The sequence below is a fragment of the Catharus ustulatus genome, chromosome 28 (assembly GCF_009819885.2).
Source record: "Catharus ustulatus isolate bCatUst1 chromosome 28, bCatUst1.pri.v2, whole genome shotgun sequence".
NCBI lineage: Eukaryota > Metazoa > Chordata > Aves > Passeriformes > Turdidae > Catharus > Catharus ustulatus.
This window is the reverse complement of record NC_046248.1, coordinates 4671370-4742109: the sequence shown is the minus strand read 5'-3', so window position 1 is coordinate 4742109 and position 70740 is coordinate 4671370. Positions and strand designations below refer to the sequence as shown.

The following is a 70740-nucleotide window of genomic DNA, read 5'->3' as shown; positions in this document are numbered from 1 at the left end:
TCTGCCTCCATGCCCTGATATAACTCAGATGGAATTTTCAGAGCTGTCAAAGCCTCTCCCATCGGGTGTTTGTTGATGTAACTCTCACTTACACAATCAGCAGCACACAGGTGAGTGCCAAGGCATGGCTGGGATCCTGACAATGCCTCATTTCCCTGGAAATCCCCCTCTGCACAGGCTGGGCCCCCAGAATGTGCTGCAAAGAGCTGCTGGGAGTGTCCTGCTTTTATTGTGTGTGTGATGGGGGCAAAACCACTGTCCCCAAGGGTGGCTGAACAAACAAATGTCCCAACCCCTCTGCAATGTCCTTTCTGTCTGTCCCACAAATGGGAATCCCTCTATCCCCTCTAATTTCCCTCCCTGAACCCAGATCTGGGGATCCCCTGGGTGCTCAGCTCATTCCCAATCCCCCTGCCTGGTCCCTGATCCCTTGAAGATCCCTGACCACTTTCCTTCCCTCTGTCATTTTTTGCCAGCCCAACAGGCACTTTGAGGCTTTCCAAGCTGCTCTGCAGCCTCTGATGAGGTTTTGGGAGAGCCTGGAAGTGCAGTGTGTGGATCCAGCCCTCCCTGGGGTGCCTGCTTTGAAGTGGACACTGGGGATTTCACACACATTCCAGCCAGGGAACGGCTTTGCCAAGCAAGGCTCTCTCCAGTAATGACCAGTTTGTGCCTCTCCTCCCCTCCCCTGCAGGAAGCACCATCCTTGCTTAAATAACATCTGGTTAAAGAGCTGCTGGCCGCAAAAACATGTCTGGAATGTGGCCCTAGCCCTCGGTGCCCTCCCTTTTTGTGCTGCCAGTGGCCACTGATGAGGATGAGGTTTGGATGCAGCGGTGGGAGCAGGGTGCTGACCCCTGGGATCCAGCAGGGATGAGGATTCCACACAGATTCCTCTTCCAGGGCTGGTTTTAATTCTCTGTGCCCCTCTAGAGGGGCAAACACGACCTTGCTGCCAGGAATCCACCCCAAATTCACCTGCCCTGTCCCCACCCTGCAGGATGGGGAGCACCCCAGCCTGTTTTGGGGAAGAAGATGAGCCCTGGAGATGAAGGGAAATGTTCTCCAGCGTTTCCTCTGCCTTGCAGCCCTTAATTTTAGTTCTGCTTCATTTCCTTGCAGCTTGGCAGAGTAATGAACAATCAAATCCCTTTAGTAATTTATTTCTTCTGCCGCACAGTTTCGAGGAGGTGATGACACTTGAAATTGCCTCTCCTGGAGGGATGGAGGGGCTGGATCCTGCAGCCCATTACACCAGAATGTGCCTGTCCTGCTCTCAGCAGCCTGCCCAGAGCACAGCATGCTCCCAAACCCATGTTCAGCCAGAGATACAGCCCTGCTCCCTTGATGAGTCCATTAAGGTCACGCTATTACAAGCAGCCACCAGATGAATTCTGTCAGATAGAAGGCACAGGAACTGCAGCTCAGACTCTCATCATTTGTGTTAATAGAGTTAATTTGCTCAACAATCCCCAGCAGCACTCCTGGGGACGTCTCACTCTGCCTGGCCGTGTGCCCCCGGGCCGTGTTTGTCTCCTGTTGCTGTGGGGGTGTTTACAGATGTGTCCTGGATGGCTCCAAAGGATGAGCTCACCTCCCTTTGCATCCCAGCCAGGGAGCCAGGAGATGCAGGGTGAGGAGGAGCTGTCACCTGGCCAGAAGTGCCTGGGCAGGGACAGGGGGACAGAGGGACAGAGGGACAATCCTCTCCTCCAGCAAGGAGGCTCCAGGCTGCTCCTCACACCCCCTTCCTTCTCTCCTGTCCCCAAAATCCCTGAGAGCTGCAGCAGTCCAGATCACAAAGTGATCTCCAGCCAGATGTGTGAGGATGGAGCTGCTGGATGCTCCTGTGGCTCAGGTGCTGCTGCCTCCCCTCCTGCCCCTCTCACACTTTCCAGGACTGTCACCATCCCTGCCCTGCTGTCCCAGGGACCTGACACAGAAAACAGCTCAGACTTCACATTCCTGACCCTTTTCCTGATTCCTCCCTCCTGCTGGTGGCATTGAAAGGTTTCTCACACGCCTTCCCAGCCCACCCAACTTCTGAAGTGATGGAAGCACCAAGAATTAACCATGCAGCCTCTTTGAGCCTCATTTCTCAGCTTGGACACAGGGAGCTTTCCCTTCTCCAGTATGGATTTAAGAAAGGGAGCAATCAGCAGGACAGAGGCCATGGATACAAAACCCAGGCTTACCCTGGGGACACAACAGGAATAAAAAACATCCCTGCACTGTTCCATAGCAGGTGGGTATGGTCAAGAGGGCTGCAATGATTCAGAAAAGGCAGAAAATTTGAAAAACTGCTCGTGATGTGTCTCTGGAGACCAGCACACATTTGTTTGTGGCTTCTGAGATGACAAAAAAATTTCCCTGTGTTTAAGGATGACAAGGCTGAGGAGCTTGCTGGACACCATCTCCTTGGATACTCCACTTATTATTAGCAAACAGAGGGGTTGAAAGACTCAGCTGAGGAGATTCCTAACTCACTGCTGTTGGTTTTTTACTATTTGTTAAAATAGTTAAATTTGAGAAGGTTAAATTTCAGCAGAACAGAGGAGGGCATGGAGAATGACTCGAATCCTACTGGGTGATTTTCTGGCACCACAGAAAAAGCAAACACAGGCTCCAGTTAATAAAGAATTAAAAGGCAGGAATATAATCAATGCCAGTCTGTGAGGTTCATGGGAAATGGGCCTTGTCAGTCAAACACAATGTCATTTTTTTGCCTACTAAACCAGTCATGTCATCAAAGCAAGTGTAGAGATGGATGGAAAATAGATTTAGAATGACTGACAGGATTTGGGAGTTGAACACAGAGGCTGCCAGAGCTGGTCAGTCACAAGGTCACCCCCTAACCCCCCTAAATCTCCAGATCTGCTTCTCCCCACCCCAATTCCCTGCTGGGTGTCAGGCTCTGGGCTCAGCTGGGTGCCAGGAGAGGGGAGGTGACCCCTCTGTGACACAGGCCCTTGAGGAGGGGACATCCTAGGGGTGGGACAGGGCTCTCAGAGCCTCTGTGGAGGGTGCAGAGCTGCCTGTGCACATCCCTCCTCCTGGGGACAGGCTCCAGCCTCCTCCTCCTCGCCTCCCCCCGCGCTGTTGCTCAGGTAACACTTTCAAGGCAGGTCCTCCAAGCAAATTTTTAGGTCAGTTATAATTGGAGAAGCTCACATGGAGCCATAAAACATCAGTTAATATGCTGGAACTATCTAGTTAAATGCCAATTATAAAACCCCATAAGCTCCTCAACTCAAATATATTAATAACATAATTAAACATTTACTGCTTATGCAAATTAAAAGTTCACTTAATCGGACGCCGACGAAACCCCGGGAAGTGACCATTTAAGTAACTAATTTCTATTTAATTGTGATTCCTCCCCGTTGCAAAGCCCCCCATGCCATTATTCCTGGGCAGTGTTTGCTCTGCCTTGGCATTCCCACCCCATTCATAACCCCAGACAGCTGCAGCATTCAGAGCACAGCTGGCAGCAGCTGGACTGGGCACACTGCGGGGATTATGTGGGATGAGATTTTCGGGGTGGGATGGGCTCGCTGGGTGCACAGATCTGTGTGCCAGCACAAAGCCACTGTGACACTGTCCCTGCGAGGGCTGGGAGCTGCAGCAGTGGGGTGAGGCAGGAAATGAAGCGTTTATTCCTGGAGGAATGGAGGAATTTCCCCTGCAGAGCCATAGGGATGGATTCCCTCCTCCCCTCCCTCCCTCCCTGCCTCCAAGCCACGGGCAATCAGTTCAACCTGACAGGTGTGAAGTTGGCGAATTTCTGTTCCAAAGCGTGAGGAAAACAGGCTGGCAGGAGTTTGGGGGACAGGGAGATGAGGAAACATTCCCACACCCTCTGTCCGTGGGGTAAGGGTGGGTGGAGGGAGGGAAAATGCACCTGGGACTCAGGGGTGAGGCTGGAAAAGGACTTGGGAACCGGGAAAATCAGAACCCCCTCCTCCCCCAGCTCCCTTAGGATTGGATCCCTGATCACGTCCCAGGATTTAGCCAGCTCTGAGCTCCCCAGCAAAGCACAGTGTCCTCTACACAGAGGCAGGAAAAGAACATTTACTGTTCACATTCACACTGCTTTCCTCCCAAAATTCCCAACCATTGAGACAAAACCCTCTGCCTGCTTCCTACCAGGAGCTGGGTTTGGTCCAGCAGTTGTGAAATCTGTGGAGGAGGGAGCATCCCCTCCTCACCCTGAGCCTGGCTTAGTCAGATGAGGCCACGTTCACCTCAGCTGCCGAGGTGAAGGGAGCAGCTCGGATCCCAGGTATCCATAAATCACTGCCTTTCAATAATTCAGCCCCTGGAGGGTGATACAACATTTTTAACCTACATTTCAGGTGAAAATATCAGCCTGGCTCTCTGATTTCTGCTTGCTAGGATGTGAAATTCCAGCAGTGCAGCACGCATCCATTTTTTATTCCTTTTTTTTTTTTTTTTTACAGGCTGAGCCTTGTTCTGCAAATACTCTCTAAAGCCAAGCTGCATCTAAACACGTCTGGGGAGGCTGTGAAATGCCTTGTTTGGAGGAGGAGGAGAGAACCAGCCCCCCTTGCTTTGTGCCAGGCACCACTGAGGGCATCTGAGGCTCAACAGCACTTCTGGTGTCACAGGTCCCTCAGCTGGAATCCATTTGCATAAAGCAATTTCCTCCAACAAATACGCTCACACAAATCAAACTCGAGATGGCAAATAATTTGAAAGCGAAAAACAAAACAAAAAAGCCAAACCCAACCCTAATCAAACATATTTGTTGCTACAAGTAATTCAACCTGTGAGAAAGAGTGAGTTTCTCTCGCTTCCATTTATCCAGCAGCAGCAGGAGGAGATTGAACGGGCTGTGTGTGACCCTGAGTGCTCTGAGCTCAGAGGGAGCAGGACTTGCCTCTCACCTCACACGGAATTTGGGATTGGAGGTCACATATCTCAGCGACCTGAGCTGTTTGCAGTGCCCCCTCACTGCTTTAACATCTCCCAGTCCCTCCTTCTCCTCTGTCTGCCGGAGCCCTTTGGCTCCTGCACTTCCAGTTCTGATTTTTTGGATCCTTGGGGGATTGCCCTGGTTTTGGATGTTGAGCTAGGTGTAAATCCCAGGTGTCTGGATATGGGCAGGTTCCCTGGAAATTCCCTGATTACCCTGAGCTGTATCTCACCACAAATCCTACTCCAGCTCACTTGGGCAGAAACAACACCCCAGTGCAGCCAGGCAAGCTGAATGCACAGGATGGGAGCCTGGCTGTGCATCCCCACCAGGGGCATTCCAGCCCGAATTCCAGGTGATCTCCCAGCTGCAGGGAGGTGAATCCCACTCTGCCCTGCACCATGCTCACAGAACTGGCTCCTCTCCTGCTGCCTCAGCCCCTTTTGGGGCATCCAAGCCATCCTGCCATTCTTCCATGGGCTGCAGGCACTGCTGCCACTCCCACGTGTTTCTGTTTGGTTCCAAAGAAACCCAATCCTTGGGGGAACAGCATGGGGAGCTGCTCCTGCTGCCTTCAGCCCTCTGCAACCCGAGCTGCAGAGGAGAGGCCCCAGCCATGGGTTTTATCCATCATCACTGAACTCTTGAGAAACCAGAGCAGCATTTCCCAGGGGCTCATCCCAGGCAGGACAGCCCCTCCTGTCCTCATTCCCATCTCAGCCCCGGCTCTCCGGGGCTCCTTTTGTTCCTCCTTTTGTTCCTCCCCACCCCCAGACTTGGCTGAAGGGGCTGAGGCAGCTGCTGGGAGCTGGTGCTGTAGGTTCTGGTGACTCCTGAAGGAAAGCTGCACTTGCAGCAGGGAAATGAGGGGGGAAATGGGTGGAGAGAGAGACACAGCCCAGAGAGTGGGCACAAGCACCTTGGAGCCTGGCTTTTCCTCCTTTTTCACAAGGAAAGCATTCCCAGGGCTCTCTCTAACCCCTCCCAAAGCAGAATGACTGAGACCTGGCTCTGTGAGCAGAGCAGGAGTTTGGGGGATGCCAGGCTGCCCACAGGGGCCAAACCTCCCCTTCCCAGCCCAGCCCTGAGCATTCCCTGTGGGAAATAGAAAATAGATCCAAATCTGGGCCAGCATCCCTGTCCCTCTGTGCTGGGGTTTGGCTCAGATCCAGCACATCACCCTCACCTGAGGCTGGGTGCAAAATCCCCTTCCCAGGGAGCATCCCAGGGGAATGGCAGAGAAATTCTGATACCAGAGCAAGGGCAGCTTTCATCTCCTGCCTGCCCTTGATCTTTGGGAACAAAGCTCCCTTTGAGCAGAGTGTCCTTCCCAAGGGACATGGGGATGTGCCCACCCTGAGCACCCCTGAGCCTGCAGAGGGTTTTGAAGCACCATTGCCATGGCAGACACGTGTGGCACTAGAAAACATCCTGCAGTGTCCCTGCCACCAGCTAATTCTGCATTTCTAGGGAAATATTGACATTTTTCCAATAGCCTGTCCCATCTGCTGCAGCCAGCAGTGAGAACTTCCTCAGCCACAGACATTTGTTTTAACTTCTCACAGATTTTTGGATGGATTTTTCTGCCCTATGTTTTTCTAGTCATTTATTTTTAAGCTCAGGTTAACTTTGGGCCTCAGCCAAGGAATTTCACTGTTTACACCAACAAAGGGAAGCGCTCCCAGCCTCCTTTAGCCTGTGCTGGCTCTGCTGTCCAAGAATTCCACACCAAACCACCCTGCCAGTGGCAAACCCAGTCATTCCCAGTCCACCTCCAACCCATTGCTCCGGAGATCTCTTAACCCTTAACCTTCAGCCTTCAAGCAAAATACAAAATATAAAATACAAAAAATTGGAATTTCCAACAAATACTGCATGTCCTGGGATATTTGCAAGCCCAGCCATTGGAAAGTTGGTGCCATTCCTGCTGCTGTGAGTCCCTCACAGTCCCAGGCACCGAGTGCACGACGGCGCAGCCCTGATGCCCCAAAAAGGACAAAGTCTCTTTTTTTAAAATTCTTTATTTATAAAAAAGTACATTTTTTTTTTCCACAGCTCAGCCACTATTGGATTTTTTATACAAGTAAAAGGAAGGGTGATGCAACACCCCACCCACACAAATTATAACCATGAAAATACTGCCCCCCACCCACCCCAGGACTCCAAATGAACAAATTACAAAGGATGGAAAACAAAACAACAAAACAAAAAACCCAAAAAAAACAAAACCAAAAACCAGAAAAAAAACCAAACCAAAAATCATAGAAGTCCATTACATTATTATTATTATTTTTATTTTTTATTTTTTACAAAAGCACTTACAACACAGATTACAAAATTAAAAAAAAAAAAGAAAAAAAAAGTGGGGTTGGGGTTGTTTGTTTGTCTGTCTGCAGTTTTTTTTTTAATTCCACAATGATCATTACAGCCAAAGGACAAAGAAAAAGAGATAAAATCACTGGAGCTGAGGAATCATGTTTAAAAAAAAGAGAAAGGCCAAAGAAAAGAAAATGCAGATCCTCCAGCACCAGCAGAGCCAGTGGAGGATCTGCCTCTGTGTGCTCCTTACATTCACCCCAGGGAATCACACCTGGAAAATCCCCCTGGGCTCAGCTCCCAGCTCAGCCAAGCTGAGCCTTGGCTCTCCCTGCATTGCTGATGGGCTGAGCCCCCTGCTCCCCCCCAGCCCCCTGAGCCCAGATCCCAGCTCAGCTAAGCTGAGCCTTGGCTCTCCTTGAGCCCCCTGCTCCCCCCCAGCTCCCTGGTCCCTCTCTGGGTGAGTTTGGGAGGGATGGGGAGGACCCAGGACTGTCACACCCCCAGCAAGGATTCCCCTGCTCACCCCAAGGAACTGCAGCAGGTTTCCTTGGGGATGGAGGGGATGAAGGAGGGCAGGGGGGTGAGGTGAGGGTTCACACCCTCAGCAAAGAACAGGCAGCAGCCACACGGTGCTGGCACTGTCCCCTGTCCCCAAACTCCGGTGTGACAGCAGAGGGAAAATTAAAAGTGGATTTTAACCCACCTGGGATCCCCCCATTTCCACACTGGGAAAGCTCAGAGCCTGCAGGAGTGACACCTCTGACCCCCACATGGGGTTTTCCCTCCATCCCACCTGGCACCCAAACCCCACAATCTGTGTGTGTGTGCGTGCATGGCAAAGGGAAACAGCCAAGCAGAGCAGCAGCCCCATTCCAATCACATCCCTTCTCTAATTGCCTCGAGATCAATCTTTGGAATCTCTCTCTCCCTAACCCACCGTGATTTTTGCTGAACTGTTGTTGTGTTTCTTTTTTGACTCAACATCAGGAAAATGGCTCCCTTTGTCCCTCATGTCTTTGCAATCAATTTGGTGCAACCAGCTCAGTTCGTTGATTTATTTCATGAAGAAATCTTCAGGTTGTTTCTCTTTTTTTTTTTTTTTTTCTCCCTGCTTGAATGAAAATGATTTAACAGGGGAAAAAAAACCCCAACAAAACTGGTAATTAAATAAGGGAAAATAACATGGCTAGGGTGAATTGCAATGAATAATCCTAGAGAAAAGCCCCAGCAGGGGAACAGCTGGGTGTCTTTGTACATAAAGCACAGCTCCTCGTGGGTTGTGACACAGACCTCTTTGCTTGTGCAGCTCCCTGAATCCACTCTGGGAAAGAAATGGGGGATTGGCCCAAATTCACCTGAATTTTGGGTCCCTGACCTCTCTCTCTGTCTGCCTGCCCAGTTTCCCCACCCACCCGGAGGTACCCCAAGCTTTGCCATCCAGGATGAGGGCTTGGGAAAGGGAAAAGCACCCTGCAGGAGTGCAGGGATCCCTGCTGGACCAGGATCCCTGCTGGACCAGGATCCCTGCTCAGGGAGGGGATGGATGAGGCACTGACACCCAGCCCTGAGCAGGTGAGGGCACAAACACAACCCAGGCACAGCCAGGGGGGTCACACCAGTTTGGGACTGGTGTGAACTGGGACATTTCCTGGGGAGCAGCAGCTCCCTAGCACCGGGCTGGAGGGGAGGAGGGCCATGAGCAGCTTCCCTGTCCCAGCTGGAAAATCCCACTGCTCTTTGCCAGGTCCCACAGGGGCATTTCCCACCTCCCTAGCACCTCTGATCAAAGGGGGGTGGAGAAGCAGGGATTTTTTTTTGATTTTTTGGATTTTTCACTGGAGGCAGCCTGAGAGGTGACCCAGCCCCTGAGCCCCCAGCCTGACAGAACCTGCCTGCTGTGGGAAATTGGGCACAAAGGGACAAGTGCCACCAGCACCAGAGCAAAGAACAGCCCCAGGCTGGCACAGCCCAGCACGCTCCCTCCCTGCAGGATGCTCGTGGTTCTTCACTTGGCCTCTCAGCCCTGCCCTCAGGTAGGAACAGGTATCACTTTCTGCTTGATGATGGTGGAAAAAACTCATCTAATTTCCCTTCCAGGGCCCCCTCAGAGCAATTTAACCCAGAGAAGGCAGTGATGCTATTACTGGACCAAAACAGCTCTCAGATGAAGCATCAATCTGATTTTCTTCCCCCACACTTCTTTTTTCTTCCACCTTGCTATGGATTAATGGCTAATCACTTGGCTAATTACCACCCCAAGAGTCTCTTGGCCATCTAGCTGACCTTGCAAGGGACAGCAAGAAGCAAATGACAGCACAGAGGGGGCATTTCTCCATGGCTGTGGTGATAATTGCACCAGGGGGAGCAATGCTGAGGAGCTCAAGGATGAGAGAAATGCAGCACTGAGCCTTGAACTTGCAGGGTGCCTCGCTGCTGGGCCAGGCAGAGCTGTCTAAGGATCTTCCACTCCAGGTTCTGGATGAAAAATGATCATTTGACCCCTTTTCTGAACCACTCTGAGGAGGTAAGTGCCTGAGCTAAGTCCTACGTTTGGGCTGGTGCAAAAAGGGCAGGAAAAAGTGCGGCAGCAGGAAGGGAATTGTGTACAGGAATGGAAATTCCACATTGCTCCCCTCTCCTTTCCTTTCCCTGGGTCCCACTGGGTTTTTGAGCCCTCCCTCAGTGGACAGTGTGTGAGTGGGCAATAAATAAGCCAAGGAGGCTACAGCTCCAAAAATGACACCTTCAAAGGCAAACTAATAACTCCCAGAGCAGATTTCTTAGGGTTCCTTTGGTCACCCCTGAATTTGGGAGCAGCCTTACAGCCCTGATCTCTCCCAAACCCTTCTGCCCCACTTGCCAGGCTTTGCACTTTGTTCTTTAGGACACAGAGCTGTGGGTCAGTGTGGTGGGGATTTGCCAGACCTGAGGCCTCTGTCTGAATGTGAGGGATCACTGCTGGGCCCTGCAGATTTTATAAAAGATTGTTTTCTTCCAGAGCCAGCTCCTCACAGGGTGTAGCTGTGCTGGGGGAAATCTGCAGGGCAGGGTTTGTGCCACTGATCTCACTCAGAGTTTGGTGTTGGAGGCACTGTCACCATCCTGCTCTGAGCCTGCCTGTGGGATCCAGATCTAAAGGATTATTCACTGGAGAGATGGAATTTGTTGGGAATTCTCCCTGCACCACACACTGTGCAGGCTCTGCCCTGATCCACATTACAGGCTCTCCCTTTGGGGGAATCAAAGCCCTGCGTGTGCTGCTCTGCCAAGGCACTGGAGGGAAGTCATTCCCACCCCTAATCATCACTAATCAGAGATTTGGAGAGATGTTAAAAGGTTTTATTTCCTTTACTGGGGGCTTTCTTGCTAGCAGGGTGCTCCTGGTGGCATGGACGGAGCTGGGATGGTTCAGGCTGAGGGATCCCAAGGGAATCTGTGCCTGCCCTGGCTCTGAGAGGACACAAACATCCTTCCTGTGGCATGTGGCTGTCATGCCAGAAGGCAGGAAGCCTGAGGGGCTGGCAGGAACAGCAGAGAGATTACAGCCCTACAATTGGATTGCCCACTGCCCTACCCCACTAATGCAATCAGAGCACTGGGGATGGCTCAGGCTGAGCTCCCTGTGCTCTGCACCCTGCACCTCACAGGAAGGGGAAGCTCTGGAGCTGCCTGGAGCAGAGATCTGACCTTGCCTCATCTGGGTGGCTCTGCCTCTCCACCCTCCTCCCTTTTTTTGCAGCAGGGTAACCGCTGTGGAACAAAACCCAGCGGGTAAGGCAGGAGGAGAATTAGTCCTGCTATTTTTAGATGTGCATGATAATACAGCTCAGAAAACTGGGGATTTCTTTTCAAACAAAAGATTTATTTATACATCAAATTAAAAAAAAAAAAAACCCACAAGAAGAAAAATAAGCCCCAACCCAGTGAATCTAATTTGGAGATGGTCGGTGTGAGACAGAGGGCCCTGAAGTCTGGAATGCCATTTATTCACAGAGCAGAGATAGCAGCAATCCAAACCTCCCCAGCACAACGCCGTGGCTCAAGGCAAGGAGGGCGAGATCAATACCCCAGGCTCAATCCCTCCTACCCTGTCTGCCAAGCCTGTGCTCAGGAGAGGGATGTGATATTGGAAAAGTGGCAATCAATGCCAGCTACGTGGTGCAGCCACGGGCTGGGGTTGTTGCTAGGAGAGAAAGAAAGAGAGAGAGAAGCACCCCCATGCTCTGACCAAAATAAAAAATAAAGTGTAAACACATGACAATTAAGTCTTAGTGGTATAATAAAATAAAACTCAGGGGCTGGTCCTGCCCTGCCTGGGTGTGCAGAGCAGAGCTGAAGGCAGTGAATGTGTGGAAGCAAAGTGTCCTCAGTTGGTCCCATCCCCAGTGGATGTGCCCCAGTGAACTGCTCTGTGGCTGGTACCAGCGACAACAACAGCAACAAGGACAAAAAGAGCCAGCCTTTCTCTGAGCCATCACGGGGGGAAAAGTGTCAGCAATAAATACTCCTTTTCTTTCTTTTAAAAGAACACTCAAACAAAGACGGAGAAATGAAAAGCCAGGCAATAATAAATTGTAGGAGGAAAATGGCAGTTTTGTTTCCCTGCTCTGCTATCAGCCCCTGCACCTGGGGTTTGGGCTAGGGTGTTTTTTTCCCCCCTTTCTCCTCATTTTCCTTTTATTGAGTCATTTAAAACTGGGTGTGGTTCTCTCCAGGTGTGCAGCAGGCAATGGGAATGTCACCCAGACCCCACCAAAAACAAACAAACAAAAAAAAGCGATTAGGGGGAAAAAAAAACCCCAAAATCCATTTCACCTGATAATGGCACCTATGTTTCCATTGCCATCAAACTCTCCTGGCCTCTGTCCTACGGACAGCCCACCTGCCCCCCCTCCCAAGGTTAAAAAACAAACAGAGAAGACGACATACAAACAAATTTTCCAGTGTTTCAGGGGGGTGGGAGTGGGAGGAGGGAGGGGCACTCTGAGACATGAAGACACAAACAGAGTGTAATATTACAGGCGTTAAAGCAAAGAGTAACACCTAAGCCACCGACCAATACAAACACCACAGAAGGGGACGAAAGTCGTCGAAGAGGAGAAATTAAAAAAGCCAAACCAAAACCGAGAGAAATAATTACCCGACCTCCCTCCCTCCCCGCACGAGCCCCACCCTCCCAAAAAAAAAAATAAAATAAAATAAAAAAAAATTTCATTAAGCAAAGCTGCCCTCCCTCCCTGCTCGCCCCTGCTGGGAGCATCCAAAAAGTCTGTGCAGGGCGGCCGGGGCGTGCGTGGGTGTGCTGGGAGGGGTGCAGGGGAGGGAGGCATCGCTCGTGAGCGCAGGGGACTATTCAGTGAGTGTGTGTTTGGTGTGTGAGTGTAGCAGGGGCGTGGAGCTACACGTACCACTCCTTTTTGGAAATAAAAGAGCCGTCGTTCTGCGACACCATGTTGTCGGCCAGGTCGAGCTGCTCGGGGTCGTACTGGAAGCCGAGTGTCCTCTCGTCGTAGGGCTGGGGGTGGGCCTCGCCCTCGTCCACGGTGAAGTAAGGCCTCTTGGCATCCTCCTCGTAGGCTTTGGGGCCGCCCAGCTTGCGCTCTCCTCCCGCATCCTCATCCTCATCCTCGTAGGTGCTGCCGCCCAAGGGGCCCGGCTTCTTCTCGTCGTCCGAGTCGTCGGGGTACTGCAGGTTCTGGGCCATGGGGGGGTGGTGCTGTGGGATGCCAGCCTTGCTGTAGCCGTTGCCGTACACGTGCTTCTTTGTGCTGTAGTCACCCTTGAAGGTGTGACGCCGGCGCCGGAGTACCACAAAGAGCACCACGGCCACCAGCAGGACCAGCGAGACGCCTCCCACTATGCCCCCAATCACCGGTGTGGGGATGTTCGGCTGCACCATGGATTTGGGATCATCGATTGGAGACGGGGTGTAGGGAAATTCTGGGTAGGAAAAGACAGATGGAAGGGGGAACAGTGTCAAACCATGCGGAAACGCGCCCTCCCTCCGTGCTCTCATTGCCAGTTTGGGGCGGGGGGTGAGGGGGTGGGAAGATGAGGGTAAGGAACAGGGAAGGGAAAAACTGGGGAAAGGGGAAGAGGGGCGTCCTCACAGGGGTCAGCTGTGCCTCAGCAAGGGGAAGGTGCCGTGCCAAGCTGGCCAAGCCTCATGCAGGAGCCCAGCAGGCTGGAAGCAGTGATTTCCCCTCCCAGATCCCACCAGCCCCGTGCCTTTCAGTCCGGACGCGCTCCGTTACATCATGTACACAATTCCAGTTTCCCAGAGAGGGCTCCTGACAGGGAGCAAGAACCCAAGGCCCACCCAGGAGCTGCTCAGAGGTGCCACACTGGACCCAGCAGCTCTGCATCCCTCTCAACACATCCCAGCCTGGAGCAGAACCAGCTGGGATAGAAGGCAGCAGCACCTTGTGATGTCCACACTCCCACAGGTGCCTTGTGGCTGCTCAGAGCCCTGCTGGCTCCTGACCCCCTGTGCTGACCCTGCAGCACAAGGACACAGCCCTCCCACTGCTCCCTTCCCTTCCCTGGCCAGCACAGGGCCACTCCTCCTGCTAATCTCGCTCTTACAGTTACCCTGACCTATTTAAAAAAATAAAATAAAATAAAAACCTCAGAAAGAGGCAGAGGAAGGAGATGAGAAAGCAGCTCTCTTCTCTTTCATGCAGTTCAACACCTACACTCTGGCACAGATAAAGTTTGAGCCAGGACTTCAATCAACCTTCCTGGGCACAGTTACAGCCCCTGGCCGAGCTCAGAGCCTGTGGAACACCCGTGTCCATGAGGAATTAAACACCACGTGGCTGTCTCAGCCCTTCACCTGCCTCCCCATTTAGGCAGCAGGTGCCTGCTTAATGCCCTGTGGCAGCTTTTTCTTTGAGACCTCTCCCAGTGCTTTTCCACCAGCCCTGGAGCCTCCTGGCTTTCCCTTTTTCCCCCAGCAGCCAAGGAGAGGTGCAGACCCAGCAGCAAACTCAGCATCCCTGAGCACAGCCAGGGTGGGGTGATGGGGAAAGAGGGGCTCAAAGGCAGCAGATCCCAAAGGGATGTGAGGCAGGGAATGTGCCCACCCCCCTTCATGTCCCTGCTGGCACAGCTTGGCCCAGCCATGAGGGAGAGGGGAGAAAAGAGCTTCCCCCAAGTGAAGGCACAGCAACAGCTGCAGGTTTTGGACAAGGGCACTGAATTCGAGCAATTGCTGGCCTGAGCCATAAATGTTTAGGGGTTTTTTGTGCCTGGAAGATGATTAATCCCTGCCTTTCCTGAAACATCAACCCAACAGAGTCTTGGTTTGTGCAGACTTGCCTGGAGCGAAGCCTGCTGAGGCTGAACCCACACAGAGCAGCCCAGTGGGCAGAGTGGGCTGGGGCACAGATGGAGGGTCCCTGCTGCAGCCAGAATGAGCAGCAAGATGCTGTGCAGGCAGGAACCAGCATTTTTTTCTCCAGAGACAGCCTCAGAGAAGCAGCAAGAGCATGTCTTGCAGCCCAGGGAGCCAGGGCTGGGTTGTGCACAGCCAAAGCCACATGTTGCATCGACAGAAGGCCTGTCCCAGCCAGCTGGGTGAGGCAGAACCTCTCTGCAGGGACACCAGGGACAGGCACGTCCATCCCCTCTGGGGCTGCCTGCTGAGGGCTCAGCTTCAACCACTCAACATCCTCACTGTTCCCCCTGCCCCAGCCACCTCCCAGGGCTGCCCCAGCCTCTGTGGTGCCCAATTCCCAAAGCTGTGCACGAATCAGGGGAGCACCTGGAGTCTGAGTGGGAGCAGGGGAAGCCCAGCAAGCTGCCTCAGTTCCCCAGGGGCTCCATCTTTCATTTTCCCACAGCTCTGAAGCCTCCTCACAGGCTGACTCCCACAGGTCCCAAAACCCAGCCTGAAAAGCCTGAGAGGTGGTGTGCAGATCCTTGAAACCCCACTGATCACTCAAACCACACTGATCCCTCAACCCCACTGATCCCTCAAACCCCACTGACCCCACAAACCACACTGATCCTTCAAACCCCACGGATCCCTGAAACCACACTGATCACTCAAACCCCACTCATCCCTCTAGAGAGCAGATCTGAGAGGGGAAGTCTGTGCTGATTTCTAAAAGAGTTTGGCCCACTTTCCTGTTAAAATCCTCATTAACAGTCCAGTGTGGACACATGAAGAGAAAAGGGGAGATGTTTTCCTACCTTTCCAAGGAGATATTTAATTTTCCCTGCCCTTTGTGCTGCCCACCCCTGAGGCAGCACTCGCCACCCCTGTGCCACCCCCCTGGCACTGCCAATGCTGTGGACACGAGCAGGAACAAACAAATCCATCCATCCACAGTTCCATCCATCATCCATCCATCCATCCATCCATCCATCATCCATCCATCCATCCATCCATCCATCATCCATCCATCCATCCATCCATCCATCCATCCATGGTTCCATCCATCTATGGTTCCATCCATCCATCCATGGTTCCATCCATCCATCCATCCATGGTTCCATCCATCCATCCCTCCATGGTTGCATCTATCCATCCATCCCTCCATCCATCCATCCATCATCCATCCATCATCCATCCCTCCATCAATCCATCCCTGCTGGATTTCACACGTTGCTCAGACAAGGAACTATTTTCTCTCCCCATCCCATCCCCATCCTCCTCACCATGCCAGGGAAAACAAACCCAGACTGTGGGAAGGCAGAAAGAAAGAAGACAGGGGGAATATCACACACCAGCATCCCCAAACCACCCACAGAGCTTCCTCCATCCTCATCCTCCCTCTGGGGGGTGTGGGTGACCTGGGGTGGGGTCAGTGTCTGGGTCTGGCCACTCCACTGGATGGTGGCACAGCCCTGTGACCCTCCCCTGGTGTCCCTGGTGTCCCTGTGACAAGGTGTCCCAGCCCTGGCAGACGGTGAGCAGGGAGCAGCGTGTCACCTGTCCCCACACCCAGGACATCTGCCAGCCCCACCAGGAGGGATCCACCCCTCTGCCACCCCCGTGGCCGGGGTGCAAAGGGAGCAGCACCGAGGGGAGAGGGGGAAGTGTGGGAAAAGGATCCCCTTTTGTTGTGTCCGAGGGGGGCGTGAAATCTCTGGGCAGCGGTGAGCGCGCTCGGGGGCCCCACGTGAAAAATCCATTAGGAAGAGTCTGGAGAGAATTAAAGCTGCTGTGAAAAGCAGCCTGGAGAAACAGGAGACAGCGGAAGCCGAGGGAGGGGGAACAAGCCAGGCTTTAATGGCAGCATGAAAAGCCTCCCCCCCCTGCCACCCCCCAGCCCTCACTAAAAGAGGGAGTGCTGTATGAATAGGAATTAAAGCAGCAACACTATCTGCCCGTGCCCAGCTCTGCCAGCTGTTGCATTCAGCACAGCTTCCTGTCCCTGTGCCAGCAGCCAGACCTCTGGGACAGCAGCTGGGAGAGCAGGGGGACAGGAGGTCACCCCGGGCTCAGCCTGGCACCTGGCCCAGCCCACAGGTTCTCTTTGATCCCTTTGCAATGCTCCAGGCAGCTCCTGCCCTCTTCCTGCAGCACCCCAGGGTTCAACAGCGAGGCCACAAACTTCTCCATCACAAGAATGGCTTCAAAAGTGCAGGTTTTAAAAAAAATAAATCCCATCTTTCTCTTAATGGCTGTTTTTCAATAAAAATGAGGCACATGCAAATCATCCCACCTGTCCATCAATCCTTTCTCTGCTGCTTTTTTGAACCTGCTGGCCAATTTTAGTGCTGTGTGACAGAACAAGATGAAATTATTCCTATCAGAAAGCTCCTGGAGACGGCTGGAGTGGGATCCTTGGCAGAGGTGGGAGCTAAACCTCATTAGACATCAGAGAACCCAGAGGGACAGGAGGCTGCTCCCAGGGGCAGGAAGGGCCCAGATCAGAAAAAGGGTATTTTTAGACACCCAGTAATTCTTCTGTGATATGCAGATCCACGGGAAATCAGCTTTCAAAAGCTCTTCTGCTCATCTGCTGGGATATTTTAAAAGACTACTTCCTGTGGACATGTTTGTCCTCTAAGTCCCATTGTCATCCCTTTGCCCTCAATCCTAAGGACCAAGGGAAAAGGCAGCACCAGCCCAAATTCTCCCTGTATCCACAAGCACTGAAGGAAATGTCACACTCCATGAGTTGTTGGACACGTGTCAGCCCAAGCTCTTCCAGAGGAAAACTCTGGATTTCCTTCTTGGAAAACCAAACATCCACACAATGTGAACAGCAGCTCCAGGGAGGAACAGGAACCTGAATTTTAACGTATTCATGGGGCTTCCCAGTTCCCAGATGGCCTCAGCAAACACAGAAACGACCCTGTAGGGTTTGTTTAGGAGCCAGATTGCTGATGGCAAACTCTCCCTGCCGGAACAGTCCCCGCCAAATTATCCCAGGACTTTAGTCCTGTGTGAAGTTATGTACACGAGGGGAGATAAGGAGAAACCTTGGGACAAAGCTGCAATTTGAGAAGCCCAGAGCACTGCTGACCTTCTCCCCCACCCCTGCACCTCTGCATGTCCATCTCCAGCTTTCCAAGGGCTCCTGCTTCCCTCTCCCTCCCAGGGCTTCCTGCAGGGCGGCTGGGGGGTGGAAAAACAAAAACCGCTGGAAACGAATCCAGAAGTTCAGCAGCTGCCCCTGGTGTTTCAAAGTGTGACAGCTTTCAGGCCAGATGCCAAACGTGTCTTAGGTTTTAATCTCTCTCTCAGGTCACCTATCCCCTGTCAGTCAAGCCCTGCTCCCGCGGGGGATGCTGGCACAGATGCCACCAGACAGGATGCACAGCCACTCTGGGAGATTAGCACCAGCCAGACCCCCCCTCTGGGATTGCTCCTCTTTGACCCCCCCAGCCCTACATCCTCCCACCTAAATCTGGCTTTGGGAGCACCTGCTGCAGGCTTTGGGATTTAGGGCTTCCCAGGAAGGGCTTTCCCAGCTGGGTGGCAGCAGCTCCAGCGAGCCCCTCTGTTTGCAGTGACCTTGCTGGGACGAGAGCAGTGCTGGTGTGTAAATAACTCCCTGCTGGGAGCCAAGCAAGGGGGGGGGTCAGCAACCCCTGCCAGCTTTTCCTCCCCCCCCAGCCTGTAGCACATCCAAGGCCAGGGCTGCAAAGCTGCTGGCACAGGCTCTCCCTGCTCCCCCAGCTCTGAGTCTCCTCCAAAGGTCCATTTGACATTTTTTTCCCTTTCTCCTCGTGTTTCCTTTGGCTGGAGCCAGTGCACAAGTGGGTGAATGTCTCCTGCACAGGGCCAGGGCATGGCCACGCTCTGCTGCACCCAGAAAAGCTCATGTTCATGAATCCATGGACATTCCCACGTGTAAATGCTTCATTCCTGCCCTGTGCATGCAGGTTTGGGAAAACCATTCCCAAGGCCAGGATAAAAATGGGATCACACAGGTGTGAATATCTATGGGCAGGATGAAAATGGGATCACACAGATCTGAATGTCCATGGGCAGGATGAAAATGGGATCCCACAGGTGTGAATGTCCATGGGCAGGATGAAAATGGGATCACACAGGTGTGAATGTCCATGGGCAGGATGAAAATGGGATCACACCTAGGAATGTCCATGACCAGGTTACAATTGGGATCACACCTGTGAATATCCATGGCCAGGATACAATTGGGATCACACCTGTGAATGTCCATGGGCAGGATACAATTGGGATCACACCTGTGAATATCTATAGCCAGGATACAAATGGGATCACACCTGTGAATATCCATGACCAGGATACAAATAAGATCACACCTGTGAATGTGCATGGCCAGGATACAATTGGGATCACACCTGTGAATGTCCCATGACCAGGATATAAATGGGATCACACCTGTGAGTGTCCATGGCCAGGTTACAATTGGGATCACACCTGTGAATATCCATGGCCAGGATACAAATGGGATCACACCTGTGAGTGTCCATGGCCAGGTTACAATTGGGATCACACCTGTGAATGTCCATGGCCAGTTCTCTGTGCAGGACCACCCCACACGTGCAGTCCATAAGCACAGCTTTTATTCTGTCACCCACTGCCCGTAATAAATAGTTACATGTCACACTACATGGCTTGCCTGCCACTGACAAAGGTCCTGCAAGGCAGGAGAAGCTATTATGGGAACAGATTGCTGGATAAATATTAAATTTCCACTTATCAATCTCTTAATGCGCCATAACTCTCATAGAAGCATTCAGCCTTCTCCCTCTGAACAAATTGCCCTCCCCATCAGGGGCTGAATCAGCCCTGCACTCTCCCTCTCTGGGGCCTGGAGGGAAGATTTTGGGTGGCAAAAGGGGGGAGAACAGGGAGACAGAAGGGAGAAAAGCTGCTGCAGGGTTTTCTCTGCATCAGCCTTCTGTGTTGTGTTTTTTTTTTCTCCCAAGGCTGGCTGCTCACTAGATTGAACTCCATTTATTGCATGCAGCTCTTGAAAGAGGTTTCGTGGTCCACTGACAATCCCTAAATTGCCTGCAAGACCCAAACAAATGCACCTGTAATAGCTGAGTGAGGAGGGCTGAGCCCTCCCCAGCACCGGCCTAATCGCTCCTTGGGGAGAGCTGGATAAACATATTCAGATCCTATGAATTATTAAAGGATTTTTTTTTTTAATGTGGTGCAGGCCTGGCCTGTGGGGTTGGCTGTTAATTCCCTCCTAGCAGGGCAGCTGTAGGTGTGCCATTATTTCTCTCTCACTTAACCTCAACCCCACAGCCTGGACCTTTGGGAACCAGCTGAGATTCCAGGCAGGCAGGCACCAACACAACCCCAGAAATTCTGCCAAGCCCCCACGTCCTCTGCCAGCCCCATTTCCTCTGCCATCCCCATTTCCACTCCCACCCCCATGTCCTCTGCCAGCCCCATTTCCTCTGTCACCCCCACCTCCTCTGCCAGCCCCATGTCCTCTGCCATCCCCATTTCCTCTGCCAGCCCCATTTCCACTCCCATCCCTATTTCCTCTGCCAGCCCCATGCTGGTGGAGCTGAGAACGATGCTCTACCACTCCTCTGAAAAAAACACCAGGAAAAAGAGGCAATTCCAAATCCCAGAGGGTTCCCCTGGTTTCTAGAGGAGCCTGTGCAGGTGAGCTGGTGTCCAGTCACCTTCAATGCCTCTGTGGTGCTCAGACAACTCAAAAAACAGGGCAGGAAACATGAAGAGAGGGCTGTGCCTGATGTCCTGACTGCTCAGAAGGTGTGGGGTGGTTGGACAGGCAGAATGGCAGCAAGGAATGGGCACAGATGCTCTGAGAAATGCAAAGTTGCTCTCAAAGTCTTCTTCAGTCCCTGTCCCACCTCCTTGTCTGTGTCTGAGGGCTGAGCTTGGAGGATTTTAAGCTCTGCTCACAGTTTCAAATGTCCCAATGTTCTGGACTCTGCATGGGATGGATTTCTCTTGCCAAAGGGAGTCAGCTCAGTGTGTACCAGGCACTGCCCCAGGAACACTGAGGTGACAGCTCCCCTGGCATGGCCAGAGCTGATCCTGAGCATGACCTTGCCCTGGTTTTTGGTGTGGTCAGGCAGGACCGGGCACAAAGGGCTTTGTTCTTCCAGAGCCTTTCCCTGGCAAAAGAAACAGCCCCCAGAGAAAGGCAGAACTCAGCAGGCAGGGATCCAGGACAGGAGGTGTGAATGAAAGGCCTGCCACAGTGTAATGATCATAAATAAATACCGGGTAATTAGCATCTCATTAGCACATCCCATCCATTGACCTCCAAGCACTTGGATAGAGGGAGATTAGCCTGCTTTGCCCACGTAGCAGAGAGGGGAGCTGAGGTGCTGAGGGTGCCAAACACAGTTATTGCTAATTTTAGCTGCCCCAGACTCGCTGCACGCTTGCTCAGGCATTTCTCACCAGGGAAAGCTGGTGGAGGGGCTGCAGTTTCCATCACTCTCAGGTCACACAAGGACTTGGGCAGGACAAGGAAGAGGTAACAGCCCTGGGAGCCTGTCCTGTGTTCCCCATTTCCGTGGAAATTCCCCAGTGCCACCTCACTCACCTCTCTGCCCATCCTGTCCTGGGTGTTTGCAGTGTGGCTGTGCCCCACCTCACTGCTCCCACAGGCTCTTCCAGCCCTCCTGAGACCCACCAGTCACTGCCTGATTTCCCAAACTGCTCCTTTCACCCCAAAGGAATGGGATAAATCTCCCTTTCCTGCTCTCAAATCACCCAGGGCCACTTTTCCCCCTTGGTGACGTCTCGCAATGTCACTGTGACTTTCAGAAATCAGGCCACTGCCATATGTTATTTCTTCTCTTGAAGCTATTTCTTGACATGACTTTCTCTCCCTGACACTACCTAGGCTTGCCCACATGTCTTTCCCTCCCTCCTGTGGCCACACAGCTTTGCAGGCCGTCAGATTCCTTCTGTCTGCTGTGACATCACAGCATCCCTTCCCACTGCCTGCACCCCGGGATGTGATTCCTTCCTGGAGCCCAGACAAAGCTCCTCAAGCACTCTCAGGAATCCATGGCAGGCAGGTGAGCGAGTTCACAGAGCTCAGATGAGGAATTGTGAGAATTGGCCAACACCAGAAGCACCAAACCCCATCCTGAACAAGTGACTCATCCATCTCCTGCCTTGCTGGCAGTCCACATCCTCATCCTGCCCCTTGTTCTGATCAGTATCTCCCTGTTAACACAACAACCTCTCTGAATCCAAACCAGAATACAAGGGGTGGGGGGAACAAACTGAATTGGTGTAAGAAAGGAAAAGACCACGAGAGGAAAGGAGAATTTAAAAAAATCCAAAACAAACCAGCGCAACACCAGCACAAAGCCAAGAACTGCACTTCCCAATGTGCATGATGAGATTCCCAGCCCTGAAAGGAGATGCTGGTGACTGAGATGTCACCTGCTCCCCCCTTTGCCTCCCTCCTCTCATTTCCCACGCTGCAGAGCTGTCCTACCTGTGACATTGACCTCCACCAAGCCCGAGCGTGTCCCGATGGCGTTGGTGGCCTCGCAGACGTAGGTGCCGGCCACGCTGTAGGACACGGGCCCTTTGAAGTAGATGGTGTTGTTCTGGATTTCCACACTCCCTGGCAGGGTCCCGTTTGGCCTGGGGGGGACAGAGAGAGTGGCTGAGCCCAGAGGTGACACCAATGTTTCAGGTCTGGGAGCTGGAGGTGCTGGCTGGAAAATCCCCGTTAGTGTAGGCAGGAAAGGAACACAACCTGACCCTGCTTTACCCCAATTCCTCTCCAGTGTTCATTCCAACTCAAACTCCAGGACAGAAGTGTTGATTTACAACAGTTAGGTAAATGTGAAACTGCAATGATGCAAAAGTAAACCCAGAGATACAGAAAATAAATGAACAAAGGCAGATGAAAAAAAGTATAATAAAAAAAAGAAGCCCCTGTGCGTTAGGAAAAGACACACATGGCCTGGTTATTCTTAATTACTGAAGCAAAGTAAAGTAATTACTTCTCTTAGGCAATTAAAAATTACTCAAGTAGTTCCTTCCCCTCCTCCCAACCCAAATGTGCACATATTGTCAGCAATTTGTAAGAAACAAAAGGGAATAACGGGGGTATAATTAGGATTGTAAGGAAGTGCCTAGATGCATGTATTTTACATGTCTACATATACACACATGTACAGAAAACACAGTTTTTCCAGCTGCATCAAGCCAATGATCCCAAAGCTGATGGAAAAACACCTTCACCATGGTCCCACAGAGCCCTGAACCCACAAAAACAAAAGGGTGCTGTGGGATCTGCAGAGGCTGCTGCCTCCTCTGCCAGCTCATCCCCATCATCCAAATGGGGGAGAGGAAAAGCTCTGCTGGGTTTTACATTCCAGGCAGGAGCCAAACAGCAGCAGCCCCCAGCAAGGGGAGGAGGCACAGAAGGAGCCTCAAGTGGCATCTCTTGTGACTTGGGGGCATTGTTGCCTCTGAGCTCTCCTGTGAGGAACCCAGAGAGCCCCTTGGCAGAACCAGCAGATGGAGAGAGCTGGGGATGGAGAGCTAGGGAAAAAGGCAAGAAAAACAATCCTCTTCAGACTTTCACTTTGAGCAGTTTGATCTGGGGAGTGGAATGAGAGAGAATGTGCTCCTTGCAAAGCCATGTTGAGAGCCTCTCTCCTGATGACAAATGCCAGCTGAAAAGAAGAAAGGATCCATTTGATCTTCCTCCTTTAAAGCTACATGAGTGCTTACAGAGAAGAAAGAGCAGCAGAGAACCACATCAGGTTCTATCAATTCCCACCTGGCTGCCCAGACACCCCTCACTCACTTTTTAAGTCCCTTTTCCAAAAGCTGGAAACCTGAGGATAAGGAATTGCTGCTGTTTAATGTCAGTCACGTGAGGGGCTGCTGGAGCTGATTCCAGACAAATTTTGTGTTATTTGTGCCCCTTCAAAGCAGGGAAATCCTGGGTTCTTTCCCAGCTCTGCTACTGAGAACCTTGGTGGTGCTGGGCACACAAATCACCTTGTCACATCCCAGCTGCCTCATGTCACCAGGGTAGAATATTATCCCAGTGAGGTGAGAACAGGATGTTTTCCCTGGATATTGAGGCTGTGCTGTGCTGTGCTGAACCTGAGAGTGACACCTCTGACACTAATGGGACTGGGCCCTGAGTGACCAGAGGGTGAGCGAGGTGTCTGCAGGGATTCCTTGTCCCTGCAGGGAGGTGACACTTGCTGCTGGCAGCAGGGGACTCTGGGGACACTTACAGCTTCCACTCGTAGGTGTGAGCTGGGGGGTTGGCATCAGATTTGCAGATCAGCTTCACATCCTTGCGGTTCAGGTACCAGTTGCCATCAAAGCCCTCGATGGTGACTTCTGGCTCATCTGCAGGGGTGGGGGCAAAGGGAGGAGACAGGAGGGGAACAGGAGAGAGGAAAGGGTTGTGGGAAAGGAAAGGGGGGAAATGAAATGGGAAGAGATGAGGGGGCAGTGGTGAGAAAAGGAGAGAGATTAAAAGGAGAGGAAAGGGTTGTGGGAAGGGAAAGGAGGGGAATGAAATGGGAATAGATGAGGGGGCAGTGGTGGGAGAAGGAGAGAGGACACAAGGAGAGAAATGTCATGGGACAAGGAATGTGGAAAAGGGGAAGAGATGAGGAGGTATGGGTGGGAAAAAGAGAGGGATTAAAAGGAGAGGAAGTGGGGGAAATGAAATGGGAAGAGATGAGGGGGCAGCGGTGGGAAAAGGAGAGAGATTAAAAGGAGAGAAAGGTGATGGGACAAGGAATGTGGGAATGAAATGGGAAGAGATGAGGGGGCAGCAGTGGGAAAAGGAGAGGGTTTAAAAGGAGAGGAAGGGGTTGTGGGAAAGTGAGGGAAAAATGGAATAGGAAGAGATGAGGGGGCAGGAGTGGGAGAAGGAGAGAGAACACAAGGAGAGGAAGATGATGGGACAAGGGAATATGAGTGAATGCAAAAGAGAGAGAGAAGGGAGAAAGGGGGACATGGCAGAGAACAAGGCAAGAAAAAGAGAAACCCCACCATTATTCCAAAAGATCCTTTCCATTTTCACTCTCACAAACAAAACCACAAACCCCTCCACCAACCCAACACAAACCCCCCATTCCCAGAGCATCCCCCCAGCCTGCCCTGAGCGGGAGCCCTCCCAGCCGTGCCCCAGGCCCCCTTACACTGCACATTGAGGGTGATGCTGTCGGTGAACCTCTCCAGCTGGTAGTTGACCACGCAGGTGAGCGGCTGCCGGTGCGCCTCGCGGCTGGGCACCAGCCGGTAAGCGGCTGATCACCGACACCGTGCCGTTGCTGTTCCGGATCTCCTGGAACTCGGCCTCCCCTTTCAGCTTCGTGTCCAGGTGACGGTGCTGGGGGGTTTCCCGTTGGAGGAGGTGCAGGTGGCTACCAGGATCTTTTTCTGTCCTGCCAGACTTGGCGATGAGTGGCCTCTTGGTGCCCTCCATCCAGTTCGTGGGCTTGGCTGCAGGGGAGTGCAGAAAGGAGGAGAAAAGGGTGGAAAGGGATGGTTAGAAAAGCAGTGCTGCTCTGTTTGCTGCATCCCAAGAGCCACCTGACACCACTGAGGCTGTGACAGAGCTTGTGGTGAGTTCAGAGCTGTGCAAATTGCCAGCAATAATTCCTGTGTAATAATTGCTTCATGGCAGTGTCCTGTGCACCTTGCACCATCTACCTGCATCATTTATGGGGAAACAAATGGTGGAGGTGCCCTAAATGCACAGATATATGGAAATCAATCCTTTCCTCTGAGAGGCTTTCATCCCTCTGTTAGAAAGGAGCTGAAACCAGAGAGAAAATGACTCATGTAGACCCTTGGGTGGGGTCTGTTCACTCACAGCCCTGAGCTCCAGGGACAAGCTCTGCTTGAGTTTAGACTCAATCTGTTGTTTTTTCTCTCTTGACAGCCCCCAGCTCATTAAAACTCCCCACTCCCACAGGGACCTGGTCACTGTTACTGCACCTGCACTGGGGATCTGAGACCTGGAAAGAAGAAGAGGTGTGACAGCTCAGCTGTCTCAGAACCACCTGCTCTGTGCTCCCTGCTCTTCACCTCTTCCCACTCAATTAAAAATCCATCCCAGCTACAATTAACACCCCAAATTTGCCCAGGCTGGACTGGAGCTTCACCCTGCAGAGCCTGCCCAGAGCCTTACCCAGCACGGTGAGGTTCAGCTGCCCTTCCCTGTTGCCGGTTGGGAAAGTGGCAAACTCACCAGATGTAAACACCCTCATCCTCCAGCTCCAGCCTGGACAGCTGGATGGTGCCATCCTTGAAGGAAGGGTTCCGGAAAATCACCCTCTCCTTGTAGGGGGACAGGATGGACACGCCCATGGCAGGGTTGTAGATGGCCACATTCTGCTTGGTGCCGTTGGTGGCTTTCTGCCACGTCACCTGCGTGATCTTCACATTGGGCAGCGGGTTGGTGAAGCTGCAGTGCAGCACCACGTCCGTGCCGATGAACCCCGACACCGAGTCATTGACCAAGACAGTCTGAGCTTGCAGCCCTGCAATGAAGAGGCAGCAGTGAATATTTGGGTACTTCCAGAAGCAGTTATTGGGCATCAGGCTCAGGAGTTCCTCTGTTTGTTCCATTTGTTTATTGTTGGCATGGCTGATACAAGAGCAGTTTGTGGCTACAGGCACCTGCAGCTTCATTCTTGGTCATAAACATCTTCCTCCCAGTATGGCCAGCCCAGCCTAGGGCTCATCATCATCATCATCACCCAAAGGCACAAGGCTGGATCAATAACACCTTCCTCCCACCATGAACAGCCCAGCCTAAGGGCTCATCATCATCATCATCATCATCATCATCATCATCATCATCATCATCATCATCATCATCACCCAAAGGCACAAGGCTGGATCAATAACACCTTCCTCCCACCATGAACAGCCCAGCCTAAGGTTTATCATCATCATCATCATCATCACCCAAAGGCACAAGGCTGGATCAATAACACCTTCCTCCCACCATGAACAGCCCAGCCTAAGGCTCATCATCATCATCATCATTCATCATCATCATCATCACCCAAAGGCACAAGGCGGATCAATAACACCTTCCTCCCACCATAACCAGCCCAACCTAGGGCTCATCATCATCATCACCCAAAGCACAAGGCTGGATCAATAACACCTTCCTCCCAGTATGGACAGCCCAGCCTAAGGCTCATCATCATCATCACCCAAAGGCACAAGGCTGGATCAATAACACCTTCACCCTTTTGTCTTCAGCTCCGGGTGACACCTGAATCAGTTCTGGTAAATATGCAGGGCATGTGTGTCTGCAGGCAGGTGAAAGCCCTGATGTTTATCAGCACAGCACATCCCAAACATATGCTAACACACACTCAGACATCCATTTAATCCCATTGGAGCTGCAGCAGTAATTAAAGAAGCTGCAAAGACTCAGCCCTCATAATAATTCCCATACAAGAAGGGCTTTAAGGCACTGCCCTACACCTTGCATGATCTCCCTGTTTCATTCAGCTCATTTCTGTGGGCTTTTTATGAGCCCAGGAGTGGCTGAATTTAGGAACCTTCCACTTTGATTCTGTGGAAGGTGCTCATGAAAAGTGGGAGCTGCAGTTCATGACAGCTCTTCTGTCTCAGATGATTCCTCCCCTGACAGATGGAGAAAACATCTCCCACCAGACTGACCCTGAAATTCATCTTTGCTGCCCACTGTGTCTTTTCCTAATCTGTGTGTTTAGAGATAATACTCTGGTAATTACACAGCCAGTATTTGTATGATAAATACAATAGAGAGGCAAGGTGGCAAGAACGAGAAAAGCGGGGTTTTGCTCCCTGCTTCTGGGAGAATGTGCAGCTAGATGGATTCTGGGAAGCCAGGGAGGAAAGGAAAGAAAGGGATAATAGAAAAAGGAAAGAAAGGGATAATAAAAAAGGAAAGATGCACAGAGAGTGAGGAACATGAAAAGAGTGATGGGAACAGAGAGAGGGGCTGGGGAAAGAAAAATGCAGAGCAAGAGAAACAAGACAGCACCTCCTAACAGAAATGTCACCCTACTTTGTTCTTCCAGGGATGAATGGCTCCCTGTCCAAGGCTAAAATGAACTCCTCAGTGCTGGTCCCCGTGGCAGACGTGCCCTGGGACTCCTCCAAGAGTCTCCTTCCTGCAGTTTCACAACACACACAAGTGCAGGCAGACAAAACTCTCCTCCACCCACCCACACTGCACAGTGCCCCCTCACTCCCTGCTGCTCCCAGCCTTATCCAATCTCCACATCTCATCCACGCCTCTTCTTTCTCCCTTCCCTTCCTGTGACCCTGAGGACAAGCCCCAACAGCCCAGCCCGGCCACCAGACGCCACCAGCTGACCACAGCCCTCAGCAGTTCCGACCGAAACTCGCCTCCAGAGCTCTGTGTGGACTTGCCCCCCGCTCCCCCGAGCCAAGCCCCACACCCCAGCACTGCAGCTGGCTGCTTAGGAATGTTCTCCAGAGCTTCTCACAGCCACAGCAAAGCGCTGGTGCCCTCATGTGCCTGCACACACGAGGCCACAGCATCCTCTGGGGCTGTGGGTGCATCCTTCCCCTCCCTGCACAAGCCAGGCTCCTTTTCCCCACGGTTTTCCCTGCACAAAGCACAGGGCAGGGATGTCCCACTCTGGGAAATCACATCTGGGCCGTGTCTCCCCTGTGCAGAAGGATGTCCCAGCAGCAGGACACAGTGCCACCAGCACCCACAGGCTCCTCCCCTGACAAAAACAAGGGCACAGGCTGGGTTTAGACGAGGCCAGGCTGGGATTTGAGGCAAGAATGGGTGGACAGGGGAGGGGGAGATGTCTCCAGCATGCTGTGCAGCATATGCTGCCTCCTTCCACCCCGGAGGTGAGCGAGCCTTTGCAGCACTGCTGAGGAGCAGCTTTGCCAAGCAGTCTGGCTCAGAAGGCTCCAGAGCCTCCCAGAGCATGTGGGAGCTTGCTGGGGAGCACTTCAATCACGTAGCCAGGCCTTGGGAACGGCCCAGCCTGGCTGGGTGTGCTCAGCTCTCCCTTCTTCTCCCAGGGCTGGGGGGAGTCATCAGCGCCTCTTGCTCCAAGGGCTCTGCACCCAGCAGCTCTGCCTGGGGCTGGGGTGTTGGCACAGCTGGCTGTACCCTCACAAGAGCTGGTTGTGCCCCCACAAGAGCTGTTTGTTACCCCCACAAGCCTCCTGAACCCCCATGGGGACCCCTCTGAACCGGCATTTTCCCACCCCAGCAAAGCAGCCCCAAAGTGGTGGCGCCTGGCAGCAAGCAGAGCAGCCAAACTGCGGAGAGGAGAGGGTGGAAGAGGCAGCAGCTTCTCCCCAGAGCCACCCCTGCAGGGCTGGCAGCCCCTCGTGGCACTGCCAGGCTGAAGGCTGCTGAGATGTGCCCCTCAAATGAAGATAAAGCCAATCAGCCCAGAGCCATTGCAGCAGGGGATGTGATGGATGGCACGGGGGAGGTCAGTCAGTTCCCTGTGTCCCCTCCTTTCTGCTGTGATTTCCCTGCAGATTAATGAGCTGACCCTTTTAAAAATCAAGTTATTTATCGTGACCTTGAGCAGCAGCAACAATTCCCAGTTCTACCCTCCCCTTGCCATGGGATCCATGCATCAATACAGACATAAACTGGAGAAAAAGTGGGTTTTGGAGCTGATACTGGAGAAAAAAAGTGGGTTTTGGAGCTGATAAATCTGATCCTGAACCCAGAATGGTCCTGCAGAACCCTCCTGTGCCCAGGTGCAAAGAGCCAGACTTCTGCCCAGGGAAAAAGCTGGTGCCAGTGGAGTGAGGACAGCGTGCCAAGAGCCAAACGCTGCCAAAGCAGGGATTCAGGCCTTTACACGCAGCAGCTTTGACAAAAACACATTCCAAACTTTCTCGAGGCTCCAGGGGAAAAGGGAAAACAAAACAAAAAAATAACACCCGGCAGAAGAAATAACAAAACAAACCAAACAAAAAAACACCCCGAAAAACCCCAAACACAGCGCGGAAATCGCGTTTCCTTTCCAGGTGACTGAACAACTCTTTTGCAAGACAGGAAAAACTCTTTTCTCTTCCGCTCCTCCAAGCCTTAAACCAGGAAAATAACGCACCCAACTCCGCTCCAGGAGCACCCACACCTCAATGCAGAGATGAGGAAGGGGGACAGATGGAGGAGAGGGGTTTGGGAGGGCTGGATCAGCTTGCCATCCTAAATCAGAAGCCGAGGGCAAACTTGGCTGCTGCCACGCTCTGGGGAGCGCTTGTTTGCAAGGTGACTGAGCTGGGCTGGCCCCGTTACACACTCAATAATTCATCAGGGCAAATGCATAGATAATTGATGGCAATGAGCACGCACGGCCGGCAGAGGAGGAGAAAATAAAATCACTAATCAGCCTCTGGAGAGGTTTGAACATATTCAGCTGGATGTGTGTGAGTGAAGTGCGGATTCGCCGCGTTTCTCCTTTGCCGTGTGGTTGGAAGGGCAGGGGAAAGGCTTGGGATGAATCCTGCTGTTTTCACACCCCAGATGTCCCAATGCCCACCAGTCCACGCTGACACCTCCCAGGCAAGGATCAGCTGCATAGGTTGCAGCTTGCCCATTTGCGTTTTATTCATTAGTTTTGCGGTGTTTGGACCAAAAAGGGCCCAGCCAAAGCCTCGTTGGTGCCAGGAGCTCGTTAGTGCAGACCTCGGAGATGCTGCTGCCCCACCTTGGCCTCTGAAGTGGTTTGTGTCCATGCCTTTCCCCACGATCCCAAGCCCAGATATTCACAGAGGCTCGGGGCACGTGCACAGCTCGGGTGCCTGGGGCACACAGGCTGGGAGGGGAGGCTGCACTCCCTGGGTGTCAGGGACAGACAGAATGGCAGGTGGACCTGAGAGCCCTTTCTCCTAAAGCCCAGCAGGTGCTGTTCCCACACTTGCCAATCAGGTTCTTGCTCCCCCATATAGAAAGCTCTGGAAATGATCTCCAGGCTGGGTGAGCTCTGTCACAACCTCACTCAATGCCTCTTTGTTAAGAGCCATGTGAACTCCCCTCTGCTTTGCACAACCTTGCTCCTGCTGAGCCTCTCACCAGTTTCTCTCCCTCCTGCTCCCTGATACTCATCTCCCCCCAAGGGCACTGAAACAGCCCTTGGCAGGAGTGATGAGCCACCCTTTGGTGTGGCAATATCCTGACTGATGCAGGTGTCACAGGGATGGCTCCTGACAGCCTTAGTCACAGCAGCTGGGATCTTACAGAAGGACAAATCAATGCCTTGCACTTCAACCTGCACAAACCCCCACAAAAGCACCTGATGGGCAGTGATGTCCCATCTTGGTCCTGTATCTCACAGACAATGCAAATTTTCCATGAAGGAAAAGTGGGATGGAACAGGACCCCAAACCCTTCCATTTGGTGGCAGTTAAAAACTCTCCTGGTGTTTCTGAACTCATCTTTCCAATGGAAAACAAGGTCTGAAACGCAACTCCTGTGGGGCACAGCCTCCAACAGCCCAAGGGAACATCCCAGGTGTGTGTGGCAGGGTGGGAAACAAAGGAAAGAAGATCCTAAATCCCAGCAGGGGAATTTCAGGTGGCAAGAAGCAAAGGTGTGAGGTGGCGCTTGGCCAAGAGGTTGGGGTTAGTACCTCTGCTCTTGCCAGGGAGGCTTTGCATTGATTGCCAGGCATTTAAATCAGGATTCTGCTGCTCTTCCAAGAGCACAGGGCCTGCCTCGCCCTGCTGCAATGAAGGAGTGGGCTCCAGTGAGTCAGTGGGCTCCAGTGAGTCACCCCCAGGCCCTTCCTGTGGCAGCAGACTTTCACTGGAGGTCCCTGTGTCATCCTCTGATTCACTCCTGCAGAGCTGGAGCACCACAGGGATGTAAAACTTGAGTTTCCAACACAAGGGGAGGGGGAGCCTTACAAGGGAGATGAGAGAGATGTGGCAAGATTATAGCTCCAGGTGACATGGCTGCACATGAAAGGCCTGAGATAACACTGGGATGGGGTGGGGGCACCCCAAGAGAGAAACTGCACGCCCAGGCATCCCTTCCCCCTTCCCAGTGGGAGCTGGGAGAGATTTATGGGAGCTGTCGGGAAATGGCAGCGTTGTACAATGGCCCGCCTGGCCCTCAGCCAAAGAAATCCTTCTCAAACAAGAAAGGACTGGGCTGGGCTTTGGCTTGCAAATGGGAAACACGGGGCCCTCTCCTCGAGGTCACTGGTTCAGACCCACATCCAGCCCATGGCAGCAGAGCAGGGATGATTTTATCCCAGGATCAGTCAATGGCTTGTATTGAGCGAGGTTTCCATCACTGGCTGCCTTTGGGGTAAAGCCTTCTCCTGCCTGTGCAGGATTCCCTCTTTGGATAAATGGAGCACAAAGCAGCCTCAGGAGCCCCTTGAGGGGGCCTGATCCATCGAGGCTCCAGTTATTCCCTGTTACACTTTGGGAAATCTGGTCACTGAGCCACTGCTGGGCCTCACACACAGGCCCCAAGCAAGAGCAAGGCCATGCTTGTCCCAGTGCTCCTCGAGAAAGAGAGGAAAGAAGGGACCAGGGCAGGATGGGCCACAGATTGAAGAGACAGAGATGACCACCAGACTAGACCACGGGTTTTTCAACTTTGCAAACATCCCCAGCTGCATCCAGCCAGGGAAAGGGCTGCAAAGCAGAGGAGTGGGATGGGAACAGCAGCCTGCCTCTGTTCCCAGCTCTCCCTCCCTGCCCTTCCTTGCCTGCCTTTCTCACAGCTGCTTTGCTTCACCCCCCAAGTCACGGGGAGGGGAACATGCCCCATGGCAAAAGCAGGGAGGCTGGCAGAGCAGGGCTCCTGCAGAAAGAGCTGACACAGCACTGGGAAAGGCCTTCCTGCAATAAAGCTCAGCTTGGAAAGCCCATGCTCAGCAACAAAGCACAAAGGCTCCCGTCCCGTCCCGTCCCGTCCCCGCAGCGCCCGGCCCGCCCCAGCCGCACGCAGCTCGTGCTGGCACCCAGCTCAGCTCCCACACACCTCAGCACACACCTGGCTGTCCTGTGCCTCCCTGCTGCCCACTTGGCCCATTTTCCGCTCTCCTTTTGGGCTGGATGTGGTCCAGCTCCTTCCTCAGCTCTTTTCCCCACTGTGTGTCCTTGCTCCCACCCATCCAGCACACAGTGTCACAGCTCCAATCTCCTTTCTGCTGCAATTTCACATCACATCTCCTCCTGTCCTCACTGCCTGTCTCCAGGGGTGCCTCTCCAGCTTGTGCTTTGCTTTGATTTGCCCTCCTTCCATTGTAGCCTTAAAAATCTTCCCATCCGCCTGAGTCTCTCCACCATCACCACCACACCCCAGCCCACTCGCTCACCTCTTCTCATCCCCAGCCACTATTCCACCAGTGGACATGCCCAGGATGAGAATTCTGCACTAGGAAAGCAGCCAGCTGGCCAGGCAAGGACAAAGAACCAAAAATCCAACACTGTTCTCTCTGGAATCATCTCATTGCCTGCCAGCAAGGAAAAAACTGAGGTCTTTCTGCTTACCAATTCTAACCTGTAAGCAAAAGAAAGGGGACCACAAGCAGAGCCAATGCTTATTTGGTGGTTGGGTGGGGAAGAAAAGCTGGAAAATCAAGTGTGGAGGAAGGGAAAGAAGCTGGAGCTTTGAGAAGAGCTGAGCTAATTAAGCTGAGACTGTCCTGAGACCTTATCTCGATGGGCTGAGTCCCCAAATGCACACGAGTGTTTTCTCTGCTCTGCCTCTTTCTTGGACTTCCTTGTTGCCTTGGATGTTGTTCAAGGAGTTCTGGTCCAGTGCTAAATCTCACAGTTGGAGCTCTCCAGGTGCTAAGGAGAAGGGATTTAATGAGGAGCTGTGAAGAGGGGATCAAGATAGTAACCCATGCAGAGCCTCATTTCCGAAACCTGGGAACTGAAGAGACTCCATAAAAACAAAAATAAACTTGATGGCACAGAGAAATGAGAGAACATGGGATCCTTCCCTCCCTGGCTGGCCTGTGGGCTCGGAGCTGGAGCAGGCAATGACTCACTCGCCTCCACAATGGGAACGGGACAAAGCCGAAACTCTGCTGACTCAGGCGTGACTCCAGAGCCAGGGTTAATAACTGGCAGCCTCCTCTGGCCGGCCCCAGCAGCCAATTCCCTCTGTCCCCACTCAAACCAAGCCTCTTTCATCAGGATGGATGCCGGTCACAGGAAATTATCAAAGATCCAAACGCTGCTCTTCAGTCCAAAACGTGGGGAAAAAGCATCCCTGCCAAACCACGCTGGTGCTGGCCAGCCCTGTAATTTTCATGGAGAAGATCAAAACTCCGACTTTCCTATAGCTGAAATGCATGTTTAACAGTCACAGCTTTCTGCCTGTGGTTTTGCTTTCCTCCCATTATCTCTCAGGATATAACATATTGCTGGTATCTCACTATCTCCCGAAGTTAAAAAGAAATGTTTCCTCCTCTCGCGAGCAGGAATGCCACGCTCTGTTCCTCTGTAATTTGTTTTAAAAGATGGAAACAAGTGAGTTTTTTTTGTGATACATGCTCTGGTGGCTGACAAGTAGGGGAAAGCTTTGCAAACAAGACAAATGCAAACATGGCACCAACAGATGCAATGGACAGACACCCTTCGCTGGCTCCCTGCCTGTGATTTCTCTTTTAATGCTTTTTTATCTTGCCCTAGAGATATCTCTGCAGGGAAGTGGGAAAGGCTCAGACCTCCCAACTTTCTCTGGGTTGTTTAAGGATTCCTGCCCGTGAACAACAGCCCAGAAAGAACAGTGAGTACAAATAACCCCAAATTCAGTGCTCTGCTTGACTCCCAGCCTGCTGCTGCTCAGCTTTGTTATCATCAAGCCCCTGTGCAAGGAATTCCTACAAATTTCACTTCTTCCTGAGTTTAAGAACTCCACAGAGCAGAGGCAGACAGTCCTACCTGGGCCCCATCTGCAGGAACCACTCTGCATATTTATGGCAAAAGCTTTGCATCTTCAAAAGGCTTTTCAAACAGCAACTAATTAATCCTCCAACACCCTGAGAGGCAGGAAAGCGTTATTACCCCTGCTTTCAGGGGTGGGGAAATCAGAGGTGCTGAATGACAAAGAGATGTGCCCAAGGCCACCCAGGCAAGCACCGGCAACCTCACCTGGCTGGAGGCGGGGATGTGCAGGGGGTGGTGGCAATTCTCACCTGAGGAAGGAGGGATGGAGGCATTTGTGGGGAGCCCCACAGCCCCACCCACCCCTCATGCACATGGCAAAGTCACCCTCATTTCCATGGCTGAGGAAACCCAGGGAGGTGAAGTGGAAAATCCATTTAATAGGCAGAGCGTGGAAAATGAAACATTTCCTAGTCAAGAGCTCCACTAAAGGTTCCCAAAATGTGGCTCACGTTATTCCCAACCATGAGCTGACTGCTTGCAACCAAATCTCCTGAGATTTTGTGCTAAAGACATGCCAGAAATTAGGAGAGACTTTGTGGAGGGAGTGTCACCCAAAAGCCAGCCCCACATTTCTGAAATTTTCCACATAGTCAAGAAGAGTGGGGTTGGATTAGATTTTAGGAAGAAATTTTTTACTTGAGAGACTGGCACAGGTTGGCTAGAGAAGCTGGAAGTGATCAAGGATGGGTTGGACAGGGCTTGGAGCAGCCTGGGACCATGGAAAGTGTCCCTGGCCATGGCAGGGGTGAAATGGATGATTCTGTGACCCCCGTGCTGGGTGGAGCTGCAGCTCTCCCATCCATTGAGGTCCCAACCTCCATCCAGGCTGTCTGGGAATGATTGCTGGGCTCAGAGGGGCCTGCAAGAGCCAGGGCTGTAAACAAGTGACAAGACCACCCATTAAAGGCAGGCTGAGCATGGCAAGGGGGGAGGAAAGCAGGGAGGGAGGGTCAGAGACCTCCCACCATGGGTCAGGCTCCCTGCCCATCCTCTGGGGTGCCTGGGCTTTGCTTTCCTGGGAGACCAGCACAGGCACAGCCACTCTTCCCTGCCCAGAAAGGTGAGAGCAGCCAGAAGGGCTCAGAGAGACAGGGCAGAGGGCAAGGCAGGAGGAGCAGGGAATTCTATAGAAAAAAGATTATTTGTCCTGCAGAGAGGAGTTCACAAACTCCCATTTCCCTTTGGACACCTCTCAGTGAGAGCATCACCCTTTCTGCTGAGTTAACTGGAGACTTAAACTCAAAAGTTGTATCTGCTTCATGATTGTAATGCAATGAAGGACACAGGAGAACTTCCAGGAAGAGAAATGAAGGATTTCTCCATGCCTGATTACCCCAGCCTCCAACAAGGAGGCTTTGTGCTTCCAGGTAGCCCCAGGGAGGAGCTGGGTTGTGCTAGGACACTTAGGGGAATTTGATGACAAATGTCCCTCAGGAGGGGGAGTGACACCAGTGCTGAGTGCCCCAGTGCCCAGGGACAAAGGTGTCCCTTCAAACACAGCCCTCTGCACTGGGCTGCCTTTGGGGGCCTCTCTCACCTTCATCCCACATCTGCCCCAGCAGGAAGGTTGGGATCCCAACAGCTCTGACAGGCCTGAGTCCCTGTGGCAGGCTGGAATCCCACATTGGCCCTAGAACTGTTCCCCAAGTCTTGTTTCATGAGAGACAAGCCAGGAGCAAAAAGCCAGCAGCTCCCCATGGAGATCCATGAACAGGCAGTGAGCCAACACCCCACTGCCAGCCTCCTGCTGGGATCCTCAGGGTTAAACAGCTCAGTTGGCCTCAATTGACAGATTTTATTGACTTTCATGGTGATTTCATTGACTTTTGTTCACTATATCAGCAGCAGGCTCCCCGTTTCCTTCTCAGGGAGCAACAAGGCACGTGCAGAAGGATGTGGATGCCAGATGGATTTTCCTGTGCCACTGGGGAGAGCTGCAGGGAGTCATCCTGGTCTTCCAAAGACCAGGAGGTCAACTGCTCTCAGGGGACTCCTGTGTGCTTTGTCCCAGCTCAGACTGGAGGCTGCCACAAAAATGGGAAGCATGCTATGAAAAATAACCGGAGCTGGTGGAAAATCTTCCAGCACAGCATATTTTTCTGATAGAAAGTGTCACTTAGTCCAAGCCAAAACCATCTACTGGAACGTGCTGATTTTGGCAAAACTCAATTTAAAAAAGAAAAAAAAAGCCCTTTTGATAAGTTTGAAGTGTTTTTTCCTTGTGGACTCTTTATTCTTTTCAATGGCATTATGGTAAAACACTGACCAGGAGTGCAGCCAGGACGGGATGCTTTGCTTGCCATGGAATGGGGACATTTTGGATGAAGCCAGGCCAAAGTTTTCATCTGAAATTTCCTTTCTGTGGAAGTTTTCAAATGACAGCCTCAAAGCAGAAGGAGAACTCCCTCTGAAACGCCCAACATCCCCACTCTGGCAGCCCATCCTGCGTTAGTCATCCCCAGAGCTGACCTTTCCTGCAGCTCTCACCCCCAAACACAAATCACCTCCCTGTGCCTCTCCCCACCTTCACTTTGCACAGCCCACTCCAGGCTCTGATCCATCTGGATTCATCCTCTGCTGGGTCTCATCCCACCCTGTCCCTGGGTTAGGAGATTTTTTGGGGCTTGGGCCAGCCCTCCAAGCTGTGTGGGACCCAGAGCCTCACTCCAGCACCTCTCCCTCTGGATTCCCAGTCGATTCCTCCCTCCTGACAGACGGATTTGCTCCCACCCTGCACCTGCCTGGTGTGCCCACCTCCTCCTCCTCCGTCTGCTGCTTCTGCCTTTCCACTCTCTAACAACTCCAGGGGAGGCTGGCTGAGAGATCTCCTGTTCCTTTCAGATTTGGGGGCAAAAAAGAGGGAGAGAGAGAGAGAACACAGACTATTACATTTTTTAGCAGACGTGACAATATGGACACAGCTCCTCCAGAACATTGTGCATATTTTAAGACAAACTTCAGCCTAAAAATGTCAGCCAGCTCTCCTGGTGGGAGGAAGAATGAAGGAATGAAAGGGTCCTCCAGGCTTCCAGCAGAACTTTTATCTTGGAAAAGCTGGAAACTCCTGAGCACCTTCCCCAGCACAGCACACTGTTGCCGGCTGCCTCCCCCAAGGGCTGGAGCGAGGATGGATGCTCCAAAAAATCACATTTCCCACAGGAGCAGTTGTGTCCTGCATCAGGGGAGTGCCCAGGATGGGGGAATTGCCTTTGGAGACAAAGCACTGGAGGCAGAAGCAGGGAGAGCTGGAGGGGAGATGGGCTGGGCTTTGCTCAGAGAGGTTGGGGACTCTCCATCCCTGGAAATGTCCAAGGGTTTGGACTTAGGAGAAGCTGTCCCTGCCCATGGCAGGGTGTGGAATTAAATGGTTTTAATGTCCCTTCCAACACAAAGCATGCTGTGACTCCATGCCTCGACCTCCCATGCCAGAACCATCACCCAGGTGAGGAGGAGCTGTGCAGAAAAATCCCTGGGGAACAAAAACTCCTCCACACAAGGATGGGAGCAGCCTGGCTGGGGCTCCCCTTGGTGCTCCACCACCTCTGGACGTGGCAGCTGGGCTGGGATTGCTCCCAGGCTGCACAGCAGCTCGAGTGTCACTTGTTTGCCATCCCTGCTTGAGCTAAGAACTGCTCAGAGCCATCTTCACTTGTTGCTTAGGGACCAGAGTGACAGAGAGAACACAGCTGGATGCTTGGCTACCTAAGGAGATGGATGGGAGGTTATAAATAGCTAATGGACAGAGGAAAGAGGACAGAAAGTCCCATTTCCAATTTGGTAAAAAACTGACCAGAATAGCAGTGGAGGAAGACTTCCAGAAATAAGCACATGGATATTAAATGAATGGAAAATGAATTAAAAGAGACTAAAAGGAGATTGTGAACCTGTTGGAACAGTAATTGTCCCATTCTGGAAAAAGGGTTTATGTCCTCTGTGTGCCACAAACTGTTACTGGAGGTAACTTCAGAGTGACAAGAGGCAGGGAGAAGGAAGATAAGTATGCAGATAAATGTCATTAACCCCTGTTAGTGCAGGGCTTAGGGAGTTCAAAGGCTCTGCAGTGAAGGGTGGAGGTCTCAGGGACTGTGTGTGGCTCATCTGTAAAACTCTGAGAGGAGGCAGTAAATAAACCACAAGTTTCTTCCAGGCTTGAGAAGCTCCTGTTTGTGATGCTGTCACAGCCACAGGGAGCTCTCAGCAGATCAAGAAGGGGAAAGGAGATCAGCCCAAGTGTGCCAAGGTGGGTTCTGCCTCTGACCCCAGGGATGGAGCAAACAGAGCACAGAGGGTGAGAAGGATGTGCCCCAAAGGGAAGGGAAGAGCCTTCATTGAGGGGAGGGACACACCTTCCTCAGGAGAGATCCCATCAGGGAGAAACAACAGCCTGGAAAGGAAAATAACAGGCTCTTCTCAGGGTGAGCTGAGAGGGTGAGCTGAGAGCTCTCCCCAGCCCTGGGGGCCATCCAAGCCCAGCAAACACTCAGACAAGGACTGGGATATTCTGCTGTGGGTGTCCCCAAGCCAAGGACTCAGACAGGGAAGCAACACAAAGCCCAAGAGGAAGAGGAAGTTTACAGCTGTCCTCAGAAAAGTCAGCGTGGCCCTTTCCTCTCAGAGCTTCCACATCCCTTGGGAAAGCACAAACTCATCTGCAAGTCTGCACAGAGCCCTCTGGGATCAGAACCTGGGGCCTGACAACTCAGTGCCAAAGTGTGAATCCAAAGTAATTGCACTGTTTGCTCTGGGAATACTCCAGATACACTTGGCATAACAGAGGAACACTCAGAATTCTCTCCTTGTAGCATCTACAAACCCCCTGTTCTTTCACATCCCTGGCATTTTCTCTTCTCCCATGCCTTCTTTCTTCCCATGGCCCTGATTTTAGAAAAAGGCATTTGAGTTTCTGCCTGTGTAATGAAATCTTTTTATCCTCCAAACTTGCCTTGCAGAGAGGGGGTTCTGTGGAGCTCACAGTGAGGGCAGGGTCCCTGGGGCATCAGCACAAACAATCTGCAGGGTTAAGCCATTTTAATTACCTGCAAGCAGAGCACCAGCCCAGGAATGGCCAATGTGCAAAGCAAGCCCTGCTGTCCCAGCGGGCTGGGATGTCTCACCAGGCTCCTGCTGATCCTCTGGCAGATTAAATTCTTGGGTGAGAGCTGCCCTGCAGTTTTATGGCAGTGGGGATCATTTCCCTGCACCCATGCTTGGGTTGGGGCAATGCCTGTGATCCCAGAGCTGTGCAACTGCAAAACTCCCACCTCACATCCCTGAGAAATCCAAAACTCCAGCAGGGTTTGAAGTCGCTGCTTTTCCACTCCTAACCCAGCAGAGAGGCAGATCCCTTGTCTCTGTCCCCATCCCACCTGTGGTCACCTCATTTCCCTGCATCTCCCTCAGATGACCACAGCAAACCCAAGGGAAGGAAAATGGTGTTTGGGTGTGTTTGTCTGTGGGCAGAGGGAAGGGAAGGAGCAGCTCTTTCCCAAGGGACTCAGATGGGAGCAGCAGCTCTTCCCAAGCAGGCACAGCCATTTGGGTCACCCTGGCTTTGTGTGAAGGGATCAGGGCTCCTTCCCACCAGGAACTGCACCTTCCCAAGCACTCCAGAGGGCAGCTCGAGCTGATCCAGGGAATCCTGTCCCCTCCAGCCCTGCCCCACAGTTCCCTGCCTCCATCCCTTCTCCCCCATGCCTGCAGCCCCTGGGGAAGCCACAGCTGGGTCCCACGGGATCACAGTCCCCATTCCTGCTGTTTCCCCTGCCCTGGTTCAGGGGAAGCCGCACCCTGACCTCTTCCAGCTCCAACTTGCTTTCCCAAATCGGGCTGGTTTTGGGCAGGACGTGCCTGGACCTGCCTCCTCCTCCCTGAGCCTTTGAAGGCAGCCACGTAGGCAGCTGCACCCACAGACTTTGGTGTGGAAAAGCCACAAATCCCTGAGTCACCTGGCTGCAGCCTGTGCAGGCTCCTGTTCCCTCCCTTGGTGGGACAGAAAGGGCCAGGACTGCAGGAATCCCTTCCCAGTAACTCTTGGGAAGGCAGCCTTGGGAGCAGGGATTTGGACCTCAGGGTGGGAGAAGGGAGGCATTTGTGCAGGATTTTGGACTCAGGGTGGGAGAAGGGGAGGCATTTGTGCAGGATTTTGGATCTCAGGGTGGGAGAAGGGGAGGCATTTGTGCAGGATTTTGGATATCAGGGTGGGAGAAGGGAGGCATTTGTGCAGGATTTTGGATCTCAGGGTGGGAGAAGGGGAGGCATTTGTGCAGGATTTTGGATCTCAGGGTGGAAGAAGGGGAGGCATTTGTGCAGGATTTTGGATCTCAGGGTGGGAGAAGGGAGGTATTTGTGCAGGATTTTGGATCTCAGGGTGGGAGAAGGAGATATTTGTGCAGGATTTTGGATCTCAAGGTGGGAGAAGGGAGGCATTTGTGCAGGGTTTTGGATCTCAGGGTGGGAGAAGGAGGCATTTGTGCAGGATTTTGGATCTCAGGGTGGGAGAAGGGAGGCATTTATTCAGCCTGCTGCGAAAAGGGGGAAGTGGACAAGGGATGAGGATTCCTGGTGCCACAGCAGATAACCAGAGCAGGGAAAGCTCCAAGTCAGGGGGGTCTGGTGTTCTTCAGCCTCTTCAGCAAAATAATCTGCCTTTGGGGATTCTTTGGGAAGCTGGGGGATTCTCTGTGCTCAGCACTGAGCCATCTCCCTCTCAAACCCATTTTCATCCCATTCTCCCTCTCCTCCCCCCAGTGCTCCCCACCTGAGGGTGAGCTGGGTGTGGGAAGGAGGCACCTGGAGGCCCAGAGCAGGCTGTGTGCCCAGGGAACATTGTGGGGAGAGGAAACACGTGCTGTATTCCGAGCACACACGGCGCTTCCAGGGCTCGGAACAAACACTCCTGGATTTCCGCAGCCCCGGCTCCAAATCCCCCCAAGGCCATTTTCTCAGCCAAAAGGACAATGGAGACCTGACACAAACAATCCCACAGGATCAGCACATGGGTAGCCAGCCCGCCCCCACTGCTGCCTCGCCTCCCCCTCAGCCGAGCTGAGGCCAGCAAGACACAATGTGTAATTAGGTTAATGAGCTAAGCACGGATTTTAATTGGGATTCCCCGATTTACTGGTCTATCTCCTCCTTTTGTTTTACTGCTGGTGCAGGTTCCTAAAAGCTGCCCTTGCTGAAGGCCCTGATATTAGAAAGGTCTTACGGATCTTTAATTGTATTTAATCATCGAGGTAATTAATGATCCTTGAGCAAAATGGAGATTGCATCTAGAGTAGTTCCAGTCTTGCCCTTCAGCATCTGTTGTGTCTGGGCACAGGAATTCTGCAGGAGAGGGGTTCACACAGAGCAAGACAAAAGGATGGAAGGGAGAGGAGAGGGGTGGGAAGAGAAAGGGCTGGGGGAAAGAGCACGTTGGAAATGGAGAAGGAGCTGAGGGGAAGAGAGGGAAGTGGGAAAACGAAACAATGCCATTCCTTCTCCTCACAGACAGGAGCCATTCAATCCTGGAATGCTGGCTCGGGGGGGGTGGCTGCCTGTTCCCTGTGTCCCCAAACTGGACAGCCTTGACCAGCGCTCAGACAACTCCCACGAGACAGCCACCTGCTCCTGCTGCTCCCCTTCTCCATGCCTTGCTTCCCTCTGGCACCGTTTCACACCCCTTTTTTTCTCAGGGAGACATTCCCAAAGTTCAAAACCTTGAGCTGGAACAGGGGAGAGGGGGAGTGATGGGCAGCAAGTCCCAGCACGTCCCCTCTCTCCCAGGCCACAAACCCTGCACCTCCCATCCCTGCTCCCAACCCCTCCGCTTCTCCCAGAGCACAAACAAAGCCTGTCCAACCAGAAACGGGGCTGCCTGCTCCAACCTGCCCCACAAAGGCAGATTTAGTGAGAAATGTCACAGGCAAAGCAGCAGGGACGTGGAATCAGTCCCTGTGCCTTGGGATGTGCCAGAGCTGTCCTGAGCACAGGGATGTGTGAGCAGGGAGCTGCAGGGCTGTGCTGGCTTGTTGAGGAATGTCCCCTGGCTCCCAGCCCCAGGGACAGGGGATGGTTCAGCCCAGGAAAAGCACTGCCCTCCCTTCCTGCAGCCCCAGCCAGGCTGCAAACAGGACAGCAGCACAAACTGCACATGAAGCAGTGCAGACAAATTGCAGCACTGCAGTGCAGTGCAGCAGGTAGTGGGGTGATATTTGGGACTGCACAAGTCCTCCCCAAAGGGAAAATCCAGCTGCCACAGCAGATCCACCCTTCTCATTCCTATTCTGTCTGTGCTAGAGCACGAGTGAAAGGCCCTGGCATGGTGCTGGAATGAGCCTGCTTTATTCTGTCACTGTAAATGAGCCCCAGCATGGCTCCAGATTGGGCCCAGATAAGCTCTGGGAGTTGGGACTTGCACAGAGGAGTTGTTGGGCTGGGCTGGTGTTTGCAGCTGCCCATAAACCGAGCTTGGGGCAGCCTGGAGCCAGGGTTAAGGGTTGGGGGGCAGAGTTCCCCTTCAGATCCTGAAATCCCAGTTTTTCCTGGAAACCTGGGGCTCTGTTACCATGGGAAAGGCACCGTGCAGAGCCAGTCCTGACTGGGAATCTGCCCCTTCCCACTCTGGAACAAGCTGCCTCCCCAGGCAGGTTTCAGCTTGCTTGGGCCGTCAGCTTGGCGGATCTCATTTCTGGTGTTTTCTTCTCCTTTATTGCCTCCTGATCTGCCCCAGGGCACGAGAGAGGGCTGCCTCCTCCTTCAGAGCATTAGCAAACCCTGCCAATTTTGCCCACTTGGAATATTTCATGCACAAGCCCTTCTTTCTCCCACGCTCCCTCCCCATCCACCTTCGCCATCCCACGTCCAGCTGTGGCTGCTGTGGCAGCTCCTGGTGGCTCCAGGTGCTCCAGGCACAGCTCAGGTGGTGCCCCTGCTCCCTGGGCTTCACCCCTCCAGTCACAGCACCACGGAGCAAATGGCAAAGGAAGTCACAGGGATGGGCCTTGAAAAGGGGAATAAAGGGCTGGAAGGTTGGGAAAGCCTGGCTGGGTTTGGTCCTGCTCCCATAAAACCCTCATGCTGGCAGAGCAGGGTCCAGCCTCCCTGCCAAGGCTGATCTCCACAGCCCCTGATCCTGGGAATGGCTAAGCTGATTGCAACAGCCCCGGAGATCTGCATCAAGCCTCTCCTCCCTCCCAGCACACAAGATCAGGCCGCCTGATTGTGTCATTTATTTCCCCGTAAACAAAGCAGCCAAAGGAGAAACCCAGCCCAGAAATGAGAAACCTTCCTGGAGACACAGCTGGGCCAGGCAGGAGGAGCTCAGGGATGAGGCTCCCTGGCCTGACCTCACTTGTGCTGGAGCTGCCTTGGGCTGGAGGCACAGCAACATCATCTACAGCCAGTGATCTGGGCAAAGATCCCTTGTGGGTCCATCCTGCCCCACAGGACCCCCAGAAAAGCACCTGGAAGAGAACACAGCCAGCCCTCAGTGCTTCAGGGCAGGAACTGATCCTGGCTTGCCACAGCAGGGAGGAGCTGTCCCTTCCAGGCACGTTCCCTGCTGTCCATTCTTCCCTGCTGCCACTGGGCTGAATGGCAGGCCCGAGGTCCAAACCCAAAATCTGCAGCAGTGGGGCTCAAACCCGGCTGCCTGCTTGCAGGGGTTGTGTGGGACTCAAATCCAGCTGCCTGCTTGCAGGGGTTGTGTTATATCCCACCAAGGAGCCACTTCCAGCAGCTCACACCCTCCTGTGGGGATGCAGGCTGCACTCCAGGATTCCTGCAGATCCCTCCACAGATATTCTGTGATTCCAGGACTGTGAGCAACACAGCTGGGAGCCCACAGAGGCACTGAGAGCTGTCCCAGTGTCACCAGGCCATTGTGTCCTGCCCTGGAGGAGGTGCTGGGCAATACCAGCACCCTGAGGAGCAGGGACCTCACCCTGTGCCCCAGCTCAGTGCACCACAGCCCCTCCAGCTGTTTTGGGGAGCCTGGAGCTGTCCCTGGAGCTGGCAGCCTGGCTGTGCTGCCTTCTCCTGGGGCTGGAGCTGCTCCCAGGGGTGATTTCCCTCTCGTGTCAAGCAAAGAAGCAAAGCTCTGGCTGTGTCCCTCAGCTCTGCCTTCCCCTAAGGAAGGGAAGGAAGTGGCAGAGTGGAAAGCTCAGAGAGCACACAGGCACCTGACTCACACTTCCCATGGCTTTCCCCCTTCTCCCAGCTCTCCAGCACCTCTGGCTCTGCCTCTCTGGCAGCTCTGCACACACCAGCATCGCTCTGCCGTGCCAGGAGGAGCAGCCTGGCAAATTCACAGCACTGAAACCCAGTGTGCAGGGAGCCAGGGGTGTGGGAAGGGGAGGGCAGGGGGGGCTCACTTGGCCCTGTCACACTGCAGGAACACTTCCCTGTCACCCCTGCCTCAAGAGCTCTGCACTTCACAAACATGAGTGCAAACACTGGAAGCGCCACAACAGGAGTTTTTAGCCACAAAACAGCAAAAAGCCCCCACTGTCCTTGTTTGGTGCTGCCAGATGAGGAAGGATCAGGCCAAAGCATGCACAGAGATTGTTTGAAAACTCCTCTTGATCCACTGCCTTTGTTTTTTTACAGAGGTGGAGACAGAGCAAAGGATTGGAGGGAGGCAGAGAAGTCACTGGCTGAATGCACAGCCTATGAAACCTCGCCAAGTCACTGAGAAACCTCTGAACCACTGCTCAAATAGATTTTAAATGGAGTCCCAGGCCTTCCTACACTGAGGGTGATGAAGAATAAAATGAACTGAGAGCTTTTAATGCACACACTGAGGACAAATGACTTTTTAATTGATAATGCCAGGAGCTGCAGCCAGGAGATTCATCAGCATGTTTTGGCACTTCTCAGGAGTGCAGGATTCCACCCAACACTTGTGTTAAACGACACATTTACAGGAGCAGGAGTGCAAGAGGAGTGCAAGGACTCCCAGCAGCTCAAAGAACTCCAGAAGCTGCTGCCAGAATTCATCTCTCAGAGTCCACCTACAGAGAGCAACTCCTGCAGTGCAGACAGCAGCTCCCAGCCAGGTCATTGGGCTTGGATTGTCCCTTGCAACACCACAGCTGTCCCAGGATTGTCCCCTGCCACACCACAGCTGTCCCAGGATTGTCCCCTGCCACACCACAGCTGTCCCAGGGACCTGCAGTGAGCACAGGAGATGATGGTTCGCTCCAGCCCAGCCATCCCTGCCCTATCTCAGCCCCAGATTTTGGGCTGCCCTCGTGTCCTGTCCACCCTGGCTGTGTGTTGTGCTCTCCATTCCCCTCAGGAAGCTCTTCCCAGCTTTGCTGTCACAGTTATGTGGCTCCTGGGACCATGTGGGAACCCAGGCAAGGAGATAAATCTTGGAGAGACAGTAATTACTTCTGTCAGATTAATAAATTAATAAACCTCCCATTTATTCCCCAGATTTAATTTCCAATCCTTGCTTTTTCACTTCCTGTCATGCAAACACAGCACAGAAAAATATGGGAAGGCACAAGAGAAAGGAGAGAAGGAGGCTCCAGGAAAGAACCACCTTCCCCACTGTGAACCTGTTAAGAACTGAAGCAGCTCCTAAAGTTGCAGAAAGGTGAGAGGAGGAGGAGAAACTCTGCCTGCACAACGAGCAGCCCCCCTTGATGGAAAAACCCAGCTCACAGTGCAGACACCTTCATCTTGGCTCTCTGTCTGCACTCACTGCAAAGTCCATGAAGAGAAATTCCTAATTCAGGCACTCTGCATAAGAAATCCACCTTGGGCTGGTTAAATCTATTTTTTTTTCCTTGGACATGAGGGAGTCTGGATGATTTGCTCCATTTTCCCCTTTTGTTTCAAGGCAGGGTCTTGCAGGGAACTCTCTCACTGACCTGGACAAGAGGGAGAGCTCACCCAGAGGCTTCCCCAAGCACTGCTAAAATCTCCTGTCCAGGAAACCTCAGCCTCTGTTTTCTCAAGGAGCTGCTGAGAACCCATTTCAGGAGAGCCTTTTCTCTCCAAAAATGACTGTTTTCCTTAGTGGGGGTCTTCACCAGCACAGCCACATCAGCTGAGCCTGCCTCCTCCTCCATGGCACCGCTGCTTCTTGCCCAAATTTCTCAGCAGAACTTGCCTTTCCCCTTCTCCCTTCCCCCTCTGACACAAGTGACACCAGCTGCAGATCAGGTTCCAGACTCATCACTTAAAGATGATGCATTTTGGCCCAGTGCTCAGCCCAGCCTTGGTAAAATGATGCTTGGTGCCACCCCCTCCTGCCCTCCTGGACCAGTCTGAGGCAGGGGCAGTGCAAACCCAGCTGGGTTTGTTGCAGGGGAGGAGGAGCTGCAAGGACCTGCCCCCGTTTCCCAGCTCAGCAGAGCTCAAGTGGAGCATCCATGTAGAAATAATAGGAAGGGGAGGAAAATTAGGATCCTACTGTGGGCCATCAGGCCTTTTCCATTCCTTTCCCAGCCATACATCCCTGGATGACCCTGGATTCCCTGCCTTGCTTGCAATTTCTTGCTGGCAAGCACACAGGCAGGAGGATGAGAGGCTCCTTGCCAACAAATAGGTGGTCAGGGCAGGAATAGGAGCAGAGACATGGAGAAGCCAATAGAATCCAGCTCAAAGCATTCCTCTCCTGTGCATCCCAGACAGCAGGACCTGCTGGGCAGGTGCAGGGCTAAGCCCTGCTATTTTGGGGAGGCAGAAAGCAAATCCCCCAAGGATGGCTGCAAAAGGTAAAAAAATAAAACAAAAATCCAGAACAAAAGGCAGCAGCGGCTCCCTGCCCCCTCCCTGCAGATGTCACCCCAGGGGGACAGCCCTGTCCCCTCCCCAGCACCCTGCACTGAGGGGGGGTCTCAGCCCCGCTCCAGGAGCAGGAACAAAGCTCTGGGGCCGGGAATTCAGCAGCACTGCCATGCTAATGAGCGCTCCCGCTTCCATCCTGCCGCCCGTGGCAAATTGGAGCGAAAATCCAGGCGGGAGAGGATGCAACTTTTATGTCCGATGAGCGTCGCTGGGCTCCAACACCAATCCTCTCCCTCGGTTTATTTTTAATTGACTCCTACTAAGCCGGAGTGCATTTTCATCCCTTCCAAATGGAGCAGCTGTTGAAACTGAAAATCAGCAGCAGAAAGTGCGGACGTTTCTATTTTGCGGTGTTCGCTCCTCAGCGCTCCATTTCCAAACCTCAGCAGCCTGCCCAGAACAAAGGATGCCTTGGTGCAGAGCATTAACCCCATCCTGAAACCTCGAATCCCCATCCTTGCAACCCTCACATTGCACTCAGAAACCCTCACATTCCATCCTGAAACCGCTGCATTCCCATCCTGCATCCCTCGTGTGCCCATCCTGCACCTCTCACATCCCCACCCTGCAACGCTGCATCCCCAACCTGCAGCCCTGCATTCCTGCATCCCTGACCTCCCCATCCTGAGTTCCTCCTGTCCCCATCCTGTACTTCTCACATTCCCACCCTAAACCCTCTCACATCCCCACCCTGCAACCCCTGCATCCCAATCCTGCATCCCTGACCTCATCCTGAATTCCTCCTGTCCCCATCCTGTATCACTCACATCCCCACCCTGCAACCCCTGCATCCCCAAACTGCAACCCCTGCATCCCAATCCTGCATCCCTGACCTCCCCATCCTGAATTCCTCCTGTCCCCATCCTGTACCACTCACATCCCCACCCTGCAACCCCTGCATCCCCAAACTGCAACCCCTGCATCCCAATCCTGCATCCCTGACCTCCTCATCCTGAATTCCTCCTGTCCCCATCCTGTACCACTCACATCCCCACCCTAAACCCTCTCACATCCCCGCCCTGCAACCCCTGCATCCCAATCCTGCATCCCTGACCTCCTCATCCTGAATTCTTCCTGTCCCCATCCTGTACTTCTCACATTCCCACCCTAACCCCTCTCACATCCCCACCCTAAACCATCTTATATCCCTACCCTGCAACCCCTGCATCCCAATCCTGCATCCCTGACCTCATCCTGAATTCCTCCTGTACCACTCACATCCCCACCCTAAACCCTCTCACATCCCCACCCTGCACCCCTAACAGCCCATCCTGCATCTCTCATATCCCCATTTTGCAAAATCTGTATCCTTATCCTGTATCCCCATCTTCACTGCTCACATCCCCATCCTTCATTCCTCAAATCCTCATCCTGCACCCCTCAAACCCCACCCTGCAACCCCTGCACCCCCATATTGCATCCCTTCCATCCTCATCCTTCAAAACCTGCATCCCCAACCTGTGTCCTTCACATCTCCATCCTGCAGTGCCAGGTCTCTGGATTATCCCTCCCTGGATCCTGCACCAAGTGCCACCAGCACAGTGACAACGTGCAGTGCAAGGTGAGCCTGGAAAAGCTCTGAGTGCTTCAATCAGCAGGGTCAGCTCAGTTCTCCTGTGCACAACTGACCACACACAAACTCCAGCACCTCAGACAAGCCCTGGCAAGGCTGTGGTCCCTGGAGTGGACAGCTGGACAGCAGGAGCTCATCCCAAGGCTGGGATTTAGCATCAGGATGTTGGGATCAGCACCAGAGCTGACAAGCTGGGGCTTGGTCCTGCTCACAAATAAGCTGTGCCCTCCTCCACAAGGCAAACACCAGCTGGCCAAGCTGTGGCCATCCCACTGCTCATCCCAGGGGATGTTAATCCACAGACCTGGCACTCCAGAATGCTCTGGAGATCCCTGGCCATTGCCAAATCCCTGCACCAAGCCAGAGCCAATGTGGAAATGCTGCAAATGAGAGCACTGGGAAGCAGCCTGGGAGCTGGGACAGGATCCCTGAAGCAGGGATTGAGCTGTGGGGTCTGGCTGGCTCTGAGGACAGCCAGAATTCACTCCCTGCAAAGAGGGGAACAGCCAGCTCCTGGGGTGTGTGCCAGTGTTTTTGCAGGTCATGGATCCTGTTGCAGGTGCCTGCTGGAGAGGTTTCTGTACATGGCAAGGATTGCTAATGGGGGAATAAAAACTCCACTTCCCTCCCTTGTAACAGGGATTCTACAGGAGCAGCTGTCCAGGGCCTGGATCCCTAATCCCAACAAAGCCAGAGGGAAGCTGGACCCTGTGCAGGAAGGATTTCCTGCTCTCCTTTTCTTCCTTCAGAGCAGAATCCAAACCCAAGAAGGAGCAGGAGGAGGGGGAGTGGATTCAGGTAACACTTTGCTGGCACATATCAGCTCTGTAAATAATATTTCACACCAGGGGCATGCTGAGTGCCAGTCAGTTCAGGTGCTTTGGCATGTATGAGGTTTGCTGGAAGCTGAGGTGTTCAGAAAATCTGTCACTGACCAGTGTGCTCCAATCTTAAAATAATTGATTAATTAAAAGCTGACCCTGAGCTTTTATTTGAAGGTCTGTCCTAACTCTAAACCCCAAAAAAGCCATTTTTATCTTCTGCCAACCAAACAAATCCAGCTTCAGACCTCTGATTAAATATTAACAACTTTGCACAGACCACAAGCAAGCTCCACAGCTATTTATTGCTCCAAAGGCAGCTGCAGCAAGGAACACAGAACAAAACAAACAAAAACCAGCCAGGAACGAACAGTGTCATCCACATCAACAAGTTTCCCTTGTGTGCTTGAGTCAGCTCAGAGCCAGGGGGCATTTCAAGCACGTTTCACTGGGCTCAGAGCTCGGGGACCTGGTGCTGTTGGAGCTCTCCCAGCTCCAGATGCCTCCCAGCACCCCTTTCTGGAGTGTTCCACGTGCTGTGATGTCAGTGGTCCTCGCTTTGCATCTCACTGCTAAAGCCCTGTGATGCCTGAAGAGCTCGGTGAGGGTGAGCTGTGACTGGCTGGGTTTGTCAGCCTTTCATCCTCGTTTCCAAGCCCAGTTTGGGGCTGGCAGTGACATTTAGGGACACAGGGATGAGGTGAGGGTGAGCAGGAAGCACTGAGCCCACCAGCAGCCACGGGGGTCAATGTTTGTCCTTGTGCAGTCACAGCCAGCACTGGATCCAAGCTCAAAACAACATCCCCAAACCCAGAGTGTGACCTCCTTTGTACACCCCATACACCCATCAGAGCCTTTCCCCAGTATCATCCCATCCCCTGCAGCAGCAGCACAAAAGGGGACTGTTCCCCATTGTACTCTCAATCATTATTAGAAATAAAAAAGCAGCTGTGCCTGTGTTTGGGCTCTGAGCCAGGCTGGGATCCCCCTCCCCACCTGATTTCCCAGGCATGGGCTCAGGTTTCTGACTCACAGGATCAAATAACCCATCACTCAGGGCAAGATATTATCCCCTATTACCAATTCCATGCAAACAGCTCTGCTCTTGCCAGGATTAAAAGCCAATTAAAGAACCTTGCTTTTCAAGGGGAGAGGAAGATGAGAGGAGGGATTTTTGTGGGGTTTTTGTTGGTGTCTGGCTGGTAGGAAATATCCCCCAGGACTATTGATGAGTTCTTTTCAGATCACATTGATTTTGCTCAGAACCATTTGGGACTTATGTCTCCAGAGGAAAAGAGAAACACAAAGAGGACAACAACAAAATCCCCACAAGCCATGTCCTAAAAAGGAAAAAGAAAGAAATTTTATTTGCAGGAGGATCAATGGTGTTTGCTGAAGTCAGCAATTGGTGTTTTGGGTTTCAAAGCTTTCTCAGGGCAAGGAAGCTTTACTCTCAAGGTGAAGAGCAAGCTCATAAATCTGGGAGAAGCTTCAAGCCCAGGATGTGCTGATTCCCCAGCGCAGGGAGGGCAGAGGCAGCAGGAAAAGGGCATTTGCTCTGCAAACAAGGAGCAGGATGAGCGCTTGTAAATCGCTGCTCACGAGGGAACAGGTGACATTCAGCCCTGCTGCACTCAGATCTGGGATAAAGGGGAACACAAAGGTGACTTTAAGCCAGCTCTGCACTCACAAGGGCCATGTGAGCACCTGGTTCCTTATCTCAGCTCCAGTGCAAGCCTCAGGTCTGATGCTGGGGAAACAAAGCTTGTCTTCAACACTTGACCCTGGCCCCAAAGCCTAAAATCATGCAATGGGTTGGAAGGGAATTTAAAGATCAAGCTCCCACTCCCCTGCCATGGACAGGGACAATTCCAGGTTGCTCCAAGCCCTATCCAACCTGAAATGCCTCCCATTGCCTCCTGCCCCAGGAACAGACGTGTCCAGGGACGTGTCCAGGGCAGGGGAAAGCCAGAGGTGGGAAAATCTCCAGCTGGGACTGCAGCCAGCCCAGCCAGACTCCACCACAAAAGTGCACAGGGAGAACTCACCCCATCGATCCACTGCCCTGGATTTAGGAGGAACAAACAAAAAGCTTCATCATCAAAACCCCCAGACTGCCTTTGCAGCAGTGTCCCACCCAAAAGGAGCCCTGGCTTTAGGATCATCAGGGCTGGAAAAGCCCTCCAAGAGCAGTGAGTCCAATCTTTGCTCAAACACTAAACCAGAGCTTCCCCCAGTCTGTCCTGCTGCTCCCCTGCCTCTCCCAGTGCCACCAGTTTGGAACCAGCTCCTGCCAGCCCTGCCCCTCTGGTGCCAGGGGAAGGGGACCAGGGCTGTGGAGCTCTTGCCAGTGTTCAGCACACCCACCCACCTCAGCAGGAAGGTAGGTGACCCCTCAAGGTCCCCTGCAGACCTGAATTATCTCTTGTTTCTATCAGGATGCTAAACTAGCACAAAAACATGTCTGTCTTCTGTCAATCTGTCACTTCGTGTTCGCTTCACTTTCGTCTGTCAAACATTAGCCCAGATCTCACTGTCAACGAGCAGATATTTATTTGTTGTTTCCTCTTTTGTTTGCTTTTTTTTCCAGGTCATTTCCACTTGAGATACACCCAGGCAGGCAGAGCCATACGCACACAAATAGCAGGGCACCATTTTCACTCCATTCCAGGCTTTTTTTACTGGAAACACTGGGAGTAACTCGCTGTGACAAGTGACTCTCTGCATTAAAACCAAGCTACCAGGCTCCTCTTGGGCACACACCTGGGCAAGGTGAGGGGATCTGGGCTGGGCAGAGATGATCTGGAAGGTTCTTCCAACCCAAACCAGTCTGGCATTCCATGGGAATGGCTCCAGGGCTGGGGGAGAGGCAGAGCCCCCTGTCAGAGCATCCTCAGTGCTTGTGGTCATGCCAGGGGGGCAGGAGAGCTCCCAGACCTCACTTGAACACATCCAAACCTCACCTGCACAGATCCAGAACTCACCTGAATAGATCCAGATCTCACCTGCACAGATCCAAAACTCACCTGAACAGATCCAAACCTCACCTACACAGCCAAACCCTCACCTGAACAGCTCCAAAACTCACCTGAAGAGCTCCAGACCTCACCTGAACAGCTCCACACCTCACCTGCACAGCCCAAACCCTCACCTGAACAGATCCAGATGTCACCTGCACAGATCCAGAACTCACCTGAACAGCTCCAGACCTCACTGCACAGCCCAAACCCTCACCTGAACAGATCCACACCTCACCTGAACCACCCAAACTCTCACAAACACATCCAGACCTTGCCTGAACAGATCCAGAACTCACCTGCACAGCCCAAACCCTCACCTGAACTGCCCAAATTCTCACCTGAACAGCTCCAGACCTCACCTGCACAGCCCAAACCCTCACCTGGCACAGCCCAACCCTCACTGGCTGCTGCCACACACCTGGATGGACCCAACCTGGAGGGGAAGGGAGAGGCAGAGAGCAGGAGGAGCCTGGGGACAGCACAGCCCTAAGGGGGGACACAGGGAGGAGCCAGAAGGATCCCCTCCCTCTCCCCTCATTTCCACCCAGGATATATATAAAAAAAAAAAAAAAAGAACATTTTTCCTGCCTGGATTCTTTTTCCCGGCGTCCCCCAGCCCATCTCAAGCCACCCTGTAGCCATGGCAACGGGCCTAAGGAACAGATGGGCCTGGCAGGCAAATCCCCCTTGGAGAGAGTGCTCAGGGCCACACGCCTTGGGGACAGGGACAGGGACAGGGACAGGGACAGGCACAGGGAGCTCACCCCTGGCACCCCTTCCCTCACCCCCAGACCTCGGTGGCACTCAGGGTGGGGAAGGGACAGGGCTGCTCCCCTCCCAAGGGGCCTGAGATCACCTGGCTACGGGAAAATCCACATTTTCCCGACATCTGGAGCATCTCCCTGCCCGCCTCCAGCAAACCTCACCCCTAAACCAGAGCATTGCACAACAGGACGGGCACAGGGGACACAATTCCCATCCCTGGAGTCAGTGGGCACAGAGCTCAGCTGTCCCAGCCTTGGATTCATCCAGCCAGGCTGGGATGGGTGAAGATAAAACTCAGCCTCTAATCTCCCTGTGGATTAACCATCCACGTGGGGCTGTGGTGTGGGGCTTTGGAGCAGGAAAACAACAGCTGAGCCCTCCTGGAGATCCACAGCTCCTGTGGAATATCTGAGGGGAGCAGCCAGGCCTGGCCTGGGCACCCACAGAGAGGAGGGTGTTCTTTGTGTTCTTTCTTTCACCTCATCTTTCACCTCCTCTTTCCTCACCCTGTTTGCAAACCTGATGCAGCTTGTTGTGCTCAGCCCCAGAACTGGTTCCTTTTTTTGGGGGAAACAGCAAGTGTGGAGCCACACTTCAAAGCTCCAAAGCTGTCTGGGCCTGCACAGTGAAGGACTGTGGGGAAACACAGGCTGAGGGCATCAAGAAACTCTGCTGCAAGAAAAGGAAAAACACAAAGAAATGGCTGTTCCTTTAGGAACCTCAGCACAGGCTGTCTCAGCTGCTGGAGCCCGTTTTCTCCTGAAAAACCCAAAGCAAGATCTGCTCTCCAGAGCCAGTTTTGGGGCTGTTTCTCCATTATCCCAACATCCTTGGCTGCACACAAACCCCTGTGGGTCGTGGCTGTGTTCTGCAGCCCTGTCCCCATCCCCACACAGCTTTCCCTGCCCATGGCAGATTGTGGGGAGCACAGAGCAGCCAGAGGAGGCTGAGCTGGGGAAGCAGGGTGGGAGATGATGGAGGCTGCAGGGAGCTGAACCCTTCCTGCCTTCCTTCCCTTCCCTGCTCCCTCCCCACAGCCCTGGCACGCTCTCAGGGGTGCTGGGTGCTGGCCTGGGGGCCCAGCCCGGCCCAACCGGCTCCCAGCCCACACCGTGGGAAGCTCAGAGCCCGTCCTGCCTCTCAGGTGTGGCCCTTGGCCCGCGGGCTCCCGCCCGCAGAGCGCTCCCTGCCAGCCTGGGAAGGGCAGCAAAGCCTCTCGGGTGGATGGCAGCTCCAGCACCCCTTTTTGGGGCTTCTCCTTCGCAGGGGGCTCACAGGAGCTTGTTTATTTTTTTTTTCTTTTTTTTTTTTTTTTCCTGGGCTATTCTATGCAGAAAGGCAGCACAGCCCCACACCCTCCCCTGCCCCACAGCCCACCTCTCTCCTTCCCTCTGCTCCCTTTCCCGGATCAAAGCTGCCTCCCCTCCCTGTATTGCAAACATTATTCAGCTCTGAGATAAGAAGCTCTCCAGCAGCACTTTATTAATCCCACAGGAGGCAGAAAGAAGCAGAGTGAAAGGCTTTAGTGTGGCCAGGACAGAGACTAATGTTCCACGAAACACCTTAGCAAGAGAGAGCCACGTCTTTTTCCCAGCAAGTCTCCTGGGCAGCTTGGGTAATAATTAACAATTATCGAACTTTAAACCCTCCATCTCTGTCTCTGTGTCCTGGGCAGGATTCTGTAATCACTCCCCCAGCCTGGAACTCTCCCAGCCCGGGGTGCTGGGGTGCACTGGGGCTGCAGGGTGAGGAGGAGGAGGATGCAGACAGACTCCGTGGGCAGCTGCTGACTCTGCTGCTTCCCTGCTTTTCCTCTGAGCTTGGATGTGAACCTCCCTTCCTTCCTCCAATGAATCCTGCAGCTCCTTTGGCCACAGAATGAAGTGGCTCTTTGAGGTTCTTCCCAGGGAAGTTTCTCCCAGCCGTGGAATGCCATAGACTTGCATATGGCTGGAATCATCATCTACCCAGGAGAGAGACTCGAGAGCTCCTCTAGCACAGAGACACTTGTTCAAACCCATCTGCTGTCTGAGGCAGCCACAATCAGTGCCATGTGAGGCTCACACTGGGACAAACTGGGTGGCTCAGTGGGCCTGGGTTCCACCCCTACCTGGTGGAAAGACCACAGAGTTTTGGAAGTGCTTGCTCATGCAACCAAGGGTGTTTCTGTTATCTGTTTGTTGTTATCTGCATCCCACCACAGGGCAGCCCAGGAATCCTGCCCACAGCCATGTGGGGAGTTTTTGGGAAAAGCAAAACTCGCTGCAGGTGTGTGGAGACTCGCAGTGCTGTCATGGTAGGACATCCCTGCTGCCTCAGCACCCACACAGACCCAAGGACAGGGCTCACTGTGAACCCCTGGCACTCATTCCTGGTGCACTGTCCAGCAAAGAGCCAGGCTGTGGGTGGGAAGAAGCAGGGAAGTGCAGACATGTCCAACCCACACCTCTCACCCACCTGCAGCCTCTCTTCTGGAAACCAGAGGTGACCCAAATGCAAAACCAGCAGAGCAAGAAATCAAGAGACCTTTGAATTCAAGCAGGCAGGGAAGCCAGTGCACTGTGTTCACCCAATTGCATGATGTCAGCTCCACATCCCACACCCAGAGCAGCCAGAAACTGAGCCCAGTGTTTGCACTGACAGAATGTTTGTAAATGGATCCATGCAAAAGCATTTCCTGCCTTCTAAACAAACTGGGCAAGGAGCAGCCTGCTTCTGGCTGCTGTGAAAAAGTGACCAAATAAAGGGAAGTCACCTTTCCCTGCGCTCTGCAAATGTCTCCTGCTTGGATGGGGGAGGATCAGGTGTGCAAGGCACCCTGCAGACACGGGGCAATGTGAGCAGAGCGGAGAGGGACAGCTCCCAGCAGCTCCTGACGAGGAAAGGCACACAGAGGTGAAGTGAGCTGGCCAAGGATATTCCAGGGAGCTCGTGGCAAAGCCAGGAAACGCTGCCAGCCCTTCTGAGCTCAGCCTGCCTTTGCCATCACCTCCAGGCCATTCTTTCCCTGTAAGTAAAAGCTGATTCACGCCTGGTAGGAGTCGGTGTGAGGCAGCAGATATTCCCATTTCCAGTGAGGTGCTGTAAGGTACTCCACGGGCATGGCAGCGTTTGAAATGTCAAGAATACAAAAAAATATATGTACTTAAGGAGAATGATTTGAGCCTTTTATTTCCAAAGTGAGTTTAGAGGCAGGGAAAGGTCTCAGATCAATACCAGCAAAACTGCAAATTGGAGTTCTCCCCTTTGCCACAGAGAGGGTACAGCTGAGCCAGCATCTGCACAAACAGCCTGCCCACAGCCCTGCCAGCCTGCCTCAGCTCTGACCTTGAGGAGCTGCCTTCAAGCAGGAGAGGGAAACTCCCCCTTCCCTTGCAGCCCTGGGCTTTTGTTCCCCGGATGCTGATTTATTTAACTCGGGTACATTCTGTCTAGGGAAGAACCTGAGTTCTGATAAACTCACTCCATGTGCACACTGAGAGAAGCCTGCTTCATCCTGCAGGTGGAGAGAAACCCCAAGAGGGCTTTGCAGCGCAGATTTGGAGGTAAATCCAGAAGGGAGCTCAAGTGCCAGGCTGGCTGTGGCATTTTGGAAGGTGAAATGCAGTTGCCTGCTCAAGTGCCCCATTACAAACAGGCTTTTCTTCCCCTCCCTGCCCCTTGTGCTTGTCCTGTGCCCCAGGGACCCCTGGAAAGGTTGTCCCCATCCAAAGTTGGGATCAATACAGCTGTCAGGCTCTGGCCACATTACCCCTGCTAATTGGAATTACAATAGGCAGGCTGCAGCTTTCACTCCATCTCTCTGTCGCTTGTCATAATGTAATCAAAATCTCTCTCTCTCTTTATCACCGAGCGTGACAGCAGCAGAGACAGCCAGGAGACTACAGATTCCTTCAGATCTCACTGGGCTGGGAGCTTTGCCACAAGGCTGGGAAAAGAACCCCTCAGTGCCAAAACCCCAGCTTTTGGGGGAGCAGGACAATGGGAGAGGATCCTGAACCCTCCAAGGGTCTGGGAAAAGAACCCTCACTGCCAGAACTTCAGCTTTTGGGAGAGCAGGATAATGGGAGAGGATCCTGAACCCTGCAAGGGGATGGGCAGAGCAGGGAGAAGAGATGAGGTGCTGTGGGGTGCAGCACCAGAAGCAGCCACAGGTTGGTTGTGGAGGTGGGCAGAGCCCAGGAAGGAGCCTCCCTCCTCTTCCTCACTGCCTCCTGCCATCCCAGGCTCCTGCTTTGCCCCACTGGCTGCCAGAGACAAAAATGAGCAGGGCATCACTGGATAAGGCAAAAAGCAGCTTGGCCATGGGGGGCACTGAGCACAGAACAAAGCCCTGTGCTCACACAGGAGCCCATGCACATCTCACTCCCCCTGCTCTGAGGGCTTGGCCAATTCACAGAGCCAGGGCGATCCATCCTGGGCAAATGGTGCAGCATCAGTGATTTGTTGGTCATTATTAAGCAGCACTAATGCAGGGCTGAATTACCCAGAGGAGGGAGGGATCAGCAGCCTGGACGTACCCAGCTCCCCTGAGAGTGGCCATAAACAAAACTTAAATAATTAGAGTGCTTGGGTGGAGATGCAGCCTCTAAGTATTCTCAGGCTTGCGCAAATATGGGAAATAAATCCTTGGAAGGTGCCAGGCTGGATGGGGCAGAGGGAGACTCATTTTCCAGATCACTTGAGAGCAGCCGTTATAAATCTCAGTGAAAGATGCACCTCCCCAGGCTGGCGATATTTTTAAACTCCAAGGGGAGAGAGAGAGAGAGAGAAGGGGGAGAGAAAAAGCACATTTTAGTATTTACACCACAGGCGAAATGGGTATTTAAAAATCAGGGTACATTTTCCAAAGTCTGTTCCTGCCACGCCAACAAATAAAGAATTTTCTTTCTATAGTGTGCTAGCTGGCAATATTAGCCCCAGAGAATTCACTGCTACCACCATCATTCTGTTGTGAGCTGAGAAATCAAACTCCCAGAAGGACTGGGGGAGTCAGGGGATAAAGGTTCTTTCACTGGCAAATTGCTACTCCAGCTCCCAACTGAATCAGCAGCAAATGCAAATCCTTGGAATCCTGCGAGTGACTCCTGCCCTGTCTGGGATGATGTCCCAGGGGAGTGTCCCAGCCCTGCTGAAGCCACCTGAGCTCTGGACTGGGAATCCATGGCTCAGCATGGGCAGGATCACTAGCCAGTTCTCCTTGCTGATCCTTTGCTGGGATGGAGCTGGTCAGTGCTGGAGTGGGCACACACGAGCTGGGTTTTGGGTGGACATCCAGGAAATCTTGTCAGGAGCTGACTGAGGCTGCAGGTGATGGGATGTGAGACTTCCCAAATAAGAACTGCCAGGGCACTGCCTTTCCCTGCAGCCTTCCTTCTCCTCAGTCCTGCTCCTGGGCACAGACAACATTCCCCCTTCACAATCTCTGCTCTGCTCAAGCCTTTCCCCTCCCTCCCCCCTCCCCAGCACTGCTGCCATCCTGCAGAGGATCCCATCCAGCTCCTATCAAAGGGATCCAGGCATCAGAGCATCCAGCAAATCCCCAAGCCTCCTGGAAAGATCAGAGCACTGTGATCACTCCCTGTGAGAGGAGATCCCAACAAGCCCTCCCCACTTTCCCTGGGTTCTCTCTGAACCCAAGCACGAGGTAAATTTGGCAGAGCTCAGCCTCATCACTGGGAAAAGTCTCTCCAAAAAACTCACACACAGAGAGCTCCTGGCCTCTCCTGCTCCCAGGCAGCACCCAGATATTGGGGGGCTGAAATGAAGTAAAGAGATCCAAGAACTGCCCTTTCCCCTCAGCACCTTGCACACAAAATAAACTCAACCATTCCCAAGGAAAATATCCAGCACTCCATCGAGCCTAGCAGAGCCAAGAGGGGTCCTGTATCCAATGGAAACTGGCAGCTGATATGAATTACAGCATGGCAGGGCTGCTGCTATGCAACACATCCCTGATCCTCAGCGGCCAGAAATGGGCACTGCCTTGGTTCTACCCCACATCCAGACATGTCCCTTCCTCCAGCATGGTCCCCAGACACTCTGGTGCTGCAGCTGACCAGGGGAAGAGCCCAAAGAGGCCCAGGAAGGAGCAGCTTGTGCAGTTGGGCAACACCAAATCTGCTGCTGCTTCCTGTTGCAGCCCTTAAAACAACATTGCCTTGGCTAAGTGAGGAGACAGGCAAGAAAAAGGAAATGCAACCCTTCCAGAATGGGGGAGATCTTCTTGTGTGTTCTTACAGCCCCTAAAGTGACCTGGATTATCCATCCTTAACGTTTCCTCTCGTTCTGGCACCTCCAGGTTAGGAAAGCCATCAGCACTGGTGGGAACAAGACTGTGGGCTTGCCTCCAAGGGGTCTCTGCTGGTTGTGTAGCCCAAGAAAAGTCAGAATAAAGCCCCCTGGATGCCTTTTCCTAAGAAAAAATGTAGCCAGAGCTTGGTGCAGCTCGTTCTCCAGTGAAAAGTGTCCTCCTGACTGCAGGCTTTGTAGGATGTTATTTCTAGGAGAGGTTTCAAGGTGAGGGGAAGCTCCATCAGGGCCGTGGGTTTGGGTGAGGGGTGAGTTATGACTGCACTGAACTGATAACTGGTAACTCACAGCTGATAACTCATCTGGCACCAGGCTCGTGCTGGCTCAAGGTTCATCCCTCCCTTGCTGCTCTGTCCTGCCCTGAGTGCCACAGCTCCTCACTCAGGGCAGCAAAACCATCCTGTGTCAAGCTGTTCTGCACAGAGATCAGGAACAGAGAGTGACAGAAACTCTGACCTTTCTCCTCCCCTACTTCTGCTATTAAACTCTCCCCTGTGTCTGTGACTTCTGCCCATCAGGGACCATTTGTAACCCTTGGTTTTACCAGGACACTCAGCACAACAACCTCTAATTACAGCTCTCTGCTCTTGAGTCACACATCAGCATCAGACCCTGAGCCCACAGCCAGAACTCTGCCCCCAAACTGTGCCCTTGGGTGGTGAAAATGGTCAGTGGAAAGCTGCTCAAGCAGCATTTCCTTGGTCCAGAGGGTGTCCTGCCAGGGGATAAGAAATGAAACCTGGTTTTGCCACGTGTGAGAACCTCAGTGCAGAGACACCGGCTGAAATCCTGGACCCACATGACACAGGTACAGACCCTGCACTGCAGCAGCCTCACACAGAGCACTCAGGTAGCCACAGAGCACTGCATTCCAGCCCCTCAGGTCCCTCCCAGACAGGCTGGAATGGCTCTGGAAGGGCTGGATGTCAGCCCTGGCTGTGAGCTGCACGGACCCACAGTCACTCCTGGCTGTGCCTCTCTCCAGCACAGGGGGAGGGAGGGATGGATCTTCCATGAGAGAAGCAAAATAGCCTCAAAATCAGCCTGGTTACAGGCAGGGACAGAACTGCAGGGAAGAGAGGTGGAGGCTGAGTCCTCTTGCCTAACCAGGCTTGGGAGTACCTGCTGTCTCTCAGCCAGGTGGTCCATCTGGTGCCTGCCGCTGCTCCGAGGCAGGGATGTGATTTGCAGGTCCTGGACCACATCTGGAGCATCCCTGCATGGTTGGGAGCAGATGGAAGCACTTTGCTGTTTCCTGCAGCTAGAAAGGCAAATAGGCTGGGATGGAGGACAGAAAACCCTTTCAGTGTGCTTTAACTCCCAGGGAGGAGAATCACACTGATCCTGCCTCTCTCAGGCTCTTCTCCCTGCACACCTGGAGGCTGAAGTGCTGTCCACCAGTCCCTAACAGGCAGGAAGGGAAGGGCTGCAGCAGACAGAGGCACAGTTGGGTGGATAACGCTTAGAAATGCTTCCCTCTTGCATCACACCCAATAATGTCAAGGCAGGATTAAAAAAACTCCTGCAGGGACTGCTTGGTGGTGGGGGAATGGAAAAGAGATGGTTCATCAGGTTGGGTCAGTTCCTCCCACCCATCCCCAGCACCCCACAAAGCTGCTGACATGGCAAGAGGCCTTTGTGCTCCCTGTCCTCAGAGCTGGGGACAGCAAGGGTCTGAAACTGGCTCCCCTTTTCATGGCCAGGAGCTGCTGTCTGTGTGCCCTGTGGGAAGGGCTGCAGTCAGTGCCCAGGTGGGGACAAACACTCAGTGGGCAGCAGGATTTGAGCTCCACACATCCCCAAGTGCCTTGGAGGCTGGGACACAGCACAGGGCACAGAAAACAGCATGGTGCTGCAAAGGGCAGGGAATTCTACTTCCCATTTCTCCATGTGACAGAGAAGGGACGTTGAACCCAGTGTGGTGACAGAGGAGAAACTCTCCTTCCTCCCACGAGCATGTGAGCAGATTTTCTTCTGCTACAGAGCCAAGGGGCTCCCCTTGAAATCCCTGTGTGTGTGCTGGGATGTGCCTCAATGCAGCCTGGACTAATCCTTCACTGGGAGAAGGCAGGAAAATGTGCACCTGGGAGAACATCCACGGCTGAGCAGCAGCCAGGAGGAACTGTGCCTCATTTCTGAGTTAAACAAACCTTCACCTGAACGGCTCTGTGGGCTCAGGAGCTCGGAATTCTCCGTGCTGGGATGGCTGAGCTCTGGTAATTAATACAAAGAGGTGTCTCCAATGCAAACTGGGTCCCTGCTCCAGTGGCTGGCGGCACCAGCTCACCCTTCAGCAGAGCTGCCCTGATTTAATCTGACGTTATTTGAAAAAGCAACATCTCCAGGGGCTGTGAGATTGGAGTACCTTTCTTTGTCCCTCCCTCATTTGTTTCTGCTTTTTTGCACTGATAAGCCTGGCTGGCCTGTGAAAGGGACTGAGCAAGAGCCACCAGCACCTCGGGCAAGGATGTTGCAAGACTCAGACCCTTTCTCAGCAGCCCTGAGGACTTTGGCCATCCTCCTGAGCACTGGCCAACTCATCCCTGCAGCTCTCACACAGCCCAGCTCCAGCTCTTCCAAAAATTTTTGGCTTGGAGCAAACCAGTGTGGTGGAAGGTGTCCCTGCCCGAGGCAGGGTTTGGAAGGAGATGATCTTTAAGGTGCCTTCCAATCTAAATCATTCTGGATTCTGTGATTTTTCCTGCAGTACTTGTCCCCGTCCCTATCTGCTGGCAGTGCTGTTAACTCCCCAGCGTGCTGGAGGTGGGAAAAAGCCTCCCCCTGGCTCAGGGTAGCTGCTGTCCCCCAGGCTGTCCCCAACCTGAGTGGCACTAGCAGAGGACACGAGGTGCCAGTGGCAGCCAGGCCTGGGAAGCAGGTCAGGGACAACCGGCTCTTCTGGTTCCTGCCATGATTCAGCCAGGTGTGAGCCCTGCTCAAAGGAGCCCTGTGGTGCCTCCCTTTAAGCCTGGCTTTTGTGGCTGGTCCAGCTGCAGCCCAGAGCAGGGGTGATGCAAGGAGAGATGTGCCAGGCTCTGCCAGCATCTCCTTGGCCACCAGCTCATCCCAAGGCCTGGATGTGCTGCTGGATGTGCCCCTGGTCTGTCCTTGCTGATGGGACTGGGCTGGGAGCTCCTGCCTGGTGAATTCTGCTGGTTCAGGGGGCAAAGAGCATCAGCCATGGGGCAGACACCCTCCTGCTCGTGGGCTGAGCTGCCTCTCCCCCAGCCTGGCGCCTCACCCACACCGACACACTCAGCAGATCCTCAATTCACGCCAGGGTAAAACCCGACCGGTCGGTTTAAGTGAGGTTTAATGAGAAAAAAAATCAGCCAAAGACATGCTTTTGCTTCCTGAAATAGCCTGATGCTGCTGTTTGTGAGTTTTGGGAGGAGGCAGGTGGCAGGAGAAGAAAAAGTAACAACTCAACCCAAAGCCTGAAGGACAATCTGGCAACTTTTTTTGCATTTTGGAAGCTACTTTGGGATATTAAAGCAGCTCTAGAAAGTACAAGATGGAGCAGATCCTACAGTGACACGCTTTGGCTGTTCCCAGCACTCCAGAGAGCTGCTGTACCTCCCCTAAATGAACCCTCCCTGCAGCTGCAGCCCAGTTTGACCTCAGCCCTGCAGGTCACCACGGCTCAGTCAATGCTCCTTTCAAGCGCCGCGGTGGAAAAACCCTGTGTCAAAGCAGCTCCAGCCACCTCTGCAGCTCTCCCCTGTGGAGCATCTCGAAGCATTTTACAAAGTGTTGCCAGGCCCCTCTGGGGGAGCAGGAGGTAGCCCAGCAATGGCAGAGAGGAATTTGTCTGCAGCCAGAGTTTGGGAGCCCAGATGTGCAGAGGCAGGACCAGGCACAGATGATGCCTCTGCTCTGTGTGCCTGCATCTCAAGCTGCAGGAGCTCCACGGCGGGGATAAACAGACAGATTGTTAAGGCTTGTAAAGCATAAATTTAACTGCAAGTGTTCTTAACCTCTGCAGATCAGCTGCCTGGGATCTCTCCTCCCCTTCCCCCACGGCTTTCCAGTAACCCCTGTTGATATCAATATCTTGAATGGAGCGTGAATTGATACCTGGTTCCAAGTGGATGGGCATGGAAGGCTGCAGGAACCATGAATTGAATCTGTTCTGGACGATTGAACTGCTCACATTAAAGATAATTTGTAAAGCAGATTTTTATACGAGACTCCTTACAGCTTTTACAGCGGCGGAACTTTTATTTCCTTATCAGAGGGAAAAAAAAACCTAACATTGTCTGAAGGGGGAGGTGGGTGGGAACAGAATGAAATGGCATTGATCAGCTGGACATGAAAGGTTTTCCAGAGAGCAGGCACTGCTCTGATCCTTCTTGGATGTTGGGTATGAAACCACATTTTCCAACAAGTCCACAGCTACTAATTCACTGGTAGTAGAGGATCCTGAGTTTCCTCTCCTTGTTAAGCAAGCTTGTCTGTGTTCAAAGCTTAAACACAGCTTTATATATGTTTATATATATGATTTTGGCACAATGCATCGTGAACTCGAGGAAACTACATGCCTCAGGAAGGCATCCAGACCTGGGGTCTGGTAAAGACTCTTTGTGCAGCACTGTGCTGGTCCTTCCCTGCAGCTCTGGGTCCATCCACAGCACCCACATGAACGAAATAAATGAATGAATATTCAATATACGGGATCAGGCACTCCTGCAGCTGCGGTGCATCCACCACGGAACTGGTCGGGCCGAGAGTCTCGCCCACACAGGCTGCAGGGCAGCGGTGCTCAGGGCCAGGCTTTGGGGAGGATGATCCTCCTGGAACACTGCGGAGCTGGCTCTACCCCGGCCTTGGCAAGGCACCACGAGATGCACCACTGGCTTATCCTGGCAGAGCTGTCAGCGGGACAGTGCAAGACAAACTGCCACGCTACTGCAGTGGCAGGAGATGAGCCTGCCCGCCTGCTGGCAGCACAGCCCCGAGAGCAGCCAGAAATAGGAGATGTGCAGAGAAAAAGTCTCTCTTGGCAGGACAAGGTGAGATGCCAGGCTGTGTCAGGGTCACTGCGTGTCTCCTTGGTGGAAGCAATTCCCAGGGAGCACAAAGTCCTTTTGGTTCAGGCGGCGCAGGCACCACAGCGTTACTGCCCCTCCAGTGCCTTCCCCGGGGCTGACAGGGGGGAGGATGAGGAGGGAAGGCCGGGTGAAGAACAGCATGGAAAGTTCTGAGACTCCTTGAGAGGAGCCAGAGCTCAGCCAGGCGCTTGCCTGCAAGCGCAGAGCAGCGCAGGGAGCCCGAGGCTGTCCCTTCCGTCACCTCTTTTTGCAATGCACAGCAGATCCCTTTGTCCTGGGAATACCGAGGTGCACCCAGCCCTGCTTTCTCATTGCCCTGTTAACCTTTTCCCTCTCACAGCCTCCCCGGTTTCTGGATCACCACCCCCTCCCATTTCATCTCTGCCCTCATCCATTTTAACCAGACCATCCAGTCGCCGTGATCTGTTGATCTCCCATGTCCTGGTGTTATCACAGCCCTGTCTCTGCCAGCGCCAGGCAACTCTGGGCCCTGGCATTTGCTCTGATGGCCCAGAGCTCACCCACTGCGGCCACATCTCAGTCCCAGCCCAGCCAGCCTGGCTGCTCCTCTGGGACGCTGCCCCAGCCCCAACAGCGGAGTAGAGGACGCAATTCCCCCCTGCCTTCACCACGACTTCTCTCCAGCCGCAGATCCCAGCGCTGCTGCAGGCACAGGCTGGATCAGTCCGTGCCCGCTGCCAGCGCCCCAGCCCCAGCCACCGGCAGCCGAGCCCCAAAAAGGCAAAACATCGCCTCTGTTTGCATCTCTCACTTCATTCACAAGCTGTAAACGCAGACTGCCGATCCCCTTTCCACGGCTCCGGCTCCCGGAAAGCCCTCCAGGATGGCATTAACCCGTTCTGCACTGGAGCAGAATCAATGAGTCCCCGCAGGGCACTCGCCGAAGTGGGTCACTGTCCGCTTCCCAGCGCTGCGCTGGAGCCCGGGGCAGCTCCCAGCCCAGGGAAGGGACACTCGGACTGCCCTGCCACCCCGGGTGGCTCAGAGAGCTGGGGAGCAGTCGAGGCACATCTCTGCCCGTCCCCAGATGGATCAGAACCCGAGGGATGGATCGGAACCAAAGCCATGAATAAGATGCCATCAGGCAGCCAAGCTCCAAGGCAGTGAAAGGAAGCGCTGAAAGCTGGGAGCGGTCCAGCCCCTCCGCGAAAAAGCCCGTGGGAAGTGTGTGCGGAGGGGAGCGGGGATTTCGGGGATGCTGGAGAGCCGAAACCCTCCATCTCTCCTCCCGAAACATCTGCGCTCCGTGCCCAGCCTCGTGGCTGCCTTTCCGGGGAAGCCTGGCTGCTGCGCCTCGCTAGACGCTGCTCGATCCAAAAAGCAAACAAACGGCCTCAGCTCCCCGGGCTCCAGAGCCCGCTGCCTGCAGCTGCTTCCAAAACAAACGAGCGTGTTGTTCCGAGCCGAGCCGGCGCTCAGACCGGCCCCGACTCTCTCCCACCCTCGCACAGATGCTCCCACACCTGCTCCAGAGCCGGGCGCGCACCCCAAAACGCCGATCCCACCCTTCCGCAGCGCTCCCCGCACCCCTTTCTCCCACGGGCACCCCGCAAATCCCCTCCGGGGCTGCGTCCAGCCCCGCAGCGCCCCGGCGGAGCCCAGCGCCCTCCGGGGACCGGCTCACCTGGTAGGAGCGCGGCTGCCAGGATGCAAACTCCGATAGTCCACCACGATGCACGGCAACTTGTCTGCAGCCGTGAAGCCATGAGAGTTCCTTAAGAGCGATGGGCAGGGGTCGGTCTGGCAGCGCCGCGGGGCCCCCCACCCTCCCAGCCCCCGGTGATGCTCAGGTCTGCTTGAAAATTAAAAAAAAAATTTTAAAAAATAGGGAATTTAAAAAAAAAAGATCGTAGGTGTGTGGGGACAAAGAGGTGGCGGGAGGGCTCCGGGGGGAGCTCCGCACATCCACGGGGCCCCTCTGGGCGGGCGCGGGGCGCTCCGGCCGCGGGGCAGCGCGGGCGCTTCCTTCCGCAGAGCCCGGGCGAGTGGAGAGGGAAGGGCGAGAAGGGAGAGGGGTGGAGGGGGGGGTGGAAAATGCGATTTAAAAAAAAAAAAAAAAATTGAGGACAAAAAAAAAAAAATCAACCAAAGAAACCCCAGACAAAAAAGCAAGAGAGGAGGCAAAACAAATAAAGAGCAGCGAGGCAGAGCCCTCCGCGGGCTGCGGCGGTGCCGTGGCTCCGGCGGCGGGGCTCGGCAGCCCCCGCCCGCTGCCCGCCCTGCGCTGGGGCCCCGGCGGCGCTCAGGCGGTGCCGGTGCGGGGCCGGGCGCGGCGCTCCATGGCCGGGCGGGGGGCGCGGGGCCGGGCCGGCCGCGGGTGCCCGGGTGCGGTGCCCGGGTGCGGTGCCCGGTGCGGGGCTCGGCGGCCGCGCTCGCACTCACGCACACACTGGCGGGCGGAGCCTGGCCCCGTGATGTCAGCGCTGCGAGAAGGAGGGAGCAGCGTTAACCCTTCGCCCGGCGGCTCCCGGGGATGCGCGGCGAGGGCGGGACGGGGTGGCCGGGCTCGCCGCCCGCCCCTCCGGATGTTGGCAGCTGGCGGCAGCTGGGCTTTGTTCGCCGTGTCCGGCAGCGCCGCGCGGCACAGGGCGCCTCGCCGTGGGCTGGCGGAGGTGCTCCTGCCTCGCCACCCCGCGCTCGTGGGTTTGAGGTTGTTCTGAATTCCCTCCGGACGGCGGAGCGGCCCGGCAGCGGCTCTGGACCTGAGCGCGTTTTTCACCCTGCGCGATGGAGGCTAAAGCGGCAGCCCGAAACGCCTGGGATGGGGATGGAACAGCGTTTTCCTGGGGCCTGCTGGAGGAAGGAGCTTGTTCTGGCCACCTTCTGTGCGCGCTAAACGAGGGGATTCAGAGCTGGCACAGGAGCTGATGCGCAGGAGGAGGGGGCAGCGGTTTCGCTGCGCTTTGTGGCAGCCTTCATTGTGCGGACACAGACACAGCCTTTGTGGATCTCTCGCTAAGGAGGTGTTGAGTCTGCCACTGCCCCGGCCTCTGCAAGGATGCTGAACCCCAAACAAAGATGTGAACAGCAATGACAACAAGCAACAACAAAGTCATGTTGATTTCAAGCTCCATTAGAACAACACAGGAACAAATCAATGCCTGGCAGGCAGAAAAGGACGGAATCAGTGGGGAAGGATACCACACATAGTGGGAAAAGGGAAAGGGGGGGCAGCCAGCAGCTATAAAAAGATACCCCTAAGGACCCCTTCAGCAGTCTCCTCCTCCTTTTAATTCCTTTAGAAGTTAATTCCTGTTCAAGGGAAGGATGGGCAGCTCTGTAACAAAGCGGATTAGCCAGATACAAGGTTTGTTCCGAAATAACAAAAGTTATTGCGTAGTAATGAGGTTTAGTTAATAGATTTGCAGACTGTAAGGCCGCTGGGATTCCTTTGGACATCGTGCCCGTGGAGCTGAGGCTGCTGAACTGATGAATGCTGCCTCCTGCCTCCTCTCTAAAGCTGCAGACCTGGGCTCAGGAGCGCAGCCCCCCATCCTTGTGGACAGGCAGGCTGTGGGGAGCTCCCAGCATCCTTGTTGCTGGTTGCTTTTCCTGCCCGTGGAGTGTTTATCTGTCTAATTTCAGTTTTAATCCATAAAATCTCATTATTTCCTTTCCCAACTCCATTAAAGAGATACCTCTGATGAGACATTGTTCCCCTGGGCAGGTCTCTCTGAGTTACCATGGAGTTCCCCACATTAACAACTTCCAGCTTGCTTTATTCCCAGCCTTACACTCCTTTTTCTCCCATTTATTCTGCTGTCACTATCTCATCCCTGAGATCCGTGGGGCAGCCACACCTCAACACTTCTCCTTTCATCTTCCTGCATTTCAGGTGGGGGAAAAAATTCACATTTCTCTTCAAGAATCTGGGGAGATTTGATAGAGCCTTGAGGCCTTGGCCTCCCAAATCACAGACCTCAACCATGTGAGACAAAAATGTAAATCCATTTAGCAGCAGCAGCAGCAGCAGCAGTGGACCATTAGCCCTGGTGCATCAGGCCTGACTTTCTGAGCCAGAATGTATTATTTTCACGATCCTGCACAAAGCAAAACCCATCACATTTGGCACAGTTCTGGCTGTTAACTTCTAAGATTTATTACACAGTGCCATGGGGCCCCTGTTCTGCAGCATTTTGTGAGTCCAAAATTTCCGTGAAGCCCAAGGGGACTTGTGCATGAGCAGGAGAGGCGGGAGCAGAATGCTTTGGTTTGGCAGTTTTTTGTTATTTCTAGGGGAGGAAGATGATAATATGTAACATATTTAATTGCATCATACTTTGTAATTTTTTTTAATTTGGGGAGGTCTTTATGTGCATGTCCTCTGAGGGGCTGGGGCAGCTGCCTTCTGCTTTGCTAGATCTGCTGGTTTAGCCCATTTTTTACTCCCTTGTTCTACCCCTCACACCTGTGTGTTCCCAAAACTCATACCAGAGATGTGGGAAAAGAGCCCTGACTGTGCCTGATAAGACAAGGGATTTCAAGGTTCCTACTGCAGGAACACAGGAATCACTGTGAGACTCAGAAATCCCTTCCATAAATCTATAAATGTTCCACCAGAAACAAAAAAAAAAAAAAACCCAACCCACCTGGTGCCTCAGACAGAACTGGGCTGTGAGGAATCCCACCTTCTCCAAGGAAAATAATTTCTAATACTCTGATATTTACCCTCTCTTGGGTTTTAGGGGTGGTAAAAGTCTCATTTCAGGTGGCAAGTAGCCACCAAAACAGAGATCCAAAGCCTTTCCTGTGCACCCCTGTGAAATCTGGTTTAGGCACAGACCCTGGACGTGGTGTAGGAGCCTGGCCCACACTTACATAAGTTGTCACGCCAATATTGCTCTTGAAAATTGCCATTAGAGCATGAAACAACACTTGGCTGGGGGGAAAAAAAATAAAAAAGGAAAAAACAACAGGCTGGCAGTGTTTTGTCCTCCCAGCATTTTGGCTGTTCCGCCAGCTCTGGGGTTTTCTGCTGATGCTGCCGTGTGAGGTAACGTCTCCTCAGCAACCTGCTGGAATGGGAGCTCCCCAAACCCTGCCCACTGGAAAATGTGGTCTTGGGACAGAGGGCAGGAGGGGTTTGCATGGGGTTGGGATGGGACTGGGATGGGGCTGGGATGGTGCTGGGATGGGACTGGGATGGGGCTGGGATGGGGTTGGGATGGGGTTGGGATGGGACTGGGATGGGGTTGGGATGGGGTTGGGATGGAGCTGGGATGGGATTGGGATGGGATTGGGATGGGGTTGGGATGGGGTTGGGATGGGGTTGGGATGGGGCTGGGATGGGGCTGGGATGGGGTTGGGATGGGGTTGGGATGGGGTTGGGATGGTGCTGGGATGGGGTTGGGATGGGGCTGGGATGGGGTTGGGATGGGATTGGAATGGGACTGGGATGGTGCTGGGATGGGGCTGGGATGGTGCTGGGATGGAGTTGGGATGGGGCTGGGATGGAGTTGGGATGGGGCTGGGATGGTGCTGGGATGGGGTTGGGATGGTGCTGGGATGGGGTTGGGATGGGGTTGGGATGGGGTTGGGATGGAGCTGGGATGGGGCTGGGATGGGGTTGGGATGGGATTGGAATGGGACTGGGATGGGGTTGGGATGGGGTTGGGATGGAGCTGGGATGGGATTGGGATGGGATTGGGATGGGGCTGGGATGGGGTTGGGATGGGGTTGGGATGGTGCTGGGATGGGGTTGGGATGGTGCTGGGATGGGGGCTGGGATGGGCTGGGATGGGGTTGGGATGGGGTTGGGATGGGGCTGGGATGGGGTTGGGATGGGGCTGGGATGGGTTGGGACGG

At 53.5% G+C, this 70740-nt stretch overlaps 1 protein-coding gene across 1 annotated transcript; it reads right to left on the bottom strand.

The window, feature by feature from the left end:
• Positions 1-12615: 12615 nt before the first annotated feature.
• NECTIN1 (nectin cell adhesion molecule 1) lies at positions 12616-67133 on the bottom strand. The gene is given in 10 exon segments (XM_033081654.1): positions 12616-13195; positions 22156-22307; positions 23927-24044; positions 24848-24950; positions 24952-25025; positions 25028-25085; positions 25087-25151; positions 25843-25900; positions 25902-26194; positions 66560-67133. Coding segments are annotated over 10 exon segments (1545 nt in total). The 5' UTR covers positions 66642-67133; the 3' UTR covers positions 12616-12653.
• Positions 67134-70740: the final 3607 nt, after the last annotated feature.